Raw genomic sequence first — 71,817 nt, 5'->3', positions numbered from 1 at the left:
CCTCAGCAAGTCTGGCAGCATCTGTAGGGAGAGAAAAGAGCTAACATTTAGAGTCCGATGACTCTTTGTCAAAGCTGAGTATAGTATAGCAACACTAATTTTAATTGAAGGAGTTTCGTTCTGTATGTATAGCTGTCCAATTATTCGGTGTCATATGATTTACGTGTTGAAACAATATTAAAGCAATATGAGCAGCCAACTGCTTTTTTCTCTCTCCCTGTTCTTTATTTCTTTCAATTCTTGTATAGCAGTTCCGGATTTCCATTTCGCACGGTTAAACAGCACTGCAGCTTATTTTTAAACAATATTCTTGGGATGCGGACGTCGCTGACAAAGCCAATATTTATTGCCCATTTCTAATTGCCCTCTCCTCGTGCCTCATCGACTGACTATATTAACTAGAAGATCAGTGCTGTGGGCCACTCTGCCAATTCGATTCCAGAAGGTTCCAGCGATCTGAGGGGCTGTTTCGGGGCTTCCAAAATGTACTCGATTAGGCTTCTTCTGTCACCATGTTCCCGATTATTGGCTGCGGGTAACAATACGGCTGCGGTTATCAACAATGGGGTTTCAATCAGTTTGCCAAAGCATTCTACAATCAATTGACTGTCCAATATCAAACCTGCGGATTAACAGATGTGATAATTTACATCAGATACTTCGAGACTAAAGGGTGTTTTTTGCAAAGTATATGTTTATTCCAGTTATGAAAAGAATTACAATGTTAGAAGAAATTATTCTAAAATGCACAGCTGATACATAATGCATAGAAAAGAAGACGTTGACAAATGAACTGCTCAGTTTCAACATGTTGCTCAAGTTATCAAGCTTTCTTTGCCTTGGAATCAGTGCATCCGAGCATACAAATGAAGAGTAGGTGCAGGCCACAGGCCCCTCGATGTTGTTGCGCCATTAAAGAAGACGGTGACTGATCGGATGGTGGTCTTAACTCCATAATCCGCCTACCCCGCAACGTTTGACTCCCTTCTGAGTCAAAAAAACTATCTACCGCGGGGGTAAAAGTACTCAATGCCCGAGCCTCCACCCCTTTCCGTGTGAAGAGTTCCAAAGATTCGGAGCGTTTTGAGAGAAAAAATCGAATCTACCTCAAATAGGCGATTCCTTTAAATTGTGTTCCCTATTTGCAGTCTTTCCCACAAGGGGAAACAGCCATTCAACATCAATCCTATCAAGTCCCGTCAGGGTTTTTATATGTTCCAATAATGTATTCAGTCCTATTCGGATAAATGTTCTCCAAACAGGGTTTTTTAAATGTCCAGTTCACAGGCATTAATCACTTATTAAATTATGGGATTTTCAGGTTACATTGTGCACGAACAGTCAAGTTTCAGCGGCACGGCAGCACAGTCGTTAGCTCTGTTGCTTCACAGCGCCAGGGTCTCAGGTTCCAATCCCGCTTGGGTCACTGTGTGTGATAATAATCTTTATTATTGTCACAAATAGGCTTATATTAACATTGTAGTGAAGTCACAGTGAAAAGCTCCTACTCACAACACTCTGGCGCCTGTCCGGGTACACTGACGGAGATTTCAGAACCTGCATAATCTGCACAGATAGTGACCCAAGCCAAAATCGAACCTGGGACCCTGGCGCTGTGAAGCAACACTGCTAACCACTGTGCTACCATGCTGCCCTCAGTCTGCACGCTCTCCTCGTGTCTGTGTGGGTTTCCTCCGGGTGCTCGGGTTTCCTCCCACAAGTCCCGAAATGCATGCTTGTTAGGTGAATTGGACATTCTGAATTCTCCCTCAGTGTACCCGAACAGGCGCTGGAGTGTGGCGACTAGGGAATTTCACAGTAACTTCATTGCAGCATTAATTAATGCAGGCCTACTTGTGACAATAATAAAGATTACTCTGCTACTATTGTCGCTGCCCAAGACAACAAACCACCTGCCAACTCCTGCACATTCCAGGTGAGCAAATTAATCATCTGACACGTTGCATAAACAGTTGAAAGATAAACCGATGGATGAAATGAATGGGCAACAAAATGACATGTGGATCATAATGTGGGGAAGCGTGAAGTTAATATTTTGGTAAGAAGTCCAAAGACATGCAGGTTAGGTGGATTGGCCATGCTAAAATTGCCCTTAGTGTTCAAAAAGGTTAGGAGGGGTTATTGAGTTACAGGGATAGGGTGGAAGTGAGGGCTTAAGTGGGTCGGTGCAGACTCGATGAGCCGAATGGCCTCCTTCTGTACTGTATGTTCTATGTTCTATGAATGGAAAAGCAGAAGTTTTATTACGAAGTGTGAAACTTGTAAATGTTGATGTTCAGGAAACCTTGGACACACTCATAAAAGGAACACAAAATTGAGCGTGCAGATACGGCAAGCAATCAGTAAGATAAATTTAATGCTGGCCTTTATTGCAAGGGGATTGGCATGAGAGAATTTAAAAAAAAACAATCTTGCTACAGTTGCACCAGAACTTTGGTAACATCAGGCCTGAAATATTGTGTGCAGTTTTGGCCTCCATATTTAAGGAGGGCTAGACTTGCATTAGAGGCAGTATAGTGAGGGTCCACTAGATTGTCCAAACCGGGGATGGGGCCCGGGGATGTCCTGCCCTTTTTAGGTGGGGTGTGAGTGGTTCGATGATCCCTGACTTGGGGCATAGGGGTGGTTCAGGGAGTGGTGTTGGGGGTCTCGAGATCAGGGTACCATTTGAAATGGAGGGTGACATGGTGACACAGCACCTGGGACCTGGATCGATTTGGGCCTTTGGTAACTGTGTGGGGTTTGTACGTCCTCCCCGTGTCTGCGTGGGTTTCCTCTCGATGCTCCTGTCTTTCCCCACAACCTAAAAATTTGCAATTTAGGTGAATTGCTCCATAGTATCCAAAGGTTAGCTGATTTACAGGAATGGTGTGGGGGAATGGGCCAAGGTGGGTTGTTCTTTTGGAGGGTCAGACTCGATGGGCCGAAAGGACTCCATCTGCACTGCAGGGATTCGCTAATTCTGTGATTAATCCCTAGTATGATAGATGCCTAATGATGAGATGCTGAGTAAATTGCGTTTACATTTTCTGTTTAGAAGGATGAGAAATGGGCCAGGTATATCTCCTTCTAGTCAATGCATTCAGCGAAATTCTGGGGAAATGTATCTTGTTCGCTCTTCAAAGACCAAACATCCGAATGTTTATGATAATTGCTTGGAGTTTCTATGCCATAATTTTCATTGAATGAACGAGCTAGCAGTGAGATATATTTATCCTTCGTAAGGAGGAATTTACCCACATTGGAAACAATTCAGAGAAAGTTAACCACGTTAAATCCAAGGCGCCGGGTTCTGTTGTGACGAGAGGTTGAACAAATTAGGTCGACATTCAATCGTGTTGCAAAGAATAAGAGCTGATCTTATTGAAGCGTGCACGATTCTGGTGGTAGGGAGGAGGGTAGATGAGGAGGGGCCTTGTCAGGGTAGATGGTGAGCAAATGTTTTCTTTGTGCGGAGAATGCAGGATATTCTCAGAGGTTCATTAGGCCTTGAAATTATCCTGCACAGAAAGCAATAGAAGTGCTAACCACTGTGCTACCGTGTTGCCCATTGTTCCACCGTCCATTGTGCTACCGTGCCGCCCACTGTGCTACCGTGCCATCCATTGTGCTACCGTGCCGCCCACTGTGCTACCGTGCCATCCATTGTGCTACCGTGCCGCCCACTGTGCTACCGTGCCATCCACTGTGCTACCGTGCCATCCATTGTGCTACCGTGCCGCCCACTGTGCTACCGTGCCATCCATTGTGCTACCGTGCCGCCCACTGTGCTACCGTGCCATCCACTGTGCTACCGTGCCATCCACTGTGCTACCGTGCCATCCATTGTGCTACCGTGCCGCCCACTGTGCTACCGTGCCGTCCATTGTGCTACCGTGCCATCCACTGTGCTACCGTGCCATCCACTGTGCTACCGTGCCATCCATTGTGCTACCGTGCCGCCCACTGTGCTACCGTGCCGTCCATTGTGCTACCGTGCCATCCACTGTGCTACCGTGCCATCCACTGTGCTACCGTGCCGCCCACTGTGCTACCGTGCCATCCATTGTGCTACCGTGCCGCCCACTGTGCTACCGTGCCGTCCATTGTGCTACCGTGCCGCCCACTGTGCTACCGTGCCGTCCATTGTGCTACCGTGCCGCCCGTAATAGGTTAAGAGTTATAGACCGAAAACAGGAACATGATGTTAAAACTGCAATCAGATCAGCGATCATTTTATTGAATGCCCGAGGACCGAGTCGCCTGTCCCTGCTGTAATTTCTTTTGATCGCTTATGATCTCACGAAGTTCCCCAATGAACTCTTTGCCCGAATATTAGAAGCGGTAAATTCCTTTCTTCCAATTATAAATTATGATGTGGAGATGCCGGCGTTGGACTGGGGTGAGCGCAGTAAGAAGTCTTACAACACCAGGTTAAAGACCAACAGGTTTGTTTCAAACACTAGCTTTCAGAGCACTGCTCCTTCCTCAGGTGAATGAAGAGGTATACTTATTTTGAAACAAACCTGTTGGACTTTAACCTGGTGTTGTAAGACTTCTTACTGTCCAATTATAAAGGCCGCATTCCATACCAATACGTCCGCACGTTCACAAGTGGGATAGAACAGAATAAATTATATTTTGGGATCTTATTTATTGTTGTGGCTTGATAACGTCGACATATAAACAGTGCACCCCTCCGGGTATGAGCACGAGTTATTTGTTTGCCAGAAGAAGCAGCACCCGAAACTCATTGTATTTATGGGCTTTCACATTTAAATACCATGTTAGTATTATTAAAGCAAACTATCCACAAGGGAGAGCGGACATGTTAAACATATAGGATCCGACTATGGATTGCCAATATTTGTAACAGGTAGGAAACTGAAAGGGAAGTTTATCCAAACTGACTTTCCGAAAAGTTAGAAAATCTCGTGAATTCCCCCGGTGGTGTGAGGTGAAAGAGCGATGTTCTCTACCACCCCCCTCCCCCCCGCCCCACCCCGCGTCAGACACCATCGATCGTCTCGTGGGATGTTTTTTTGGTCAATTTGTAAATGCAATCCCCTCCGATTTGATGAAGCAACTCGCTATCGAACTGCTTTGGTAAGACCTCATTGTGGAAATCATAGGCCCCCATTCTGGCGTTCAGGTTCGAACACAAGTAGATGGTCGTTTTTTCGCTGCAGAAATACAACAGTGTTTGTAAAAGGTCTGGAAACTGCGATGGGCTGTAAACAAGATCCGAGCCCAGAATGAAATCAAAGTCGGTTGGATATTTGTCCTGGTCAGCACCCCAGGCAAGGGCACTGATTTTCGAACGGGTCCTGGACTCGGCTGGGATGTTAGCATCGACGTTGTATTCTATTTGACTTAAAATTCTGTGTCTGTCCGTCATGGTGACATCTCCGCCTGGCAAAAGGAATCAAATAACAGTTACGCTGCGATTGTGCAAAACACGAGTTGTAACATGCACTGTGGTCACCGGGAGAGGAATGACAATAACATTCTCGAGAGACGTGTTAACTCGTGGCCATTCGGCACGGAGTAACGTTGAGCCAAAGAACTAGGCAGAGGCCGCCCATAAGGTTATTCAACGTACGTCTTTGTAGAGGACCATGCCAGCTGACATCAGCCACTTGTTCCTGCTGAATGTACATTGGCTGCAATGTCGGAATCAGAGAAGATCTGGTGAAAGTAGATTTTTCCTAAACCACATTGCAGTGTTAAAAGAAGATGAGAGGGAACAGCAATCTTTAGCTCACCGCCCCCGCCTGTTCCTTCCTATGCAGAGGAAGCGTTGCGAAAACAAATATTTTGCTTCCTTTCGTCTAACGTTTTCGTTGGGACTGGTGCGAGAACTTTACAAACTGCAGTATAATAGTACACTTTCAACGATTTTTCACGTGAGGCCGACTCAAAACGATTGACCCTCGAGCACTTCGAAGGAAGGGACTGAAAACTGGCTGTACAAAAAGGCATCTTCTTCTGTGTTTGGACAGGGGAGAAGTGTGTGTGTGTGTGGGGGGGGGGGGGGGGTAATAATAATCTTTATTGTCACAAGTAGGCACACTAACACTGCAATGAAGGTAGTGTGAAAAACCCATAGTCGCCTCATTCCGGCGCCTGTTCGGGTACACAGAGGGAGAATTCAGTATGTCCAAATTACCTAACAGCAAATCTTTGGACTGTGGGAGGAAACCGGAGCACCCGGAGGAAACCCACGCAGACATGGGTAGAACGTGCAGACTCTGCACAGACAGTGACCCAAACCATGTATTGAACCTGGGACCATGATGCTGTGAAGCCATAGTGCTACTCACCATGCTGTTGTCCACGGGGGGGGGGGGGGGGGGGGGGAGGTTTGCTGAATCAAACAGCTTTTAAAAAGTTTACTTAATACGATGAACAGAAAAGGAACCAAAACTGCATCTGTGTGCGTTCTTGATAACATCATTCAATTGATGGAGCTTTTTTTTAAAAAGGAAATACATAAGTATGAATGAACATTGCGGGGAGAGGCAATAAAATAATTGAATCAATTTATCAAAATATTCTGAATTAGGGACCAGGCGGCCAGAATGAAATTTTTTACAGTGGCCCAGTATCTAGGTACATCTACGAACGAACAGCAACTTCTGATTCTATTCGATTGACAGGTTCCGGATTTGTTTATTTTATCTAATAAATAAAAGCAATTTAGGTGGAACTGGAATAAAAACAGAAAATGCCAGATAAAGTCAGGCAGGTCTGGCAGGCTGTGGGCAGAGAATGAGAGTTAACATTTTGAGGCGCATGACCCATCGATATAACTCAAGACAGATATAAATGTACTTAATTATACATTTGGAGAAGGAGTGGGGCAGAATGGAAGGTCAGAAAAATGTGGGAGCTAAGGAGAGATTGACACTGTGCAATCTGCCCCTTATTGTCCAATTTTGCTTCCACTGAGCACTGACCTTTGTTCTCTTATTAACATAGTAAGACGTCTTACATCACCAGGTTAAAGTCCAACTGATTTGCTTGGAATCACTAGTTTTCAGAGCGTAGCTCCTTCACCACTCACCTGATGAAGGAGCTGCACTCCGAAAGCTAGTCATTCCAAACAAACCTGTTGGTCTTAACCTGGTGTTGTAAGACTTCTTACTGTGTCCACCCCAGTCCAAAGTCGGTATATCCACATCACTCCTATTAACACCATGCTTTCTTACCATTATGCCATTAGCTCTACTTCAGTCCTTAATGCCACCATTAACACCCACTTCGTTTTCTGTCCATGTCATATTTCTCAATCTCTCCTTAGCTCCGACCTATCACTGACATTCCATTCCCCCCCCCCCCCCCCCCCCACCACTCTATAATGTATAACATTTGTATCCCTCTTCAGGTCAGTATAAGGGCCATATGAATTTGAAACGTTAACTCTGTTTCACTCTCCACAGATGCTCCCAGACCTGTGGGTTTATCCATCATTTTCTGTTGTTGCCCTTGATCTAATGTCATGTTGAGTCACCAGCAGTCAGCTGGACTCTTCTATAGGAGTTTGGATCTAAAAGGGATTCACGTAGGTTAAATAAATAAATTTGCATAATTCTGCTATGAATACTTCCTGAGAATTAAAAAACAATTACCTTATTATGTGGCAACAGGAGACACGCTTACTTTTTGATCTGACCAATGCCTATTTTGATGCTTCTGCAGAGTATCACTGAGTTGCACATATTCCCCAAATAACAGGTCGATGTTAATTTCCGAAAACATTGACTTGCTGCATGGGAGGCTGATTTTGGTCTGTTATCTTTCCTGATCGACCATTGTTTATGTACGTGTGTTCATCCTTTACTAGTGTGGAATTGGTATAGCCAGATAGTATCAGAAATTACAAAGAGGAACGAATTTACTGTTCCTATCCCAAGGGCACTGTGTCAATTTTAACATCCGTATGATCGCTGGCAATTAGTTGGGGCTCCGTTCAGGGAAAAGATAGAGAGACCCCAAACTATACCGGTGAGGGGTCGGGGTGTAGAGAAATTGAACGTACGTGGTGCATGGCGGTGCAGTGGTTACCACTGCTGCCTCATGGCTCCGAGGACCTAGGGTCGATCCTGGACCCGGGTTGCTATGTATGCGGATTTACACAATCTCCCTATGTTTGCATGGGTCTCACCCCCACAAATCAAAGATGTACAGAGTATGTGGATCGGCCACGCTAAATTGTTCCTTAATTGAAAAACATTTTAAAAAAAAGAACGGACAGGGTGAAAAATAGATAATTATGGTGTTATGGGGCAGTCCTATTGGTGAAGCTTTGGACTGAGATAGAAACAATGGGCAGGATTCTCCATTGCCCAATGCCAAAATGGGGAATGGCGATTGGGCGGGGAATGACTCCAAACGCCGAAATCGTGGAAGATGCCGGTTTGACGCCAGGTCGCAATGCTCAGCCCCCTCCCAATCGGTGTCATTGAGACACAAGCAGTCACAACCCTGTTTGTATATCATTATTGTGCCCAGCCGGGATGCTCCGCCTCCGATGGGCGGAATTCCCGACGGCACGGGCCACACGTGGTCTCAGCGGTCATGATCTTAGCGTAGTGGCTGTGGAGAGAGAGTGGGTGTACGGATAGTGTCCAGCACCACCATAATCTGCCGAGAGCCATGCCGCTGGCTGTGGCGGGGTGGGTGGGGGGGGGGGGGGGGGGCTTCTGCCTGGGCTGGGAAGAGTAGTGCATGGTGACCAGTAGGTGGGCTGTGTGGTCGCGGTGGATGGGTACACAGTCCAGAACAACCGGCAACATCTTTTCTGGCACGATCGGTGCATATGAGGGGTGTAAATGTACGCGCGGCTGCAGCTTGTCAGACCTTCACATAACCAGCATGGGCCCGGCCATTGTCCCACAATTTTGCATGCATTCTGCCGGTATTTCACGTGGCACATGTGCTGGCCTCTCGCCGATAGCAGAATCGGTGTGGATGTGGTGCTGATTTTTCCATCATGAAACACCACAGATCCTCTGTTGGTACCAGCACGTGGACACAGGAATGGAGAATCCAGCCCAATGTGTATGTGTTTGGTGGACAATTAGTGGGAATGTTGGACAGAAGATCACCAGAGCAGATGAGGTCAGTGACAGTCTTTGGAATTGATGGTTTGATATTCAGCAGCATGGTTATTGTCAAGGGTAAGGTAAGAGATGTTGGAGGGAGGGGGATAGTGGTTTTGGTGATCAGCCTTTGTGAGGCAATAATCAGTATATAAAACAGCAAGTTTAATGAAGAGGCTGTGGAAGGAAGGTCTCCAGAATAGATAAGGTCAGCGACAATCTTGAAAATGATGGTTGGTTGATGATTGGTCAGATCATGGTCCAGGGGAAGGTGGGGCACGGGTCCGAAAGAACGGAATGCTGCAAATTCAGAGCGAGATAGGTTAGAGTGAGAGCAAGGAGCATTGCAACTGAGGTGACCACTGTCATGTCAATAGTCAACTGTGAAAATATCTAGAATGTGTAAGCAGGCAAAGAGGGTAGAAGGAGAGTTCTGAAAACAAGAGAAACGATCTGCTACACAGGAGAAGACACCTGTTCGAATAAGCAGTGCCTACACAGGAAAAGGCTATCCCTTTTTATTATAAGAATAAATACTTAATGGTGAGGCAGTGAAGCACAACAATTGGGGTTACTGTTATAAACAGAACTAGAATGAGAAACATTACAAATAGTAATTATAGAGACATTCCTTACGAATAATAACTGCAGAAACAATCACATAATGGATATTATTTATTTTAGAAGTAGCAATAACCAATAGTAAATTGTTAAGCACAAGCAAGGGTAATTAGGTGTATGAAATATGGGCTGTTGCTTTTGGTGACTTGCACATTGCACAATGATTATAGTGGTTTGCAGCATGAAGTGTTACTGTAGGCATAAGTACTACGAATATTAATTATAGCTGGTGACAACTAAAAAGTAACTATTGTGGGCAGCACGGTGGCACAGTGGGTTAGCCCTGATGCCTCACGGCGTCGAGGTCTCACGTTCGATCCCAGCTCTGGGTCACTGTCTGTGTGGAGTTTGCACATTCTCCCCGTGCTTGCGTGGGTTTCGCCCCCACAACCCAAAGATGTGCAGGGTAGGTGGATTGGCCATGCTAAATTGCCCCTTAATTGGAAAAAATGAATTGGGTACTCTAAATATATTTTGAAAAAGAAAAACAAATTGTAACTATTGTGATAGACATCATATATACAAACTATAGAATGGCATCCGGCAGCAGAAATCAGAATGCTGACCACAAAGACCAATAAGCAATTAGCTAATGAATTGTACAATGTGGTCAGTACAATGGTTTAAAATTATTGCAATGTGTAATTTAACGAGTAATCAGTCGACTTTTGTGCAGATGCAGTTTATATAATTACAGTTGGATAGGAACTAAGCATAATAATCAGCATAATAGTCATGTGCACTATGTATGGCTTGAAGAAAGTGAGTACTATGAATGGCAAACATAGAAATAGACACTAAGCAAAGGGAGAGTATGAAAAGAGTGGAAACTAATATAAAATCATATCCAGAAATCATCCATAGGCAAATTTATAGTAAGATTGCGGTAAAAAAGAGGACGGGGAGGGGGGGGGGGGGGGGGGGGGTGGGGAGGGGGGGGGGGGAGAGAGAGACTGGGGACCCACAAGGGGATTTATGCATGAAGGTAGGGGACATGAGACATTAAATTAATTCCTTCATCTGCCTTTACCAAGGAAGAAAATGCTTCATAAATCACAATGAAACAGCAGATAGTTCAGACAGCTAGAATGCATACAGTACAGAAGGAAACCATTCGGCCCATTGACCCTTCACCAATCTTCTGAAAGTGTACCCTCCCTCGGCCCATTTCCCTTCCCTCCCCCGGTAACCCAACCTAATCTGAAGATCTTTGGATTGTGGGAGGAAACTAGAGCACCCAGAAGAAACACGTTGGTATGGGGAGAAAGTATAAACTCCACACAGACAGTCACCCAAGGCCAGAATTGAAATTGTGCCCCTGATGCGGAGGCAGCAGTGCTAACCCCTGTGCCACCACGCACCACTTGAAGGGCTCAAAATGAACAAAGAGGCTGCATTGGATAGGTTGTCCATACTTATCTTTAATAAGCCACCAGGATCAGGTGAAATTCATCCAGGGATATGGAAGAAAATAAAAATGGAAATTGGAGAATAACTGCTTCGAATTATCCATTCTTCCATGGACTCAAGTGTAGTTCCAGAAGACTGCTGAATTGCAAATTACAACGTTGCTTAAGAAAGGGCATAAAGATAAGCCCAGCAACTACAGGTCAGTCAGTTGAACATATCTGGTGGGAAAGCTTTTAGAAACAATAATTCCAAACAAATTTAATTGTTGCTTTGGAAAATGGAAGTTAATTAAGAAAATATGGCACATAAAATTGTACATAACTGACCTAGTTGAGTTATAGGATGAAGTAGAAGAAAGAGTTGATGAAGGTAATACTATTAATCACCATAGAATCACAGAATACCTATAATGTAGAAGGAGGCCATTCGTCCCATAGAGTCTGCACAGCCCCTCTGAAAGAACACCATACCTAGACCCACTCCCCCACACTATCCCCATAACCACACAAAACCTGCACATCTCTGGAGACCAAGGAACATTTCTTTCTGACGGCCAATCGACCTAACCTGCACATATTTGGACTGTGAGAGGAAACCAGAACACCCAGCAGAAACCCATGCAGACACGGGGAGAATGCACAAACTCCACACAGTCACTCAAAGCCAGAATAGAACACAGGTAGCAGTGCTAACCAATGTGTCACCGTGCTGTCCTGAGGTGTACATGGAGTTCCAAAAGGCATTTGATGAGGTGCCACTGAATGGATCTCTGAGCAAAGTAAGCAATCTAGGAATAGAATGGATAGTAGCAATATGGATATGAATTTGGTTGAGTGACAGTCTTTAAGTGCTAATGGCGATTGTTTGACATTTTGACTGGAAGCAGGTTAAGAGTGGAGTTCCGCAAGGTCCATTAGGGTCTATTCCTGATATATATTGATGGTATTGACATGGTGCACAGGTGCAATCTTAAAATTTTCATATGATACGAAACTTGGAAGTATTATGAACCATCAGTTGGATATCATAGAACTTAGAACGGACATAGAAAGGTTTGTGAGATGGACAAACAAGTGACAGATTAAACTTAACGCAGAAAAGTGTGATTTGTTTTGCTGGGGAGAGTGCAGAGAGGCAATATAAAATAAGTGGTACAATTCTAAAAAGGGCTTAGGAGCAGAAGGACCTAGCTGCATACCTGCAGAAATAATTAACAGTGGCAGAACATGATGTGAGAGCGGAAAGTAAAGCATATGGAATCCTTGTCTTTATCAATAGGGACATCCAGCACAAAATTAAAGAAGTTATGCTAAATATGTACAAAGCACCGGTTTGTACACTGGTACAAGGATGTGTGCTCAGACTCTACTGTACTCCCTGTACACACACGACAGTGTGGCAAGATTCAACTCCAATTCAATCAATAAGTTTGCAGATGATATGACTGTGGTGGGACGTATCTCAAACAATGACGAATCAGACTACAGAAGGGAGACAGATCACTTGATTGCATGGTGTACCGAAAGCAACCTCTCACTAAATGTTGGAAAGACCAAGGAACTGATCATTGACTTCAAGAAGCATAGTACAACATACACCCTGTCGACATCAATGGCTCCGAAGTGGAGATGATGGATAGCTTTAAGTTCATGGGGGTCACCAACAGTCTGTCCTGGTCCACTCACGTTGATGCAACAGTCAAGAAAGCCCAATAATGACTCTATGTCTGACGGACACTAATGAAAGTTGGCATGTCTGCATCGACTCTCACAAACTTCTACAGATGTGCCATAGAGAACATCTTATCCGGCTGCATTACAGCTTGGTATGGCAACTGCTCGGTCCAAGATCGCAAGGAACTGCAGAGTGTGGTGAACTCAGCACAACGCATCACACAAGCTTACCATTCTCCCATTGATTCTGCCTCCCCGGACAGGCGCCGGAATGTGGCGACTAGCGGCTTTTCACAGTAACTTCATTGAAGCCTACTCGTGACAATAAGCAATTTTCATTTCATTTTTCATTTCATTTGGTCTTAACTACATGTTGGATCTGGTTCTGGGCACCATGTTATAGGAGGGATGTGAAGATATAAGGGAGAGTGCAGGAAAGGCTATGTGATTGGCTTCAGGGATGAGGAAGTTCAATTACACAATTGAAGAAGGTGGGGTCCTTTTCCTTTGAGAAGAGAACGTTAAGGGGTGATTTCATACAGGTATTCTGGATAAAGTACATGAAGATAAACTGTTCACGTGAATGGAAGGACCCAGTATGATAGGACATAGATTTGAACTAATTGGCAAAAAAGAACAATGGTGAGATGAAGGAAAATCTTTTCTACACAGTTGATGTTTACAATATGAAAAGAACTACCCGATAGTGCGATGGAGGTAGGGCCACTTGAAGTGTTCAAAGAAGGAATTGGATCATTTTCAAAATGAAGGGAAACATGCAGGGTAAAGGAGTGGCACGATGAGAATTGCTCTGTCAGAGTGCCAGAGCGAACAGGACAGGCCGAACGGCCTCCATTTGTGCTGTGAACATTTTATGATTTTCTGAATTAACTTACCCAGAAGCACTGCCAAAATCCCTACAATTCCGGTTCCAGATCAAGTGTTCAAAGAAGGAATTGGATCATTTTCAAAATGAAGGGAAACATGCAGGGTAAAGGAGTGGCACGATGAGAATTGCTCTGTCAGAGTGCCAGAGCGAACAGGACAGGCCGAACGGCCTCCATTTGTGCTGTGAACATTTTATGATTTTCTGAATTAACTTACCCAGAAGCACTGCCAAAATCCCTACAATTCCGGTTCCAGATCCTAGTTCAAGCACCTTCTTCCCAGTAAAATCAAACTTCTCATCCTGAAAGTACTGACAAAGTACAAGCCCCTGAAATCAAAACAATCATTATGTTAATCGCTTTCCAAAGTACACAGATCACATGCACAATGTGGGAAACGGGAGTAAATGATGATCGCTGGGTTGGAGGAGTTTTTAAACGACCCCTCAAGTTTCTTAATGAATATAGATCAGAGCCACTTTGGTGGAATCGTGCACACAAGTTGCCTTCTGAGTGTGATGGTATGAGTGGAGGAGACGAAATCGAAGGAAAACCAAAGAAAATATAATGAAAAGCAAAGTATTCCACCCGATTTTGCCCCTCATTCCCTTAAGCACCAATCATCTACTATTACAAGTCTCTGATTTCAAAGATAAAATAAAAATAAAATGAATAAATAACCTTTATTGTCACAAGTAGGCTTACATTAACACTGCAATGAGACTACTGTGAAAAGCCCTCAGTCGCCACATTCCGACGCCTGTTCGGGTACACTGAGGCAGAATTCTGAATTCTAAATTAGTAAGGGAATTGAACCCGCTTTGATGGCCTATGTTCTGCATCACAAACCAGCTGTCTAGCCAACCGAGCTAAACCAGCAAAGATGGTGATGTTTTGGAATGTTTCTTCTAATTCGAGGTAAAATTGTGTTGTGGAGAGGGCCACACGACCTTCTACTACTCTTGCTCGATAATCAGCCTGTTTGACCTGGTACCATGTGAACAAGGGACCCAGGACAATTACTATTCAAAACCAAGAAAGAGCTTTCACAACTGGACGCAAGTGGGGGGGGGGGGGGGGGGGGGAGGGAGAGAGAGAACAGCTGCTTTTGCTGCTTACAGGCTTTCTGACTCAGAGGAAGCGAGAGTCCAGGGGAGGAGAACAAGGACACAGCAGTTGCTTCGAACAGCAGTGCAAATATGCCATTATCTGTTCGGCACGATGTTGAAGGGAGATCATTTTTTCGTCGAACAGGCGATTTCAAGAACTGGAAGGTTCGCTCTGATGCAACTCGGTGAGTCGCCGGAATGGACCTTACTGCTGGAAGTCAGTTTGGGGATTCTCGACAGACCGAGTGAAATGACTTTGGATGGGCATTGGACACTACGCCTCAGCAAAAGGGGGACAAATAAGACTGTTGGAGCTTGTGGTAACTTTAGACTCATCGCTGTTAAGAGTGTAGTTTAACATATAAACGTGGAGTGGGGTTTTGCTTTTGTTCGATGGTTAAGGGGCGATATATTTTCTGTTGCTTTGTATACCCGTTGTCTATTAACTAATGTCTACTCAATGTTTATTTCAATTTGTTTGTTACCGTTGAAGTGTTAAAATGTGAAATGTTGCCATGTAATCCATCAGTCACTGGGTATTCAAACTTTTCTTTAAAAGTTACTGTTCGCTGCGGGGGCTCTAGCTTTGTTAATATTTCACAGTTTGGTTCACCATATACAAAAATCAGCACAGCGATAGGAGGGAAGCAAAGATTGGAATTGCATTCGACGAGTGATTCGAAACTCTGAATGGGAAATAAATGGACCGATTTTAACTTTGTGCAAGCGAATGGACTTTGCGTAGGCTATAGCTGCATTCTAAGAGTAGAATTGTATAAGAGTTTACTTTCTTGTAAAGGGTGCAAACTTATTGCATGTTATGTACTTGGTGACAATAGTAACAACACTTTAAAGGTGTGGATGCAGTCGGAGAGAGCGGCATCCAAGTCACATCGCCACTTGTCTAGCAAAATGAAGGCGACTTTCCTTTTGGACACTTGAGTAGATCTAAGAGGCTTTTCAAGATAACCACATCAAAGAGTATGTAAGAGTGAAACACTTGTTGTGGGGGGAAGAGTGGGGAGTCACATCAGACCTAGGCCACTTCAGGATGGCCAATTTTCTTATTTGCATTTCCAGATATTTCATGGAAACGTAATCGAAACTCATTAAGTGTGTGCATTGTAATAAATATTTTTGTATTTTTGTCTAGCTTGTGTGACATGAACAGTGCATTACATAAATGCCGCTCTTTGCTTTTTAGAGACACCTTCCTCTCCTAACTAGCTGGTCATAAGTCCCCCTCCAAAGCTTCATTACTAAACACAGGCTGTTCGTCAACAACTAAAGCAACATTGTGCATTTACATAGCACCTTCAAGATATCTAAACGTCCCAAGAGAGTTTTTCGATGCGTTGTCATAGAAACATAGAAAATACGAGCAAGAGGAGGCCATTCAGCCCTCCGAGCCAGTTCCGCCATTCATTATGACCATGGCTGACCATTTAACTCAGTAGGCTGATGCCACCTTCCCCCTGGGTGTCCTCGTACATCCCAAGTGCCATATCTAACTGCTCCTTGAAGTATTTTGGCCTCAACTGCTTTTTGTAATGGCGAATTCCACAGGCTGACAGCTCTCTGGGTGAAGAAACGGCTCCTCATTGCGGTCCTAAATGGTCTACCCTGGATCCTCAGACTGTGACCCCTGGTACTGGACACCACTACTATCGGGAACTTCCTTCTTGCACCTAACCTGTCTCGGCCTGTTAGAACTTTATAGGTTTCTAAGAGATCCCCCCTCATTCTGCTGAACTCCAGTAAATACAGTTCTAACCAACTCAACCTCTCATACATCAGTTTGCAACCCCACGATTCAGTCTGGTAAACCTCTAGAGCAAGAACATCCTTTCTCAGGTGAGGAGACCAAAACTGCATGCAGTATTCCTGGTGTAGCCTCACCAAGGCCCTGTATAATTGCAGCAAGTCATCCCTATTCCTCTTCTCGAATCCTCCCGCTATGAAGGTCAACGAACCATTTTCCTTCTTTACCACCTGCTGCACCTGCATGTTTGTCTTCCATGACTGGTGTACCAGGATATTAAGGCCTTGTTGCACATTCCCCTCTCCTAATTTATGGTCATTCAGATCTTAATCTGTTTTCCCGTGTTTTTCTATCATTCCTTTGTCCATTTGTTCAACGTGTCCAAATCACACTGAAGGATCTCTGTATCCTCTGCACAGCTCAACCTCCCACCAGCTTTATGTGAAAAAACATTCAAAATCAAGGCACATCAGATTTTGTTTTTAGGAGAGATCAAGTAAAAGAGGGAAGCTGTTATGTGCATCTTAAAATAGGATAGCGCCAACCGCAGCAAACCGTGTCCACATGTTTTGGGCATGCCTGAAGCTCAGAGGGCTTTGGCAGGGGTTTGCGAAGGTAATGTCCATGGTGTTCGAAACACGGGTGGTGCCGAGTCCAAAGGTAGCGATCTATGGAGTGTCAGAAGAGTCGGGGGTGAAAGAGGCCGATGTCCTGGCCTTTGCCTCCCTGGTAGCCTGGAGACGGATCCTTTTAATATGAAGGGACTCAAAGCCCCCGAGTGTAGAGACCTGGATTAGTGACATGGCTGGGTTTCTCAGACTTGAGAAAATAAAGCTTGCCTTGAGAGGCTCAATGTTGGGGTTCTCTCGGAGGTGGCAGCCGTTTGTCGACTTTCTCAGGGAAAATTAAAATATCAGCAGAAGCAGCAATCCGAAAGGGGGGGGGGGGGGGGGGTCGGGCGGATAGGTGTTAGATGGTTGAGGTGTGTGAACATTGGGTCGGGTGGGGAAATGTTCATTTTACCATGTTAATGTTATTGTTTTTCTATTCGTTATAAAACTTTTGCAAATACATTAATAAAATTTTTTTTTTTAAAAGAGAAGATAAAGTATGAGTTAAGGGCCTCAGGAAGGGAATTTTAGAAAAGGTGGGGGATGTTTGTGACCGTGTTTGAGGAGCTGTTTGTCGCAGGAGGGGGGGGGGGGGGGGGGAGGGTGCGTGATGGGGAGGGGGGGGGTGAAAAAGGAGAACAATCTGTACAAACTATATAGTTGATTGTTGGGGAGAATGTTTCCGGGGTGTTTATTTGCTGTAACCTACTTTGATACAAGTTTGAATAAAATGCGTTTTTTTTTAAAAAGAGGATAGAGCCGCGAAGATATTTAGGGAGGGAATTTTAGATATCAGTTCCTTAGTGGCCGAAGGCGGGCGGCCAAAGGTGCAGCATTGAAATTAAACATGTGCAAAAGGCCAGGATGGAGGAGAGCAAATGTCATGTGGGATGGTCGGGCTAAAAGCGATTGGACAAACGAGAAAGGAGGGATTTGAAAAGGATTGTGAGAAGCGCAGTCGGAGTATACCGTTACCATGGGCCTGTGCTTTGAAATCCAGACTACCCGCTTCCCTTAAGGGTTCAGGTAACATGTCCAATGGCACGCTCCGAGTTAGAATAAAGAAGTTTTCCTGGACAGCGCTTATGGTGTGCAAAATATGCAATCGCAGATCACAAACACTTGCTCAACGATTGGGCTTCCACACATGTTGAAAGCATGCCAGTTTAGAAATCCCATCCTGTTGGACATCCATCCTGCGGAGCCCAAGCAGTACAGTGAAGAAGGAGGCCGTTCGGTTTATAGTGTCTGCACTCACCCTCCGAAAGAGCACCCAACCCGGGCCCACTCCCGGCCCTTTCTCAAAAAGATCATGGCCAATCCAGCTAACCTGCAATCGTTGGACTGTGGAAGGAAACCGGAGCACCCGGAGGAAACCCACGCAGCCACAGGCAGAAAGTGCATACTCCATGCAGTCACCCCAGGCCGGAATTGAACCCGGGTCCCTGGCTCCGTCAGACCCACGGTGGGGCATTAAAGTGCTGATATCATCGGGACCCTGAGTCAGACCCGGGAGCTGATTCTGGGGATCTATATTCACATACTCCAGGCAAGTGCAGCTAAATTGCAAGGGTGAATTGCAAAGATGTTGCCATTGTTCAAGAATGTACTTTTGAAACCAAGCCATTGATATATAAACTGGCTTTGAACTTACAGGACCCCAAACGTACGCAGATACACCTAAAGAAGCTCCTTTAAACATCGTGATATTTAAAGAGTGACCACAAAAGTCATGCTTCTGCTCTTCCAGCGTCCGATCTTTGTTCTCGATTAAGCTCATTGTCTATCACTTCGAATGGACTCTTCCTTCCCGAACTCCAAACAGCTTCCTTTAGGAGTGGATTCTTTTTTTGTATCAGATTCCGCTCCACTTGTCTTTTTCTTTACCTAGGATTAAAGAAATATATCAAAGAAGACGTCTCCAACTCTGATGTCGAAATGCTGCATCATTGCACGATGTAGCTGCGCTCTGGCCTCGGAATGTCGCATAAAGAACCGACAACAAAACACAGGAGACGTCTTTGCAATTTAATATGATGGCAAATGTCAAATAAAATTACTTACAAAATTCATCCTGAACCTACCTTTGGCCGTTAAACCTAATTTGGAACTGCATCTTCGAAATCCATAACAACATTAGATTCCTGAACTAACCGTTAGATAATAAGGCCCTTGGACTTGCAGACCAATGCACACTTGGGCAAACGTCGGTAGAGTCCGAAAGTTAGCTAAGGTGCCCCGAGTCCTTAGAACAACTGCTGCAGGAACCAAGAGGGCCAGGGCTATCTTTTGCTCTGTTTATTGGTGTTTCCAACCAGTCTGTGCTACGAGCCTTGAGTTAACTGGCCGCCTCCGTGGAGGAGTGGATAAGAATATATTTAATTAGGGACATTGTTTTTTTTAACTTCGTTTTTCGTATTTTAACCAATTTGCGACGCATCTTCATCTGTGTTACACAATTTAACTTTATTCGACCATTCACCGGTTTGGTACATAATATTAAACGGTGGATTCTCAGCCTCTCTCCTGCTAATTGTTGAATAAGAGGCTGAATTCAGCAGAGAAGCAGCAGCGCAAGGCAAAGTGGACAAAATGTACTATTCGAAATTAAGCTATAGTAAGGAAGCTCTGGAACTCACTTCACTGTCGCTGCGGCGATGTTTCACTTCGTCTGTTTCAGTCCCGATGCCTCACACAGACTGACCAGAAGTCCACTGGATCGCGGTGAGCTCGTACCCCAGTTTTAACCTGTCAAAATCTCGCCTGAGTTAAAAATAGCAAATTCTGCATTCATCATCGCAAGATCACGTCCTGTGACCAATGAGGGGGAAATAAGCATAAACTGGAAGTGCTGACAAATCAGTGATGTGATTACTTTGTGGTGGCCGTGGAGCGTTATTTATTTTCCTCAAATCAATTGCCAGGAATTCTAGCCACCGAGTGAGCAGTTACTTCAGGCCGACCGACTGACAAACTGGAAGGCCAGACTGATATTAATTCGCGCCCAGGCTTTTCATTTACGATCGCAGAACATCTGTTACGCTTCCAATCCTTACACTTGAGTTTTGCTGTTCAATGGGAGACCCAGCACTCTTTAAGAACCTCAAAATATTTTAACTGCAGTCGCCACCCAAAGACTTATTTCACCTTAATAAAAATCAGGTTAGAATAACCTCTGTTCTCACCAATCCTCTATTTAAAAAATATCAAATATAATTCACAAAGAAACTGAAATCGTTTTTATTTCATTCAGTATGTTGAAGGAGTGCCTCTTCATTACATATTAGTTGGGCGACTTATCATCTACCCATCGCCCCTTATTTCGTGGTGAAGCTTAATATTCCAGATTAAGTTGCATCTCTTTTTGACAGCCTCACTGGTCGACAACTCCGTTTTTGAAGTCATCCGCTAAACAACTGCAGCAAAGGTGTGTGGTGGCGAAGAAGACGGTCGTTTTCCAGAGTACTCACTTTCGGGTATACAAAGCTTGGGGGAGAACCTCTCGGTAACTGATTCTTCTTCAAGGCAAACACGCACTTCATTGTCGGCCGTGAGTGGCGAACATGGAAGTTGAACACTCTGTTCTGCTGCATGCATATGTTCTGTGGAGCATTAACCGGAAAACCTAGTCAGAATGAGGTTTCGGGTGCCTTTAAGCAAAGACTAGAACTACCAAACATTCAGAATGGTCCCTCAAGTTTGCACCTAGTTGGAATCCTTGTATCACCGGGTACCTGCTGCTTTGATAGAAATCTGCAATCAGAACCTCTACATTTTCCGAACAATATCATTGAGGCCTTGACCTCAGATCATCATATCTTGCTATGTATTCACCAGCAGATCCCCATGAATAAGCCCATTGTTCAAGCTATGTTGACTCACGGGCTAAATCATCCCATACCATGTTCTCCAACACATCAGAAATGATGATATCAAAATTTAAGAGTGACAAAATTGCCAACATTTTGAAAGTGGTGGTTTCAGCAAGTCCCCCACCCACCCTCGCGATGCTCCGATTGTGGAGCTGAGGCTCACATCATTGTGAAAAGCCATTACTTGACCATGTTTTCGCGCGAAGTGTGTAGCAGCTTCCCATGGTCCGGATGAGGCATAGGCAAAAGCAAATCGATATAAACAGTGTAAGTAGCTTTCCATCGAGCACCATCACGTTTCGCCAATCCGAATTAAATCATAATATTGAAAACAAGTCCCCAGTGAGCACTGTTTTAGGCTTCAAATCTAGATTTCAGATCCCGGGGAGAAAGATAAATTTCTCCTTATTGCACGGAGTTTCACTCTAATTCTAAGTAAGAACCTTACTTCAGTTTTTAGTGCTATCAGTATATTTAAAAAGTGATCGATTCAACTGGAATAGTAGTTTAAAGTTCATTCATATATTGAGTGGGAACAAATCTCGCTGTTCGTAATTTTATGAGTAATGCAGATACATTGGGCAATATTTCACCGCGAGGTCACTCAGTCCTGTTCTCTTCAGTGGATGACCTGTGCTTTCAGCACTTCTTGTTTCATGCTCTCTTCCACAGATCTTCTGTTCAATTTGTTCTTGGTCTCTAAAGTGTTCACTTATGATTTAACATTTCAACCTCCCACAGCATAGGCCAACATTGTTGATAATTTTGTTCGCTGTAACTTCACATGTAGTCTTAAACCGAGCTTCCGATGCCTTTGACCTAATTTCAAAATTGTTTGATCTGACAGCTTATATTTTGTTGCCAACAGCAATTCACAGTAAGTGATCGGCAGTAAATGGGCCCAGATAGCAATATGCACTAAAGAGAGGGCCCACACACACACGGGTTTGTGGATGTAACCATCTGTTTATTATTCACATTGGTAAAAGATAGAGTAGAATGAAGTCGGAGGGAACCCGGTTCCAGACAGGCGGTGCTATAAAAATGCATCTGAAATTCTAACAGCAAGTCCTGGAAATACTCCGCTGGTCAGGCAGCCCCCGAGAGAGAGAACCGGAAAGATTAAGTCAATTTCGCTCCACATCTGCTGAGTATTTTCAGCAGTTTCTGCTTCACCCCAGCTATGTTGTGTTTTGTTTAATGTCCTTCTGGTATGTTTCAAATTCCGATTCTGAAGCCCAGAACAAGCATTGTACATGGATGCTTATAAGCAAATGCAGTTGGGGTGTGTGCAATTTTACTGAGAGCTGCGAGCTCTTTGGAAAGAAATCGCAGTCACTAAGTGGGATGTGTGATCTCGTGCTCTCATCACCCTCGCCTTTCTCACACTTCAGGCACGATTTGCCTCAAGTGCTCATGTTTCCTCATCAGGTGTCTGACAGGCATACGTCTGGAGGTGATAAGACCTGATATTCTAGACTCGTGCGCAAAAAGCACACCAGAATTATTAATAAACAACTGATAGACTGAAGCCTTCAGTTGAGGAACTGCAGTAGGTAATACGAATGCAATAAGATGGACCCCATTCCAGAATACCCAATTACAAGTACAGATCGCTTGGGGTACTCTCCCCGGAACTAATTCGTCTGTTTCCCACAACGTCACCTTACAGTTAGATCTTGGTTTGCGAAAACTATTCATAAGCTTTGTGCTGCGCAGTTAGATTTTGGACATCAACAACTGGAAAGATTAAGCTGCATTAGGATTCGGTTGTATTCTCGAAATAAAACAAAGACCAAGCATTTTAAGCTTGGCCCTTGAATGGTCCTTAATTTTTGTAGCAAGTGCCATCCGTCGAGCCAACGGATTCCCGGTGTTCTGGTAAAAAATAAACAATCGACCAATGTCTTATCTGTATTTTGGATCAATCCGATTGAGATCTTTCCGGATCTTCAAATAAACACTATCAAGGCAGCACAGACCGGCGGGTTTGCAGTGGGAAGGACGTGAAATTCCCCGGATGGCCTTCCCGCAGCCCCCTCACGACTTGTCGAAACGTTTAGGTGGGATTGGTGAACGGGGTGGGGGGGGGGGGGGAATTAATGAACCGAGTGGGGGAGGGGGTGTTGCCCCAGACAAGGCTATGGTTGGGCGATTAATGACCACTTCACGGCCATTTTCCGCCAAGCTGCAAGTTGACGCTGACAAAAGGAGCTCAGGAGCAGGGGAAACCCCAGACATTTAAGCTGCTCAGGCCTTGAGTGGGAGGGGGGGGGGGGGGGGGGGGGAGGGGGGGAGAGTGCGTGTGGGTGGTGCGGGAGGAGTGGGTGTTGCGGTGGTCACCTCCTTCAACTGTCCCTTTTCAATATGGGGAACTCCCACTACACAGGGCCTATTGTCACAAGAACTCACTACCGAGCCTCTCCATCAAATCACACACCAGCTCTTCCTATCGCTTCGGGCTTTAACTTCTCTCCTAGATGCGAGAGCACCAGCATGTCAGCGGTACTGGTACCCATGACTCACAATCTGGGGGTGCTTAGTTGTCCGAATCGTGGCCACTGCCCTATTGTGGCTGTAGAGAATATTGCGCTGCTGACCAATTTGATGGGCAGGCGGGCCTCCTCCTGAGTGAGGGGCAGCAGTTACATCTCAGCAAGTCAATGCTCCTCGTATAGTTAAGGAGCTGTTGGATAACCTCACAGGTGGCGTTGAGAGAAACTCCGCCATCTGTAAAATCTTACCCAGAGGACGTTTCACTCCAGACCATACTGAATGAGATCCTTATTCAAGTTCAGTGCGTATTGGGGAAGCATGAGTTATGTTTTGTTCATATCCTTTAAGATATGATCAATGATTTCAAAATGAAATTGAGTAGAAACTTGAAGGAGATAAACTTGTATGGCTGTGGGATAGAACGGGAGAATGGGACTGACTGCATTGCTCTATAAAGAGCCGGTATAGACACGGTGGGTCAAATAGCCTCCTTTGCTGCTGAAAACTCTTTGACCCGATGATCACTAATTGATACAGAACAATAGAAAAGGACAGGCGTGAATAGACAGGTAGGTTCAGGTACTTCTTCATAGGTTCTTACATTGATTGTGGAGATGGAGCTCACGTGACATTGAAAATCCAGGAGGTGGCCATCTTCACCTGATGCGTAGAGTTTGCAACATCAACTAGGCTGCCATAGAACATAGAACAGTACAGAACAGGCCCTTCGGCCCTCGATGTTGTGCCGAGCAATGATCACCCTACTCAAACCCACGTATCCACCCTATACCCGTAACCCAACAACCCCCCCTTAACCTTACTTTTAAGGACACTACGGGAAATTTAACATGGCCAATCCACCTAACCCGCACATCTTTGGACTGTGGGAGGAAACTGGAGCACCCGGAGGAAACCCACGCACACACGGGGAGAATGTGCAGACTCCACACAGACAGTGACCCAGCCGGGAATCGAACCTGGGACCCTGGAGCTGTGAAGCATTTATGCTAACCACCATACTACCGTGCTGCCCCAAACGCTTTCCACTCCGAATCGCATGTTAGCTTTTTATTCAAAATAACTTTTATTTAATTAATTAGATTTAAAATGGACGATCCGCCGTGGCCTCCTCCCAAGGCTCACAGTATCACAGATGTAAGTCTTCAGCCACTTCACTCCTTACGATTTCAAATAACTCCTGAAGGCGCTGGATACTGCAAAGGCTATGGGCCCTGACACTATTCCAGTCATAGTGCAGAAGACCTGTGCTCCAGAACATGCTGCACCTCTAGCCAAGCTGTTCCAGTGCAGCTAGAACACTCGGATCTATCCAGAAATAAGAAAGTTGCCTAACTATGTCCTGGACACAAAAAACAGGGCAAATCGAACCTGGCTAATTACTGCCACACCAGTCTGCTCTCGATCATCAGTAAAGTGATGGATAGGGTCGTCAACAGTGCAATTGGAAACGTGTGTCCAGCAATAACTTGCTCACAAACGCTCAGTTTGGGTTCTACCAGGAGCACTCAGCTCCTGACCTCATTACAGGCTGAGGTCAAATATGAACAAAATAACTGAACTCCACAGGTGATGTGAGAGTGACTGCTCTTGACATCAAGGCAGCATTTGACTGGGTGTGACCTTCGGAAAACTAGAGTTAATAGGAATAAGGGAAAACTCTCCACTGGTTGGAGTCATGATTGGTACCAAGGAAAATGGTTGTGGTGGTTGGAGGCTAATCATCTCAGTTCCAGGACATCACTGCAGGATTCTCAAGGTCGTGTCATAGGCCCAACTACCTTCAACTGTTTCAGCAGTGAACTTCTTTCCATAATGTCAGAAGTGGGGCTGTTCGCTGATCATTGATAATGTTCAGAACCATACATGAAACATCAGATAATGAAGCAGCCCATGTCCAAATGCAACAAGACCTGGACAACAAATCACCCCAAGATTCTGAGTTATGGACAATATCCAGGCTTGGGCTGATTAGTGACAAGTAACAGTCACGCCACATATGTGCGAGGCAATGAACCCCTCCAACAAGAGAAGATCTAACCATGGCCTCTTCACATTCAATTACATTGCTATCGCTGAACCCCGACTATATACATCCTGGGGGTTATAATTGACCAGAAAATGAACTGGACTAGCCATACAAATACTGAAACTACAAGAACAGGCCAGAGGAATACTGTGGTGACTAACTCATGTCCTGACTCACCAAAGCCTGTCCACCATCTACAAGGCACAAGTAAGGAATGTGATGGAATACTCTCCACTTTCCTGGATGAGTGCAGTGCCTTCAACACTGAAGAAGCTCAACACTATCCAGGACAAGGTAACCCACTTGATTGGTACCCGTTCTGCAAACATTCAATTGCTGCATGAGTGATGAACTGTGGCAGCACTGTGTAATATCCACAAGCAGGATCTCACCAAGGTTCCTCAGGCAACACCTTCGAAACTCACAACACTGCCATCTACAAAGACAAGGGCAGCAGATACATGGGAACATTACCACCTGAAGATTCCCCTCCAAGTCACTCACCATTCTTGGAACCCTCACTGTCCCCTCACTGTCTCTGCATAAAAATCCCTACACCACATGCACAGCAGCAGTTCAAGAATGCAACTCACCACCTTCTCAAGTGCAATTGTGTGTAGGGCATTGGTGAGGCCACACCTGGAATTCTGTGTGCAGTTTTGGTGTCCTTATCTGAGGAAGGATATTCTTGCTATGGCGGGAAAGGGGCAAAGATTTATGAGGCCGATTCATGGGATGGCAGGATTGTCATATGAGGAGAGACTAAAAAGTTAGGGTTATATTCAGCGGAGTTTAGAAGAGTGAGAGGGGATCTCATTGAAACCTACCAATTTCTAGCAGGGTTTTCAGGGTAGATTCAGAAAGAATGTTCCTGATGGTCGGGGTGCCCAGGACGAGGGAGGCATAGTTTGTGGATAAGTGTAAACCTTTTAGGACTGAGGTGAGGAGAAATTTCTTCACCTAGACAGTGGCATCAAGCGTTATGACGGGAAGACGGGTGAGGCTATTGAAGTTGATGGTCAGCCATGATCGTATTGAATGGCGGAGTAGGCTCGAAGGGCCGAAGGGCCTGCTCCTGTTTCTATTTTCCATGTTACTTTGCAATTATGGAAGGGCAACAAATGCTGGCCTAGCCAGGGACCCCCGCATTCTGTAAATTAATTTATAAAACTGCCTGTGACAGAATTTGAACTCACATGGACAGAATTATTAGCCCAGACTAACTTGGTTACTCGCCCAGGAAGATCATAACTATACTTTCCTGACACTTATGGGTGTTTCCCTCAGGTAGTGGGCGATATGTAAATGCTGGAAAAGTTTATAAGAGCTCAGCCAGCGCGACACCTAATTTAAAAACCTTTAGTTAAGTTGGAAACTTAGAATGCTTGGCATTTGGAAAAGTTTGAAATTGTCAAGGGACGAGCGATTTCATGCGGACAAATTATCGGAACTGTCGTAGAGTCAGACTCGGTCGAGAGTTCAGGGCGTTTTTCTTCATGCTCTGAGCTGTCAATGTTTGGAACAAGTTACCGGCGCACGTGGTTCGAGGCAACAGGTCAGAAAAAATGGATGTGTTCCTTGCTTTGACTGATATCACAGTATCCGAAAGTGAGTGTGGGTATATACCTCATCGTTTCAGTGGATCTCTTCATCTCGGCCTAAATTATTCGGAAGCTCGCCTCCTGCCATCCCAAAAGTTGGCGGGAACACAACCCAACCCTCTCCGACTGCCCCGCAGCCAATATACTCGCAGACGAGTGTTGATTGGCTGCAGACGAGTCTTCCGCTCCTCATTGGGGAGGATGCCTCGACTTCGAGAGTTGTTGGCCAATATGACAGGTCGGCAGGTCTCCAGTCTCTACACTAAACTGCATGAGACTAAGTGCAGGAGCCGGTGGAGAAGGCAAGTGTAAAACATCCCAGGGCTGGCAGGGTAGGGAAGGCCTTGGGGGGATAGCGAGGGGACTGTTGAGCGGGGTCTCGATGGAGAAGTGGGAGGCAGAGGTCACCCGGTTTTGAGGTGAAGGCGGACTCAGTCAGATTGGGTTTATGGTGGACCCTCCCCACCTTCCCGACCACCCGGCGGCCGAACTCCAACTGGTTCTTTCTGAACTTTCCCCATGGAGGTTAATGTTCACCCGAGCCTAAACCTTGACGCTGGGTGTGAAATAATTCCTAAATAGCCATTAAAGGGTGGGCTTGTCATCCGAGGCTTTGTCCATCCCAATGAAAAACTGCTGTATGTTTGGAGCCAGTGGTCACCGAAGGCAATTATACAAAACTATTCCCTGCAATTTCACATATCCAAACCCTGCAATTTCACACATCCAGTCCCTGCAATTTCACATATCCAATCCCTGCAATTTCACACATCCAGTCCCTGCAATTTCACAATCTCGCTTAGAAACCCACTGGTGGCCGACTGTGACGTTCAGTCCCTTCGGCGGGAAGCAAGCGGACGACTGGTTGAGCAGCCCTGCAGCAACGTTGAGGGGCTGATTAACAAGGAGTGAGTAGGTCTCCCACCGCTCATTGGGGCAGAGGTGCTGCCCTCTGCTGGCAGCTCCATCAGTCCTGGCAGGATTTGGAATGTGCCCGCGGTAACTGCAGGCGAGGCGTGCAACCTAATGCCGAGGATGCCTGGAGCAATTAAGTCCGGGGCCTTGGACAAAGAGTGTCGTGTTAGGCACAGGGGCAGTGTTGGGGGGGGGGGGGGGGGGGGATAACGAGAGGCAGCAGCTGGTAGGAACTGGGAGGATTTCAGTTCAAGTGGAGGGGGCACCCCGCAATGGCAAAGGCAGCCACCGAAGCGTCACCCCTTCCTCCATTTTACCCTTCAACCATTGAAATGAAATGAAATTAAAATCGCTTATTGTCATGAGTAGGCTTCAATGAAGTTACTGTGAAAAGCCCCTAGAGTTGTCTGGAGTTTCCTCTTGAAATGTATATCTAACCTCGATACTTTCTATGCTCTATCGCAGGTTGTAAAGATACTTAACTTGGCGATTTCTCAGGATTTCAAAATACCCACGGCTGTCTTGGTTAAACTTTGTTCTTCAGTAAAGTGTAACTCGGGAAAAGCCATTAACAGAACAGCAAGCTGTTCTTTCGGGTTCAGACGAACAGTCGGAAAGAATGATCCAGCCAGTTTTCACACTGGCTGCTTGCGCGCTTCTGCTCATCGAAAGCCAGCAGGAAATGTTTGCTGTGGGTATATTCTCGGAAGAGTGGGTAACAGGTCAGCGTTATCGGCAAATGCCTAAATAGTTAGACGGTGTCGGCATCGTCCATTCGCTCGCTGCACATCTTCACAGATATTGGAGAAAAGAAAGACTGGAAAGAAAGCCAGCCACCTGGAGAGAATACCTGGTACAATGAGGTTAATGCAGTCTTCGGAATCTCAAAGCCAGACAGAGGCCGACAAGGTCAAAATAGATATTACCTCCAACATGATTACATTGCGTGTTTTTAATTTAGCTTCCTAGTATTGTAATGATGTGGTTCAATGTGTGGGTTGATCAGTAATGTGGTTTTCTATGTCCATTTCCATCTTTAAAACGGAGCTCGTCGCGTGAATTCTAGAATCTGTACAGTGCAGAAGGAGACTATCCCGCGCACCGATTCTATGTGAACACCCTATCACACCGCCATATTCCCGGAACCCCACCTAACTTTCACATCCTTGTGACACTAAGGGCAAATCCACCTAACCTGCACATCTTTGGACTGTGGGATGAAACCGGTGCAGCCGGAGGAAACCCACACAGTCACGGAGAGAGAGTGCAAACTCCACACTGTCACCCAAGACAGGAATCGAACCCGGGGCCTTGGCGTTGTGAGGCAGCAATGCTAACCACTGTGCAGCCGTGCCGCCCTGACACTGAAATGTTTCTTAATCCATCCACTGACGGTTGTCCAAGCATCTGCGAAGGCGAATGTGAAAGGGATTTTAATGTTACGTTAATGCTCCGTCACACAATTGTATAGAGGCACTATTGAATTTAGGACAGACCGAGGGAACTGACCAGCACTGCCATACCCAAGATAATGTGTAAGGCTTGTCCGAAACGTAGGTGCATCTTCAAAACGTGTTCAAAAGCAGCAGCGTTTTCAATAGCAATCGTTTCTAACAGTGCCCAGTTTAATGTCGCTGTGCAGTGAAGCCCCTCGAGTCTGAACGCCCGTTTTCTGAAGCCCAATCGTCGCCGGGCAGAAAATCGGGCAGCCATTTTCTAACAGGGAGTAAACACAAGCAGGAAATAAAGCAATTATAAAACAATTTTAGAGGTGCTAGTTGAACAATGACTGTTGACCAGGACATCAACTGTTCTTCAACTAGCGCATTGAAGAGAAAAAGATCGCCTTTTTTTGCACCGGTTAACATCCAGAAGTGTCCCACTCCTCCTTTGCTGCAGTAGAGCCTAGATTATAGGCTTGCACAGAGAATTAACTCTTAAACATAGCACAAGTTTGCCTAATAAGCAAGCGTGTCGCAATTTGAGCCAATAACAGTGCCCCTTAACAGAGGCGTTGCACTCGCTTCATATATGCTATTCCTGATACAATAAGGAACCGACCTGAATCCATTTGGGGAAAAATAGATGATGGCTAGTGGCAGTGTTCCTGAACGAATAAGCCTAACGCACAAGGCTCTGTGGACACGGATTCAAATACCACTTTGGCAGCTGTTGGAACTTTAATCCACTTCATAATATCTGGAATTGGGAGCTAGTCTTAATCATAGTTACTATCGCAAAAACACATCTGTTTCACTCATGTCCTTTAGGAATTCCTTTAGGAAGCATTGTGGATAGGAATTCCTTTAGGAAGCATTGTGGATAGCACAATTGCTTCACAGCTCCAGGGTCCCAGGTTCGATTCAGGCCTGGGTCATTGTCTGTGTGGAGTCTGCACATCCTCCCCGTGTGTGCACGTGGGTTTTCTCCGGGTGCTCCGGTTTCCTCCCACAGTCCAAAAGAAGTGCAGGTTAGGTGGATTGGCCATGATAAATTGCCCTTAGTGTCCAAAATTGCCCTTAGTGTTGGGTGGGGTTACTGGGTTATGGGGATAGGGTGGAGGTGTTGACCTTGGGAAGGGTGTTCTTTCCAAGAGCCGGTGCAGACTCGATGGGCCGAATGGCCTCCTTCTGTACTGTAAATCCTATGATTTCTATGAATCTGCCATCCTTGCCGACTCTGCTCTGCATGTGACTGCAGGGGGAGAGCAACGCGAGTGTTTATTAACTGTCCTCTGACTTGGCCCAGCAAGTCACTCAGTTCAAGGGCAATTCGGGATTGGCGACAAATTCTGGCCCTTTTCAGCGTCACCCATGTCCCATGATAGAAGAGCGTTTACCATTCCAATTTAGAACAATTTAGCAGGAGAACTGTTAGCCGCTTAGATAGGCACTGTCATTGTACGGATATCAAAAGAGAAATGGTTGGTTTGAAAAAAAATGAGCGGTTTAAAATTAAGGGTTTTTTTGCATAATAACTTCTACTTGCAAGCGGATTAAACAAACTGAAAGTCCAAGTTTGTACTTTGTGATATATTCGTAGTTGACGTGTATTGCAAAAGGACCATAGCATTGTAGCATCAGCTGCCGATATATTTACTTCTTCTATTATGTTGCAGCAGATAGGACATGCCTATCCAAGCTCGTAACATATATCCTGCCTCTGTTATGTTATCATCTCCAACTGCTGCGTGGTAAACTTCATAACCTTCAGCATGTTGTCCGACGTTAGGCCCCTTATTTCAGCAATGAGAAACCTCGGCCCATTTGGAAGACTGTTCAGGTATTGTCCATGATAGTTCAAAATAATGTTCTAAAGCAACCGGAAAATTGAAGCAACGGAAGTCGGCTTTCTGTTCCGAAGATCCGCTCGATAATAGTCTATTCTGTTTACTATGCCTATTGTGTCCTAAGAAAATGAATCCTCGGGTTAGACATGGATAGCAGTGCAAAACATTATCTTTGTCCACCAGTAGCTGTACTATTATGCTGGTAACGTATTTACATTGAGACATGAATCGATTGTATTTCGGAGTTTGGTTCATCACAACCCTTGCCATGCATCATTTGGTCCTGGGATAGTTATATCCCAAACACCTAAATCAAAAGTAATCGGGGCGCCTCAGCTAAATACACCACTATATTTCAATTCAAGTGTAATTATCTGTTTGCTCAACTAAGCGGAAACACATACTGAGTCGGAGCCAAATCACTCACTCGTAGAACTTTATTTTTTTTTAAATTATATCTGTGCATCCATTCGTCAACGGAATGTAAGAAACCAAACAATTAAACATGCAAAGAGAATCCCGACGGTACAACATTTCTACATAACTTTACTCAAGTTCATTTCAACATTCTAAGGTTTTGTTACAGAGGATCGGGTTGATGTAGTTCTCATCTTACGACAGTACATGGCAGGACTATTGTTACTTGATTTCAACTTCATACGTGCTTGGCACAGTTAGCTTTCGCAACCGATACCCAGAATGGTAATTATGTAACTGTTACATTTAAGGTATAACTCGGAGAACATCACAAGATGGTTGCAGCGGTTTGAGTAGAAGCCAACTAAACCGTGGTGTTCTGTTTGGAATGTTATGCAGATTAATTCTTGGTTGGGCTGGTCATGTAGCCAGAATGCTTAACACCAATTTACTAAAGTGAACGTTCTTTGAAGATCTTGAGTCGGGGATGCGCTCTCGTGTCAGTGAAAGAAAACCCTCCGAAGAAATTCTGAAGGCTTCACTTGGGAGTTTTGATAGGGACTTCGGCCCTTGAGAAGGTGGTTCAGGATCCCTGCACCAATCCAATTGTAAATGGGTGGCAACCTCCTTCTATAAGCAAATGCGTACCAGAAGCAGAAATAAAATGCAAGGAGCGGAAAGCCTACCAACAGCCGCTCCAGTCAGCAGTTTGACATATTCGGTCCTATATTGAGCAGAACCTTCTGGACGTAGATCGGCATGAGCAGTCTTCTATGCACCCACCAACGCAGTATCAAACACCCAGATCATGAACATAGTCATCTTCAATTCGAAGGTGTGAATCCGTTGATATGAGGTTAAACTAAACCTGTACATTCATTATAACCTGACCTTGTGCAGTATTTTCTGAAGTGATAATGGGGTAACATTCATACACCCAGCATCGATTCTATGTCACACCGACTTTAATATGAAGACAAACACTCCAAACGAAATAGTTCAAATTGACCAAACCAATCAATATCTTAAGTACTTAACTGATGTGCACCCATCGATCTATTATTTTCATTCGAGCAGTGCAAATATATTTGCTTAATTTGGGTGTCCAACTAAGTAATTGCTTTAACGATCATTCTTCATCTGCTACTCTTTCCTAAACAAAATGAATATCACAATTCATGAATCGTTCTCAACGATTTAACAACCCATGTGCTTATGTCAGGAAAAACAAACGACGCAAGGTCGCTCACGTTCGATTTCATTCATCGCTGCCTATTAAATTCAAAAGTAGAGCCCACCTTTAAAGATCGATGTTGCGTAAAAGTGTAGCTAGATTTTGGTAGATTTGTTACACATTACAATTTGTGGAGCGGATATTAACGTTAGCGGCATGGTCCGTCATTTATTTCTTACTGGTCAATTTGTACACAGCTATGTACTTAGCATCTAATCTGTCAACAACCTGGCAATTAAAATGGGTTGGCAAAATCACTTCATGGAAAGGTCGGGACCCATTCCCGCTTCGCAACTCGGACGCGAGATAAATCGTAGTTCTTTGGTTGCAGAAATATCCCAGAGTATCCAAGAGGGCCGGATAGGAAGATGAGGAATAGACAATATCCGATCCCAGAATGATATCATAGTTGGTAGCAAAATTAGTGTGGTCTTCACCCCAGTACAGTGCACAAGTGTTTAACCGGTGTCTGCAGGCAAAGGGGATGTTAATGGAGATGTTGCTGTTTATTTGCTTCATAATTTCTGGTTGATCTGTCATGGTAACAGTTCCACCTGAAAACAAGAACAGATGCTTTAGTCATGAGTTGCTCTTAATAACAGTCTAACCTCACATTAAATTTTCGGTGACAAAAAAATAACGGCGTCCAAGCAAACGCGGGTATGAATATCCCCTGGGTAGCCCCAAGCTCTCTGACAACTCGTCCAAAACTCAGGTGATGCAAAACTCACGCACAAAGTCCTGAGAAGTTGCTGACAAAAGCATAAAACGTGAAAGTAACGTGAAATAGATAGCTGCAAAGACTGAATGGTAATTAAACGATCAGGCGATGCTGAAAATGAGATTGAATTATAAAAAAAAGTAATAAAATGACATAGAACATACAGTGCATAAGGAGGCTATTCGGCCCATCGAGTCTGCACCGACCCACTTAAGCCCTCACTTCCACCCTGTCCCCGTAACCCAAAAACCCCTCCTAACCTTTTTGGCAACTAAGGGCAATTGACCATGGCCAATCCACCTAGTGCACGTCTTTGGACTGTGGGAGGAAACCGGAGCACCCGGAGGAAATCCGCGCAGACTCAGGGAGAACGTGCAGTCTCCGCACAGTGACCCAGCAGCGAATCGAACCTGGGACCATGGCGCTGTGAAGCTACTTGTGCTACCGTGCTGCCCTTTTAATAACCATCTTATTTTAAGTGCTTCTCACGTGACAAAGCTGCAGACAATAGCGGCATTCTTTGGTATCAGCCGAAATCCCCCGAGCATAATTCTATCCTCAACCAAATCCTTCTCAGCAGAGCTGAGTGGCAGATTCATTCATTCCAAACCCAGATACATCGGACTTGTGCGCAGGGCCCACACCAACCCTTTCACTCCAGTAACACCTCAACATCGCTTCAATTTGATGATTGTTTGTATTTGTTGCGTTCATCCACCACTTCATATTCCTGACTGTTCATAGGTAACAAATTTGGGATGCACTAATGGGTGTACCATTGGCTGTCGGTTTCAAAAGCTCCTCACGAAGCTGTTGATGAGCACTAAGATTGACGCAGCTTACATATACCCAGCCATACGCATTAAATATACCGAATAAACAGATACAGCAGCAACAGAGCCTGGACGTATCCCAAAAAGCCCCTAGCAATGCCGCCAACAGCCTTTAGAACCGCATCATTTTGTATAAACGATTTTTAAAAAATGGTCGGAAAGTTAGAATATTGAACAAGTCGCAACACCAGAAAGAGAGGAAGGGCACAGTTTGGAAATAAGGGATGTTCCATTTAAGGCGGAGATTAGAAGATTTATTTGTCTCCCTCTTTCAGAGGGTCCCGGATCTTAGAAACTCTCTTCCCCAGACAGGGGTATTTAATATTTTTAAGGTAAAGATAGAAAGATTCTTAACTGACAAGGAAGTCAATACTTACTGGGGGAGGCGAAATATGGAGCTGAGGCCACAATCAAGTCAGCCATGATCTTATTGAATGGAGGAGCAGGCTCGAGGGGCCGAATGGCCTACTGTCACAAATTCATTAGTTCGCGTGTATACAAAAGTGATTTTAGATTATCTCCACAAATCGAACAGCAATTCGTCGATATTCCATAACCCTATTATGAATATCTTGGCTTTGAATCCACAGAAACGAGAGATGTTACTTGTTATTTTTGTGGGGAGAAAAATTCCTAATTATTATGGGTATCTGTCAGCAGCTTAAATATTCAGGAATTACTCAAAGTTGAAGTTTCAACTATTGGAACAGAATCAGTGTAAGTTCCCGGTTCATTGCTTTACTTGTCGGCTGCTTCAGCCTTTACCTTCCCGGTTCATTCGGCCCATCAAATCTACAGCTAGATCTCACTGCCCTTCAGAATTCTGCAACCATTCTCCATTAAAGGAATACTTCGCCTTTACATTCTTCCTACCAAAGTGGACAACTTCGCATTTTACCACATTATACTCCATCTGCCAGATTTTGCCCACTCACTCTGTCTGCAACCTCCTCATTGTGCTCTTCGCAACATACTTTCAGCCCATCTTTATATAACGTTCAAATTTAGCCACCGTGCCTTCGGTCTCTTTACCTAAATAATTGATAAGAACTAAAATATTGGGTCCCCAATGCCGATCCCTGTGGGACTTCACTCCTCAAATTGCGCCCATCAGAAAAAGAGACATTAACCCAACCGCTCAGCTTTTTGCCAGTCGTCAAATCGTCTATCCCGAGTAATGTGTTACCATTGTATCAAATACTTTCCAGAAATGCAAGTACATTACGTCTACAAGCTCTAGTTTATCCACAACGGATGTTACTCTATAAAAGAACTTCAATAAATCCATCGAACATCATTTCCCATTCACAAAACCAGACGGACACTCTCTCGACACTGGTTACCTCGAGCTATTTTCTACATTCCCAAATACGACTTCCTTTATCACCAATTCCAACAATTTCCCCACGGCAGCAGTCAAGTTAACTGACATATATTTTCCTGTTTTCTGCTTCCCTCTCTTCTTGAATAGAGGGATTATATTTACAGCATTCCAGCCTGATGGAACCTTTCCAGAATCTAGGGAATTTTGGAAATTTAGCACTAAATAATTTGGGCAAGTAGGTGGATTTAAAGAAGGCCCTGAAAGGGGGAAAGTAAGCTAAACGGGGTGGAGTTGTCAGGAGGAAATACCAAATCGTAGGGCCTCGGCAACTGAAGGACACAAATTAAGCTTTGGGAAACTCTGGAGGCCAGAATTAGCTGGCTGCAGATATCGCAAAGGGTTGTGGGGCTGGAGGCGATCAGAAAACCATCGAACTGGGATGGGGGAGTGGGGGGGGGGGGGGGGGGGGTCGAAATTAAAGGTAAGGATGATTTTTTCTAATGAAGTATTACTTGACCAGGAACTCGATCAACAAGCACGAGGATCCACCGGATCTGACGTCAGACATGAACAGTCGAGTTTTGCTGTCCCCCAAGTTAATAATTGGTAAATGTGGGAAAGTAGCCAGGAGTTTATTGAAATGGTCAAGGTTACAGTCACAACGGCGATTCAACAGCAGACGAGTTTAGACAGGGGCAATGTCAGGTGTCGTTACCAAGGTGAAAATAAATTGTCTTAGTGATCATTGGGACATGTGGTTTGTAGCTTACCTCTCTGTCAAACATGAAATCATATTTGTGAACTAATTGCTGCTGGGGAGAAATTTGGAGGCACTTGAAAATGTTTGGAGCACTGGATGAAAATTATCATAGAATGATAGAATTTACAGTGCCGAATAAGGCCATTCGGCCCATCGAGCCTGCACCGGCCATTGGAAAGAGCACCCTGCTTAAGCCCAGTAAAACCCTATCCTGTAAACCAACCTAACCTTTCGGACACTAAGGGGCAATTTAGCAAGGCCATTCCACCTAACCTGTACATCTTTGGACTGTGGGAAGAAACCGGAGCACTCAGAGGGAACCCACACAGACACGGGGAGAAAGTGCAAACACCACACAGACAGTTACCCAAGTCCAGAATTGAACTTGGGAGCTTGGAGCTGTGAGGCAGCAATGCTAACCACTGCGCCACCATACCACATCATGGCTTCAGTCTTCCAAATGCTTAACTAGATGACATATCTGATCACCTAGTACTCGATGCTCAGCTGTCTAACAATTTTAGCAACAGTGAAGGCATCAAGAGAGGTGGCGTTGAGGGGGAACTGTGTGTCACTAGCAAACCTTTGAAAATTAAGGTTGCATTTTCAAGTATGGTCATTGATAGATAGTATGCTAGTGGGAAATAGGGGACCCGAAGGATCCATCCCCGAGGGATAGTGTTATAACCTGTCTGAATACTATTGGATGGGGACTATTGGGTATCCCATAACTCTTGGGTATCCCAGACAGAGAGTGGTGGTGGATGGCAGATATTCAGCCTGGAGCCCAGTTATCAGTGGCGTACCGCAGGGATCAGTTCTGGGTCCTCTGCTGTTTGTGATTTTCATTAACGACTTGGATGAGGGAGTTGAAGGGTGGGTCAGTAAATTTGCAGATGATACGAAGATTGGTGGAGTTGTGGATAGTGAGGAGAGCTGTTGTCGGCTTCAAAGAGACATAGATAGGATGCAGAGCTGGGCTGAGAAGTGGCAGATGGAGTTTAACCCTGACAAATGTGAGGTTGTCCATTTTAGAAGGACAAATATGAATGCAGAATACAGGGTTAACGGTAGGGTTCTTGGCAATGTGGAGGAGCAGAGAGATCTTGGGGGTCTATGTTCATAGATCTTTGAAAGTTGCCACTCAAGTGGATAGAGCTGTGAAGAAGGCCTATGGTGTGCTAGCGTTCATTAGCAGAGGGATTGAATTGAAGAGCCGTGAGGTGATGATGCAGCTGTACAAAACCTTGGTCAGGCCACATTTGGGTTCTGTGTGCAGTTCTGGTCGCCTCATTTTAGGAAGGATGTGGACGCTTTGGAAAAGGAGCAAAGGAGATTTACCAGGATGTTGCCTGGAATGGAGAGTAGGTCATACGAGGAAAGGTTGAGGGTGCTCGGCCTTTTCTCATTAGGACGGAGAAGGATGAGGGGCGACTTGATAGAGGTTTATAAGATGATCGAGGAATAGATAGAGTAGACAGTCAGAGACTTTTTCCCCGGGTGGAACACACCATTACAAGGGGACATAAATTTAAGATAAATGGTGGAAGATATAGAGGGGATGTCAGAGGTAGGTTCTTTACCCAGAGAGTAGTGGGGGCATGGAATGCACTGCCTGTGGAAGTAGTTGAGTCAGAAACGTTAGGGACCTTCAAGCAGCTATTAGATAGGTACATGGATTAGGGTAGACTAATGGAGTGTAGATTAACTTCTTCTTAAGGGCAGCACGGTAGCATTGTGGATAGCACAATTGCTTCACAGCTCCAGGGTCCCAAGTTCGATTTCGACTTGGGTCACTGTCTGTGTGGAGTCTGCACATCCTCCCCGTGTATGTGTGGGTTTCCTCCGGGTACTCCGGTTTCCTCCCACAATCCAAAGATGTGCAGGTTGGGTGGATTGGCCATGAAAAATTGCCCTTAGTGTCCAAAATTCTATGATTAACGTAGGACAAAAGTTCGGCACAACATCGTGGGCCGAAGGGCCTGTTTTGTGCTGTATTTCTCTATCTCTTAAGAAGTATGAGCTCCTCAAATGAGGGGGGCGGGTAAATCATTAGCAGTTTCACCTGAATAAATAGAATTATCCAGTGTGGTACCAGCTAGAGGAGTAAAGCAGTGGTGAAGTACTACTGATGCTGTACATATATAAAATTGTTAATAAAGTTATTTGCTTTTGACTCTATAAAATTGAGCTGGATTCTTTGTAGCCCTCACAAAATATAGCAAAGATAATGATGTGGCATGAGGCAGATCAACCATTATAAGTGATACTCTGGCTAGTATTAGTTATATAAGAATGGAACTAGGTGAGAGAAGGCCCACTCAGCAAATATGGCGGTTAAAAGGCTTTGAAGAAATATGGTACGGTCCAGTACATTAGCCTCAAGACAGCTCGCTGAAAGACAGATCGTTTACTTTTGCTAGTTACAAATAATTATGATTATTTAATAAATATGATTTTGATAATGTGGTGGGAAGAGGGGGGGGGGGCGCAAACATGATGGGGGAGATTCAAACATAGAGCCCTTGACATGTGGGATATGACATCTAGTTCCAGGACTTGGGAAAGGAAAGGGAAATTAGAAATGGGACAATTGTTTGCAAGAATGAAAGGATTTGTTATTCGTTCAAGGGATTTGGGTTTCTTGAATGGAGTCATTTACTAGGGAATTTCAGAGACCAGTTCAGAGTTAACCACATTAATGTGTAAATGGAGTCAGGTAGGGATGGCAGATTTCCTTCCCGAAAAGACTTTAGTAAACCATATAGGCTTCATGAAAATAGACAATTATGGTCAGCATCAGACTTTTAATTTCAGATTTCACCATCTGCTGTGCTCCCCAGGCCCCAGCATCACTCTAGGTCTCTGGATTATATGTCCATTGACAAAACCACTAAGCCACTGCACCCCCCCCCCCCCCCCCCCACTCCCCTCCATAGATAAAGGCTTCTTTTTGTGTCTTGGGGAGAGTGGTGAAGGCAGATTTCAAAGAGAGAAGAACAACACCAGAAGAGAGAAAATGATTGGTACAATTCCCCACTATGGGAAGAGCGGGGAGAAGTTTGGTGGTTCGTTTTTTAGCAGGAATAAGGTCTAGGGACATCAACGCGGTTAGCACTGATGCCTCACAGCGCCAGGGACCCGGGTTCAATTCCAACTTCAGGTGACTGGCTGCGAGGAGTTGGCACAATCTCCTTGTGACTGCCTGGGGTTCCTCCGGGTGCTCCGGTTTCTGCCCACCATCCAAAGATGTACTGGTTCGGTGGATTGATCATACTAAATTGTCCGTTTGGGTGTGGTTGCAGGAATAGGGCAGCGGACGGGGCCATGGTCGGGTAGTCATTCGAAGGGTCAGTGCAGACTTGATGGGCCAAATGACCTCCTCTGGACTGTGGAGATTCTATGATTCAGATCAGCTCAGAGATGGCATAAGCGGAAGTTAGAATGAAACTGAAGGAAGATGCAAGTTCAAGGCTAGCGAAGGGCATCTTTCGAGGGTGTTTGGTCCTCTGGGCTTGTGGAACAGAGGAGCATGGCAGAGATAGCTTATCGGATAATGTTGAACTTAGTGGTCAAATGGTCTGTGAACTCCCGGGGCTTGTTGTTCTGGTTGGAATGGAGTTTGCTGGGAAGAAAAGGTTAAGAAGGTGGTTCAGAAATTGAGGCCCATCGTCACTGGAGTTTAGAAGAATAAAGGGTGATCGCATTTAAACCAACAAAAGCCTCAGTGTATCTAGGCTAGATTTTGGGAAATGCTTCCCCCATCAGGGAGATCTAGGAAATGGGATCTCAAATCAAATAGCCTACAATTTTGACTTTAATTGAGGCGAGATTCTTTAACTCATTCGATTGAGATTCTTTAAAATTCTTTATTATAGATTTCCAGTCATTTCGAGTGGTTGCATATGAGGTTCGAAACAGGCCCACTAGAAGCTATATTCTGGGTGTGGGACCAGTCTGAGCTGCAGGTGGGTGCGGCGGCACATGTCATAGCCTACACCTCGCTGATTGCCCGACAGCAGGTCCTGTTGGGGTGGAGGTCAGCTTCCCCGCCCTGTGCCTCGACATGGCGGGGGATCTGCTGGAATTTCCGATGCTTGGGAAGATTAAGTTTGAGCTGAGGAGAAGGATGGAAGGATTCTACAATTCATGGGCACTTTCAAGAATTGGATGGCATCGAACATTAGGGGGAGGGGGGCTCAGGGGTGGGGGAGTGAGTGTCTTGTTTCTTGTTTACCATGTGTGGGCTGACCGTGGATTCTCTTTTGGCCTTTCTTGTTTTGTGTTTGGGATGTGGGGGGAGGTTTGGGTTTGTATGTTGAAGGGGATGCTGGTTGGGAGATTGCTATTGTACTTGTTATTGTCCGCTATCTGTTGTTGGATGTTTATTTGATGAAAACGTGGAAAACGAGGAGAATAAAAATATTTACATTTTTAAAAATAGATTTCCAGTCATTGAGTATATTCATAAAAGTGGTCGAAGTCGGTAGATTCTTTGATACTAAGGGAATTAAAGGAAGTGGGGAAAGAGATGGAAGGTGGATTGAGGCCGAAGATCAGCCAAAGCCTTGGTCAATAGTGAAGCAGACTTGAAGGGACGCTTGGCCCACTTCCGCTCCTATTCCTTATATTCTTACTTTAATCATACCGTCCGTTACTCTCAGATGTGCATAATCTCTTCCTGGGCATAGGTGGGACTTTCAGTTATTCCACACTTCAGTAACATGGTATACTCTTGGTTCCATACCAAACTTCTACTCACCTAGTAGGGTTGCTAAAATCCCCACGATTCCAGTGCCTGACCCCAGCTCAAGCACTTTCTTCCCAGTAAAATACATGTTCTCTTTCTCGAAGTACCGGCAAAGCACAATCCCCTGAAAATATGAAAAACATGTTCCTCAGGATTAACCTACTGAGAAATTGACACTTGTAAGCAGAGGTCCGTTTCCGAATAAATTGTGGAGTGGGTTCAAACATCATCTTGCGGAATAAAGAAAGGTTCTGTACGCTTTTCATTGGACACTCCCAATGCTTTCAAATGTATTCAGAGTAGCCCTGGGAGAGCCTGTTCATGGAGCTATCATTTGCGTCGACCCATTCAGGACTATAGGAAATGAAATGAAAAAAATGAAAATCGCTTATTGTCACGAGTAGGCTTCAATGAAGTTACTGTAAAAAGCCCCTAGTCGCATCATTCCGGCGCCTGTTCGGAGAGGCTGGTATAGGAATTGAACCGTGCTGCTGGCCTGTCTTGGTCTGCAGTAAAAGTCAGCGATTTAGCCCAGTGTGCTAAACCGGAAGTCCTGAAGAACGTCGTGCAGCCGATTTCACTTGTCCTGGCACGAATGTGAGAGAACACGGAAGTCAATTTCCGTAGAGCCAACACGATTGAGGTAGATGAGGAGATCTCTGCATCAGTGGTATCGGTCAAAGGATTGGACAGCGCAGTGGAGAACTCTTACATTTAATCATATGTTGTCGTGGGGTATTTGAACATTCATACCAGATGAGGGAACAGGATCTCAGTTAAATGTTTCCGAGGTCAGTGCCTGTGACAAGGCAGCATCCCTCAGTGCTGTCACTCGAGATTATATAATCAAGGATCTGCAGTAGAGATCGATTCTACCGGCTCCTGACTCAATAGCGAGAATACAACCAATGATGCCGATATTGTAGTTAAATAAAACTTCAACAGATGGTTTAAAACGATGCTCCCATCTGATTCAATCAGTGAGCACGCCTGTCAGGGTCATAGCTTTCCAATATTCATTTGAGACTGCGCTGTTGGCTCAGTGTGAAAGCGCAACACTCTTTGTAAATCCCAAGGGACCCCAACATCCCACTTTCTCGTCTATATAGAGTTGGCAGAGTGCTTCCCTATTGATCCCTATGGTAAACTACCAGTCCATGGAATTGGAGTGGGGACAGGATCAGACAGAAAATGACATTCAGTATCTACATTCAAACATGTCTTAGAATCAGAAACTTTACAGTGCCATTCGGCCCATCGAGTCTGCACCGGCCCTTGGAAAGAGCACCCCACCCTAGCCCACACCTCCACCCTATCCCCGTAACCCAGTAACCCCACCTTTTTTGGACACTAAGGGCACCTAGCCTGCACATCTTTGGACTGTGGGAAGAAAACGGAGCACCCGGAGGAAACCCACGCAGACACAGGGGAGAAAGTGCAAACTCCAAACAGACAGTGACTCAAGCCGAGAATCGAACCCGACACCCTGGAGCTGTGAAGCAACTGTGCGACCCACTGTGCTACCGTGCTGTCTTCTGGTCATGCAAGCTGATTGATTACTCGTGGACAACACAGGTAAGTGCATTTAGTAGTGGTAAAATCAGAGAATAAAAATTAATACATATATATTCTCAGCTTCAGCAAGCCTATCACCTCTATTGCAACAAAAATACCACGCTAGTATGTGTATTGGAATATACGAGAAGCGTACAAGTTATATTTAATCAGTGAACAATATTTAAGCTGTACCTGATCCCTGAAATATTTTCCTTTAAAAAGATCAAATCAAACGTCACTAGGAACATGAAAAGCAGCTACGTTTCTCTGCTCATCTCGTGAGATCCGACAGGATTCAATTTCTCTTTTACTCTACCGCAAGAACGCAACGGACTTACAGACTCCCAGACATACGAAGAAACGCCCATTTCAGCGCCCATGAATCGAGCGATCCTTAAATGAAACCCGCAAAATTCGAAATTGCTCCTTCGGATTGTAGGATTCGAGTTGAGATTCTCAATCTCCTGTGTTTTGGAGCTGGAATATTTGTGATACAAGGTCGCCGTCAAGCTTTCCATTCTGCTTCCAGAATCCGTGTGGACCGTCAGTCATTTGCAATGAGGCTTTCTCTGTGTTCTGATTTGAAGAACTGTTCGTACACACACTTATATAATCCAGTTTGAAGGCGTCATCATGCCTCACGTAATCATCTGTAGCAGTCCATTTCGCAAACTATGTGATTTGAGTAATCAGTTAAACAATGTCGAGTAAGACATAGAGGGACGACCTCATCGCATGGGGATCCATGCAAAGTGTTTATCTGCCTTTTCATTGATTTTTTAATACAATCGGCCTTCACTGTCTTCCCTTCGTTCAGGCGTCTTCAATTAGTAACACCCCTGCGTCAGAACCAGAATGTTGTGGTTGAAGGGCCATTTCACAGAATCAAAGAATCCCTGCAGTGCACAAGCCAGTACAGTGCTAGTACAGTACAGGGCCATTTGGCCCAACACGTCTGCACCTATCCTAGAGCATTCTACTAAGGCCCACTCCCTCGCCGTATCCTCGAAAGCCCACCTAATTCACACATATTTATACACTGAGGGACAGTTCAGCATGGCCAATCCACCTACCCTACATATCTTTAGAGTGTGGCCAAGGTCACGCAAGGTCGGCTTCGAGCCCGGATCCTTGAACTAACCGCTGTGCCGCCATGCCGATTAGTTCAACTTCTAGCCTCAGTGCTGTATTGAGGGAATTCTGTGGTGCTCAGGGTACCTTCTATTGAATGACAAACCAAACAGTAAGCGATCTGACCAAATATTATTTCTCAGTTAACACCTGAAGCAGAACATCTGGCAATTGCCTCGTTGCTGTTCATGGTAGCTCGCTTTGTGCAATTTGGTCAGTCGTTTCCTATACAATGCCACGATACCTTCAGTAAAACTATGACAAAGTACTTTGGGGAGTTATGACCATTGGATAAATGTAGGGGGTTCTGCACTACTCAAAGTAATTGAATCGAACTAGTCTCTTCAAGCGACCTCTCCTGTTGTCATGATCCACTCGCACTAGCTGGGAAAGTTATGGGAAAAGATACACGTTGTTTATCTTGCCTTGCATCAATGCCTCACAGCTCCAGGGTCCCAGGTTCGATTCCCGGCTGGGTCACTGTCTGTGTGGAGCCCATTCACCTGAAGAAGGAGCCGTGCTCCGAAAGCTCGTGTTTGAAACAAACCTGTTGGACTTTAACCTGGTGTTGTAAGACTTCTTACTGTGTGGAGTCTGCACGTCCTTCCTGTGTGTGCGTGGGTTTCCTCCGGGTGCTCCGGTTTCCTCCCACAGTCCAAAGATGTGCGGGTTAGGTGGATTGGCCATGCTAAATTGCCCGTAGTGTAAGGTTAATGGGGGGATTGTTGGGTTACGTGGGTTTAAATAGGGTGATCATTGCTCGGCACAACATCGAGGGCCGAAGGGCCTGTTCTGTGCTGTACTGTTCTATTCTATTCTATTTTCCTCACTTTTGACCTTGAGTAACATTCCCACTGAGGGTAACATCAAAGCAGCACAAGTTAAATGTTTCCTTGTGAGAAACGTCTCCAACAGGCAAACCTTCTTCCACCATTCATACATTCTGTGTTCTTGTAACTCTCAGCGTTTCTTCAAAATGGGGTTCAATATTGAGCAGCACGAATTTTGACGGGGTTAGAGACAATTGAAGACATTAATATTTGCATAAAAGCTCTCAAAACATAATTTGTTACCGTGCATTTTCTGAATGACAGCCAAAGCTCCTGTAAAGCAACTTCCAATTTCTGCCTCTTTACCACCTTGTCGAGTGTCGCACCGCCTGCATGTGCTTCTCCAAATGTCACGCGGTCCTGACTTGGAACTATATCAATGCCCCTTCACTTTCGCTGGGACAAAAACCTGGAACTCCCTTTTTTAATAGCACTGCGCGTGAGCCTAAATCAGAATGGGTTTCTGCCGTTGAAGAAGGCGGATATCTACATCCTTCTCAATGGGCATTAGGGATTGACACTAAATACTGCCCTTGCCAGTGATGCTCGCATTCCATTAAATAATATTTAAAAAAACAACTGTCCACTTTACCACATTGGGCGGGCCTGCAAATGTGTAGTAGACATATTGGGGGACGTGAAACAGTGGCTCAGCTATCCCATTTACTTCAATGGAGCTTACAGCATAGGAAATATAAACATCTGCATTTCGGACGAGGCCAGGCAAAAACTACCTGCACTGACCCAAGTCTGCATAATGAAAACAAGTTGACTTTAATACTTGAAATGTAGAAATACCGAGGAAGATAGACTTGAGAAGAGAAAAGCACAGCAGCACGATTTGGCAACTATTTCAATTTCAATATTGGTGGAAAGCATTGCATACGTAAATAAAAGAACGTCGAATACATTGAAACACTGCACATACTACAATGACACAATTAACGTTAGTTATTGGCTACATTTCTCTCTCTGGCGACAATACAGAATATGAAAGTATGTGTCCTTGAACAAACGATTACATGTTATCGCATTGTTTCCCAACGTATTTACCTCTGCAGTGAGTTAACAACTCACGGCCTTGCTGGTCCATTGATGAAAATATAATTTAATCTTGCCGCTCGCCCAGTCTAGCTGATACGTACTTCAGGACGCGGCTACCTCATTCAGTAATGGTTGGACCAAACTACTCTTTGTGATGGGCTTTGCATTCTTCCACCATTCATACATTCTGTGTTCTTGTAACTCTCAGCGTTTCTTCAAAATGGGGTTCAATATTGAGCAGCACTAATTCACCAACTTGGGGAGGGTGGGAAGCAGCAGATTTCCTTCCACGTGTCTTGCCTGATGCCATGACATTTCATGAGGTCAGGAGTCAATGTTGAGAACTCGCAGAGCATCACCCTCCCAACTATATATGACAATGCCGTCGCCTCTGCTGGGGCTGTCATGGTATAGAAACGTCACGCCCATAGTGATGGGGGTATCTGGAAGGTTGGTTGTAAGGTATGATTCTGCGAGTAGAATTATGGCAGGCTGTCGTTTGACTCGTTTGTAGATCTAAGGAAGAGGCATAACAATTCGCCGGAAAAAGCAGCAGGTTTGAGGATTTGCAGCAGTTTAGAATTCAGCAAAGGAGGACAAAGGGATTGATTAAGACGGAGAAAATAGAGTATAAGAGTAAGCTTGCAGGGAACATAAAAACTGACTGTTAAATCTGTGAAGAGAAAAAACATTGGTGAAGATAAATATAGGTCACTAACATTCGGAAACAGGGGAATGTATACATACTTTATACTGTCTTCAGTAAGATGTCTTACAACACCGGGTTAAAGTCCAACAGGTTTATTTGGTATCACGAGATTTCAGAGTATAGCTCCTTCATCAGGTAAGCATAAGACTTCTTACCGTGTCCACCCCAGTCCAATGCCGGTATCTCCACATCATTTATACTGTCTTCACAAAGGAGGGCAGAAATAACAGACCAATATGTTGGCCAACTAAGGGTTTAGTGAGAGGGACGAACTGGAGGAAATCAGTATTAGTAGGGAAGTGGTATTGGGGAAATTGAAGGGATTGAATGCCAATAAATCCCCAGAGCCTGATAATCTACATCCCAGAGTTCTTAGGGAAGTGGGTCTCGAAATAATGGATGCATTGGTGGTCATCTTCATTGATTCTACAGAGTCAGCGTGGATTTAAGGAAGGCACATCATGCTTGACAAACCTACTGGACCTTTTTGAGATGTGACTTGTTGTGTTGATGTGGGGGAGACCGTGGATATAGTTTATTTGAACTTTCGGAAGATTTTTGACAAAGTCCCACCGAAGAGATTAACATTTAAAATTGAAGCGCATGGGATGGGGATAGTGTATTGAGATCGATAGAAAACTGGTTGGTAGATAGGAAACAAAGAGCAGGAATAAACGGGTCTTTCACTAAGTGGCAGCCAGTGACTAGTGGAGTATTACAGTGATCAGTGCAAGGACACCCAGCTAATTCAGGGGATTCAGATGAAGGAACAAAATGTAATAGCCCCACATTTGTAGATGAAAAAAGTTTGGGGAAGGGGGGCAGTGGTGAGTTATTCGGCATCTGCAGAGATGCTTCCTTGTGATTTGGACAAGTTTGAGTGAATGGGAAAAAACATGGTAGATGCACGGTAGCACAGTAGTTAGCACTGCTGCCTCACCATGCCTGGGAACCTGATTCGAATCCTAGCTTGGCTCACTCTCTGCGCAGAGTTTGCATGGCTTCCCCATGACTGTGTGGGTTTCCTCTGGGTTCTCCAGTTTCTTCCCACAATTCCCGAAAGACGTGCTTGTTAGGTGAATTGGACATTCTGAATTCTCCCTGTGTGTACCTGAACAGGTGCTGAAGGGTGGAGACTAGGGGATTCTCACAGTAACGTCATTGCAGTGTAATGTAAGCCTATGTGTGACACCAATAATGATTCTTATATTATTATTATATTATTGTCAATTCCAACCTTGAGTGACATTCTGCATGGAGTTTACACATTCTGCCTCTGTCTGTGTGCGTCTCCTCCAGGTGCTCAGTTTCCTGCCACAGTCCAAAAATCTGTAGGTTAGTTGGATTGACCACTATAAATTGCCCGTTAATATTCAAACTTTAGGTGGGGTTACGGCGTTGCAAGGATAGGGTGGGGGAAGGGACTTAGATAGGCTGCTCCTTCAAAAAGTCGATGCAGACTCTATGGACCTTCTGCACTCTAGGGATTCTGTGATTCTATGAGTCTGCAGTATAATGTGGATAAATGTAAGGATGTCACTTTGGCAGCAAAAATAGGAAGGCAGACTATTATCTGAATTGCTATAGCTTGAGAGAGGGAATGTGTACTGGGACCAGGGCATCCTTGTGCACCATTCGCTGAACGTAAGTGTGCTGATTAAGATCCTTATCTGAGGAACGATGTTCTTGCTATAGTGGGAGTGCAGCAAAGGTTTACCAGGCTGATTCCTGTGAAGTTGGGACAGATTTATCAGGAGAGATTGAGTTGGTTAGGATTATATTCTCTGCAGTTTAGAAGAATGATGGGGCTCTCATAGAAATGTATTAAATACTAACAGGACTTGACAGGGTAGATACAGAAAGGATGCCCGCGATAGTGTGGGAGTCCAGAAGCAGAGATCAGAGCCTGAGGATACGGACTAAACCATTTTGGACTGAGATGAGGATAAATTTCTTCACTTAGAGTGTGATAAGCCCGTATAATTATCGTTCACAGAAAGCAATTGAGGGCAAAACATTGTATACTTGGGCAGAACAGTAGCACAATCAATTCGAATGAAAAATGGTGCAGGATTCTCTGGGTCCGTGATCGACACTCGGGAGGCTGTCAAGCTGCAGCTGTACATACACAGTACACTCCCCCCCCCCCCCCCCCCCCCCCCACACACACACACACACACACACACTCACCCCAGCGAAAAAGGTGGCACTGGTTATGCTGGGGCATGCCCATACAGCTGATAGACCGTCTAGGGCCAGAGGACACGCAGGTGGGTTTACTGAGGGAACAGCTATATATGATCCATGGTACCAGGTTATCTAATGCTCTTTCATAAAGGAAACCTTGTGCCTTGACTTACTTACATGTGACATTGCACCCAACAAAATTTTACTGCTTGTTATCTGCCCTCTGAAATGGCAGAGCAAGGCAATCAGTTGTACAAAACAACTTAAGAAATGGAGAAAGATGTGCTCATTCGACCCTGCAATACCCTCCTTCCTAGCAGCTGGGGCTTGTGGAAAAGATACAAGAAATATAGAAACATAGATAATTGGAGCAGGAGTCGGTCATTTGGCATTTAAAGCCTGCTCCGCTATTCATTATGATCATGGCTGATCACCCAACTCAGTTACCTGTTCCCAATTTCCGCCATTTCCTTTGATCCCTTTAGCCCCAAGAGATAATTCTAACATCGTCTTAATAACAATAATCTTTATTGTCTCAATCGGCTTGCATGAACATTGCAATGAAGTTACTATGAAAAGCCCCTGATCGCCATATTCCGGCGGCTGATCGAGTACACTGAGGGAGAATTCAGAATGTCCAATTCGCTGAACAGCACGTCTTTTGTAAACATTGATTGTGTTCCATACGGCACTGGTGCTAGCCCCTCAACATTAGTGGAATTGGTCCAGGTGCAGTGCCGGTTTTCTGTTGTAAAAGTGCACAAATTCTGCCCCGGAATCAACACTTAGGGCGGGATTCTCCATTCCATGACGCCGATTTTGTAATCGGAGATCAGGCGGAGAAGCCCTTTTTACGATGGAATAGGGGGCGGCGCCAGTTTTCAGATGCTTTGCCCCCTTCAAAACTGCATCATTGAGGAGCACACCACACACCGTTGGGACGGCCACAGGACGTTACCTGAAGGCCCTCTCCAATGCTCCACCCCGATCGGCCAAGTTCTGGACCGAGCGGTTGACTTATTGTCTCAGCGATCAGGAACCTGGCGTTGCAGTTGCGGACTGTGTCCTGCATCGCCAACAGTGAGGCAGGAGCCATGTTGCTGGCCGGGGGTGGCTTTGGCAAGGGCTGGGGGGACTGGTGGATGGTCAGCTGTGGGTGCGAGTGGGTGTCCAAGGGGCACTACCTGGCAGGTCAGGGCTGCGCTCGGCCGGTGCCATGTTGTACAACGCGACCGCTGTGAGTCGTCGTCATGCGCATGCATAGCCACAGACCCGATAATTTTCCAGGCGTTTATATCGGGAAGGCCGGGCTAGCCCCTCACCGGTCAGAGAATCGGCGCTGGGGCTGCGTCAAGCTTTCCCACAGAATACGCCATGGATCCTCCAGAAATAGCCCCAAAATCAGAGAATCCAGACCCTAGTCTCAGAAATGTAGAATCCCGCCCATATCATTTTGAGGCGAATGTTGAATGAAGGATTTGAGAACAATTTGCATCTTCAATTTTCCGAGCTACAAAAACTAGGTTCTGAGATCACATTGGACAGCATAGGCAATGAACCATCGCAGAAACAATGGTCTTCATCAGTCATTCTTTTGTGTTAAAAAATCCATAATTCTAGAATATTCCTCACATCAGGGAACAAGAATGATGAAAATTATGTGTATTTGCTATTAAAGTTGATATTTACTTTGAAACACAAATCGTTCTGGATTTTGGCTTATCTCTCCAACTTTTCTGATGCTTCACTCATGAAGGGTAATTACCTATAAACCGAAAACGCAAATAGGAAGACTCAGCATTGCCCAAATACACATGTGAACAAATTACGGTGTTGCAATTTTGATTATTTATTATTTGACATTGATCATCTATTTTGACACATCGAAAGTAACACGCACTTGAGAAGTCACAATTTATTCTAGTTTCTTTATTTTGTTCAATCTGTGCCTTAATTTGCAAATGCAATCTTCAGAGGCAGAAACATCAGGTTTTCAGAATCACAATGACACAAGATTAACTGGTCTCAACGTAAAAATCACAAACTTATTTCAATATTAAGACTATTTTGATTCAGATACAATGGTATGGATAACACCAGTGTTAATTCTTTTCAAGCACACTTATGTGGTGGTCAAAATACATTTTTTGTTGCATTCACCTCAATGGTTGGAACATTAACTGTACAACTTGGATATCATTTGTAATTACAATTACATCAATGATTAGGGGAACTTTATTATTGATTTCTTGTACCATCTGTTCATCTTTAGCTGACATCTCTGCGATTAAAACTTCAAAGCACTGTTCGCTTTGCATCCACTGCGATTATATTGAGTTCCGTACATAGATTGTATAGTTATTTTTGCACACAAGTGCTCTCTGTCAGAGATTCTGGCAAACTTAAAGAGCAATTTGCTAAAAGCAAAACAGACATACACGGATCAATCAATTCTTCACAAGTTGACGTTTGTGTGCAAAACAATATCGATGTCTTCAAACAGTCAATATCTTTTTTTCACTGTGCGTACACTCGTCAAAGGAAAGTTAGCCAAGTGTTCCATTCCTACTCGCTATCCAATTATTACATTGGGAAGAATTTAGCACAGCTGTGGACTTAAGCAGCTCGATCACACTCTTGATGTTCAGCAATAGGAAGTGGTATTACACAGAGAACCCAAAAGAGTGTCGTAGCCGGGAAGATTACAAACCAAACCTTATGGTAGAATGGTGCAAGGGGCGGGTAAAACTTAACCTTAAACAATTTTGATTCTGACTTTAGAAGAACAACAGAGATAATGACCCCCATTCATGATTCACAGTGTCAGCATCTTTGATCAGCAAATTTCAATGTTTATGTTAGGAACCAATCCTCAGGACCTTTACCAATTCTTGACATCTTGTACACAGTAATGTCCTTGTCCGATAACCTGTCAACAATCAGGCAGTCAAAATACTCAGGTAGAAGTACTTCATGGAAAGAAAGGGAGCCATTTCCTTTTCGAAATGCGGACGCGAGATAAATTATGGTATTTGGATTAGCGAGATGGTGCAATGTTCTTATCAGCGAAGAGTAATAAACAGAGCTATAAACAAGATCAGAACCCAAAATGAAGTCATAATCGGTAGGGAATTTTGTGTGATCTTCACCCCAAGTCAGGGGACGTACATTTAAACGATGTCTGCAGGCAATCGGGATGTTGATTGAGATGTTGTGTTCGATTTGATGCAGAATTTGTGGTTGATCTGTTAAGGTAACATTTCCGCCTGACAAGAAGAAAAGAAAAATTATCCATCCGGATTAATGGTTTGTCCTTGACAACACGGTTTCATCGTCTTGGTCGAACGAGGAGGGAAGAGGTAACGGTTCTCAAAACAAATAATATATTTGGGATCAATACACACTGACAAGGCACTGAACCATATGTCAGGCGGAATATGCCGACCGTGATCTAAATAAGGAAAGTCCAGGGTGACGTAAAATTATACCGATTAGAAAAAATAAACTTTGTGTTGTTTTAAAGCAAGTGGAGAATCGGCATTGCTTGCTCCAGTAACCACTTCCAAAATGTGGAGATGCCTGAGTTGGACTGGGATGGGCACAGTAAGAAGTCTTTCAACACCAGGTTAAAGTCCAACAGGTTTGTTTGGAATCAATAGCTTTCGGAGCGCAGCTCATTCATCAGGTGAGTGAAGAGGTGGGTTCCACAAACACAAAAAGTTCCATCCCACCATCAGACTCACCATTTACTAGTCTCCAGAATTGGTTGCATTCTTGGACACACGCATCTCCATCAAGAATGATCACCTCATCACTTTGCTTTACCGTAAGCCCACGGATAACCTTGCGATGCTCCACTTCTCCAGATTCCACACTAAACACATTAAAGAAGCCATCCCCTATTGACAGGTCCTCCATATACACAGGATCTATTCAAAGAGGAACGTAACAGATATCTAGAGATGTTGAAAGCTGCTCTCGTAAGAATGGGATACGGCGCTCGACTCATCAATCGACAGTTCCAATGCGCCACAGCAAAAAAACGCACAACTTCCTCAGAAGACAAACATGGGGCACATCCGACAGATTACCCTTCATCGTCCAGTACTTCCCTGGAGGGAAGAAACTACAACACCTTTTTGATAGCCTTCAACACATCATCGATAAAGATTAATGTCTTACCAAAGCCATCCCACATCCCCACTGCTTGCCTTCAAACAACAGCGCAACCTCAAACAGACCATTGTTTTCAGCAAACTGCCCAGCCTTCAGGAGAACACCTATTACAACACCACATGACCTTGCCATGGCAACCTCTGCAAGACATGCCAGATCATCAACATAGATACCACCATTACACGTGCGAACACCACCCACCAGGTAGGTGGGCATACTCGTGTGACTTAGCCAACATTGTCTACTTCAAACGCTGCAGGAAAGGGTGCTCCGAGGCGTGGTACATTGGCGAGGCCATGCAAAAGCTGCTACAATGGATGAACGGACACCACGCCACAATCACCAGGCAGGAATGTTCCATTCCAGTCAGGGCACACTTCAGCAGTCAAGGGCATTCAGCCTCTAATCTTCGGGTAAGCATTCTCCAAGGCGGCCTTCAGGACACGCGCCAAAGTAGAATTGCCAAGCAGAAACTGACAGCCACACCTCTTTAACCTGTGATTATCCCTCCCTCGAGTCGCACCAACTGGACCTGTAAAGACTTAATTACCTGCAAAGACTCACATACAAAGTATCATCTTGCATCATTGACTTTGTCCATACATGTGTTTGTGGAACCCACCCCTTCACTCACCTGATGAAGGAGCTGCGCTCCGAAAGCTAGTGATTCCAATCAAACCTGTTGGACTTTAACCTGGTGTTGTAAAACTTCTTACCGTGTCCTTTCCAAAATGATTGATGCTTGGACGGTCACGTCTTTCCATTTCAGAAGATGGTATAGCGAATGCGTCAACTGATGTCCTTCTTGAGAATGCTATATGTCTCCCTCCTAGCAGGCATCGCCACATGCCAATTATCGGAATAATTTCATCATTGCTCATCAGACTGCAGGGACCAGCAAAGCATTAATTACAAGAACAATTGGATAGTTATTTAATTTGGATAGCAAATTAATTCAACACCTATAAGTGGGACAATCTTCAAATTTGACTTTTAGTAATGTATACGACCAATTACAATCACGAGAGGCCATTCAAACTCTCCTTATGCACAAATAGTACCTAGGTGGCAAAAAAGGGTTCTGTTATAAGTCATAAAACTACATAGCTTAGCAATCCAGTCAATTTGCCGATTCTTTGAAATAATTTCCCAGTTAAATCTATTCCTCTGCTATTGCTTCAAAGCCCTGGAAATTTTGCAAATTCATGAACTTGTAACTTTTGAAAATTACTACTGACTTTGTTTCCTCGAGCTTTTCACATAGCGAAATGTAGATTATTACAATATTCTGAATTAAATAGCTCCTACTAGCCCCATGTTTGTTTTCAGACAATTATCCTAAATCTGTATCCTCAGCAAAATTCCATTCTGCAGGAAGAAGCAGTTTTTCCCATCAGAGCACATTCGGAATTTTGAATGCCTCATTAAATCCTTTTTTTGAGAGGAACAATTTTAGTTCCCCGAATCTCTCCACATCCGAAACTCACCAACTCTGAGAAAATGCCATGGCAAGGCCTTCGGATCTTTTCTAAAATGTGGTACCCATCATTGGAAACAATGCTCAACTGCCTATCAGAGAATTCTAAATGTTTATCATGACTTGCTTCCTTTTGAAATTTGTGCGCCCTATTTAAAAATCCAATTCCTCCAGTTGGTTTGACATTTTCCAAAGATGCACTTTGTGAACCATAGGCTCTGTCTGTTGCTGCCACCCTTCAACATCTAATTAGCTAATTTACATTACTTCCACGTTTAGTCGACTCAAATTATTGTTTTCGTAGTATGGCTCGCAAAATAGAAACGTTGGACATTTAGATTTGGATGTTGAAATAATGCCGAAGATATTGAAAGATTTCTTTTTAAATCAAAAAAGCAGATAAACTGGATAACAAGGCTTCTATCTGTGTGACCATTTGAATGAACCCGGACACTTATAATGCAAATATTTATGTATTTATGTAATGCGGCTGCGACCATTGACACATTTGATTGCCACTGTCATTAGGCCAAGACAACTTCCTCTATGTTAATGCCTTCCTTTAACTCCAATTTCCCAAAACAAATCACTGTATTTCCCCGAAGGCAGGAGGCAAGTAAATTATATCTCCTGATATTCTGATCACATTTACTAATCAATATCAATGTCATTGTTCGGATATCACTTACAGGCTTTGCATTTACAGCGGACGCAAATGTCCATTGCCAAACAGAAAATGAGAACTAGAATTGACAGTGTAAAAAATCTTGTAACACTAGCTTAAAGTCCAACAGGTTTATTTGGAATCACTAGCTTTCAGAGCGCAGCTCCTTCATGAGGTGAAGGGGCCTAGTGAAGGAACTGCACTCTGAAAGCTAGTGATTCGAAATAAACGTGCTGGACTTTAACCTGATGTTGTAAGACTTCGTAAAGTGCCCACCCCAGTCAAACGCCAACATCTCCACATCCCAGTATTGGCAGTGATTAAGAGTATTCAAATACACTCACTCGAGCACAGAGCTAGGACCAAAATTGATGGATGGCTTTCACTTCTTGTGTTGGTAATGTTACTTGGAAACTTATTGTGGAACATTTCCATCGGCACTGAAATTATTATCTGATGAATGACAGTTTTGAGTGCAGATTTCCCAGGAATTTCCCATGGCAGGTTGATTGAAAAAGTTAAGTCGTATGGGGTTCAGGGTGTACTAGCTAGATGGATAAAGAACTGGCTGGGCAACAGGAGACAGAGAGTAGTGGTGGAAGGGAATGTCTCAAAATGGAGAAAGGTGACTAGTGGTGCTCCACCGGGATCGTACTCGGACCACTGTTGTTTGTGATATACATAAATGATCTGGACGAAGCTATAGGTGGTCTGATTAGCAAGTTTGCAGATGATACTAAGATTGGTGGAGTTGCAGATAGCGAGGAGGACTGTCAGAGAATACAGCAAAATCTAGATAGATTGGAGAGTTGGGCAGAGAAATGGCAGATGGAGTTCAATCCAGGCAAATGCGAGGTGATGCATCTTGGAAAATCTAATTCAAGAGCAGACTATACAGTCAATGGAAGAGTCCTGATAAAATTGATGTGCAGATAGATCTTGGAGTTCAGGTTCATTGTACCCTGAAGGTGGCAATGCAGGTCGATAGAGTGGTCAAGAAGGCATACAGCATGCTTGCCTTCATCGGACGGGGTATTGAGTACAAGAGTCTGCAGGTCATGTTACAGTTGTATAGGACTTTGGTTAGGCCACATTTGGAATACTGCATGCAGTTCTGGTTGCCACATTACCAGAAGGATGTGGATGATTTAGAGAGGATGCAGAGGAGGTTCACCAGGATGTTGCCTGGTATGGAGGGTGCTAGCTATGAAGAAAGGTTGAGTAGATTAGGATGTTTTTGTTGGAAAGACGGAGGTTGAGGGAGGACCTGATTGAGGTCTACAAAATTATGAGAGGTATGGACAGGGTGGATTGCAACAAGCTTTTTCCAAGAGTGGGGGTGTTAATTACAAGGGGTCACGATTTCAAGGTGAGAGGGGGAAAGTTTAAGGGAGATGTGCGTGGAAAGCTTTTTACGCAGAGGGTGGTGGGTGCCTGGAATGGTTTGCCAGCAGAGGTGGTAGAGGCGGGCACGATAGCATCATTTAAGATGCATCTAGACAGATATATGAACGGGCGGGGAACAGAGGGAAGTAGATCCTTGGAAAATAAGTGACAGGTTTAGATCAAGGATCTAGATCGGCGCAGGCTGGGAGGGCCGAAGGGCCTGTTCCTGTGCTGTAATTTTCTTTGTTCTTTTGTTCAATCCCCGTGTTAATATGTGCAGCGTGTGGGGGCGGGATGGATGCAGATGTAAATTATTCATATCGCTCGTCATTGAGAGGGTAACGATACTACTTTACAAACCTTACCATTATCGGCTCCATTCCTAGCTGACATCAATAAAATTGTGAAGGTCATTGCGATTTCATCTATTACTCACCTAGTAGTGTTGCCAGAATTCCCACAATTCCGGTGCCCGATCCCAACTCAATCACTTTCTTCCCAGTAAAACTAATGTTCGCCTTTTCCAAGTAGCGGCAAAGAGCAATCCCCTGAAATATTGAGCAAACGGGCATATTAGAATTAATATAGTCCTCACATTTGTGTGCCAATGACTGCTGCCAAACCAGTGCGGGCGACAGGTATGAACACTTGCCTGCACAACTAAAGGAACGCTGTTGAGAACTGTTTTCATCCGGTTACTGCCACTTAATATGGTGGTGGAACCTCTACCTACAGATCCCCTCAGCTAACCTTTAACACAGTAACAATAATTTAATAGTTGTCTCAATGTAGCATAATTAATCTCAAAGAGCCGTAAGGTTCTACATTTTATCAATGTGTACTACTATAGCCTCATCACCATTATTAAGGATCCTGACCCAAAGAGAGGATATCCGGAAGATAGAGCTGGATATAGCAATATATCCATGTTTCTGTAGATGTGCAGGGCCACACGCTTGTTGATTTGATATTTTGGGCAAATCTAGAAGGGAAGGGGCAAATTGGCTGGTGAAAGCAAAATAACAAACCAGTACGAATAAAAGCACATCGCTGGCTGGACTAGCATGCATTGCGCATCCCCGATTGCCCTTAAAAAGAGTGACTTGCTGGCTATTTTCAGAGGGCATTTAAGAGTCAACTATATTTGGAGTCAAATGCAGGCCATGCCAGGTAAGGAAGGCAGATTTCCTCCCCTAAAGGACATCAGTGAATGAGATGGTCTTTTGACAATCGCAGTGATTTCATGGTCACCAGTATCATTGATTTTTTTATTGACTTCAGCTTTCACACCATCTGCTGTGCTGGGATTTGAACCCAAGCCCCACCCGGTGTTTCTGGTTTATTAGCCAAGGAAATAATACCGCTACGCTGTCGCCTACTCTATTAGTGTTTAACTACGTTACCTCTTATCTGGCAGGCCCGCAGCATCGTGTGTCACTTGGACACTTAACAGGTCTGAGGCGGGCCTCTTTCCCGAGATCAAGGCCCCCTCGCCAGCGGAACTCCCACCTGCCAAGAGCTGGATTGTGCTTGCTGCCGGTTTGAAGCGGCGGATCGTGGGGCTACCAGGTACAGGCGAGTCATGGCGGGGAGGGGTTCGCAGGGAAAGGCGATTGCCAGGCTCTGAGTGACACTGTAAGAAGTTTGACAACACCAGGTTAAAGTCCAACAGGTTTGTTCCTCAGATGAAGGAGCTGTGCTCCGAAAGCTAGTGATTGAAACAAACCTGTTAGACTTTAACCTGGTGTTGTAAGACCTCTTACTGTGCTCACCCTAGTCCAAGGCCGGCATCTCCACATCCTGAGTGACACTGAATGACTTTGAGGGACCCAGTTGGCAGGTGCGAGGTCGGAAGGCGTTCATTGTCCTTCTCATCCCGGGTTCAATCGAATTGGAGGAAGGAAGGTCGTGGCTCCCCACGTGGACGCTCCGCCCAATTAAATGCCACGCTAAACCAAACTTGCCAAAGGGGGACAGGATGAAGAGCGTTACGCTGACCTATTTAAAAAGCTTACATTTTAAGAATTGGTGTAAGTAGAGGGCGGTTGCAAACCTACCGGAACAAGAGCAGATACATTTTTTTTAAAAAGAGTGACGAATGCAGAGCATGCGGTAGACCGGTTTTTGCTTTATCTGGTTAATCCAGAGCACTTACTGCATCCCAGACATAAGCAGACACGCCGAGGTTATGGCTTGTACTTCGAGCGATCTTTAAGCTGTATCCACAGAACTCAAAGACATCCTGGTTGATGTAATAGATCGCAGTCTGATTCTCGTCCTTTGTGGCATCGTCGCTGGAATTCTCGTGGGACGGAGAGCTGGTCATTACTTCTAATCTACCTCTCGAAGTCTCCCAGTGGATGTTCGATGATCCTCACGGGCATTTGTTTCAGGCGTCCGATTGCACCAGGTCTTGCATTTATATGAAGCTCCACGCACCATCTCCGTCAAACACCAACGCCCCCCGCCCCCCGCCCCTCACCCCGTCTTTGGGGCGTCCCTGAACTTGTCATAGCCAGTCATGCGTAATTACAGTTGCGATCCAATGAAACAATTTGTCAATTTTGTGCATCACAAAATCATAGTCATGAGATTGGCGATCGGACAATTAATATTGGCGAGGGCACTGTGAGAACAGTGCTGCTACTTTCTACCCTCCCCCCAAATAATCCTCCTGTTTCCTTTAAACCTTGTTTCAAAGTGCCAGGGACACGTCATCAACAATGAAACATTCACAATACACTGAAGCGGATTGCTGACCCTAATAATCTTGATGTGGAAGATGCCGGTGTTGGGCTGGGGTGAGCACAGTAAGAAATCATACAACATCAGGCTAAAGTCCAACCGGTTTGTTTCAAATCCCTAGATTTCGGAGCACTGCTCCTTCCTTGGGTGAATGATAATCTGGTCGGGCTCTGTCTGAATCTGAGCCACCGACCTCCAACTCAGGGGTTGAGACTCAGCGAGGTATCACGCCTTCTTGTTGGACCCAACAGTTCGTTTCGACTCCAATTTCTCAATTGAGTCACAGTGTACTGATCCAATTTTTGCTCCTGGTTTCCTTAAATTTCGAAGTATCTCAAATTATAGCTAATTAGAAAGGCGCCTAACTATTCCAATGCTGGATCTCAGCGAGATATTTGGGGGTTAGAATGTAGAAAAGCGCACAAAAAAGAAAGGGACCTTAGTTGTTCTTTTCGTCGGTCCTTATGTAAAGAGAAAATGTCGGATCATATTTTTTATATCAAACTCTTCAACATTGTATCGACGTACGTACCCAGAGTTCGCACGCATTCCTACAGGTCTCGCTTCCCTTGGCAAATCATTCCATCTTATCATCATTTTCTGCTTAAGAGACATCTGAGCTCAGACTTCACGCGCTCGCTTCCAAGTTATAACCATTTTTCTGTTGTGTAATCTCGATCTTTGTTTTTTTTTAACTTTGAAATAGCTTTAATGGTAGCAACTTTGTACAGATTAATCTTCCTTCGCAGCTGCCTTTCTCATTGCTGCCAGCACATTGCTGAGTTCTCCCTCTTCCTCTTTGCACGGGATCTGAGTGCCAACTCGCTTTTTGATGAATTTGAGTGCAGGCTGGTCTTTAGAGACCGTCAGCAATTCCATTGTGCGCCTTTCATAGGGAGCAATACCACAGACCTCACCGATCAGATAGATCTCTGACTAATTTGGTGTGTTTGGTGAGGCGCCCTCTTCTACGGCACTGCCTTAGGGTGGTCTCATTCTTGGTTACGGGGTGACCTTTACGCAGACCAACTGCCATCGGATACCTGATCGCCATTTCCACTTCTTTGCTCTGGGGGCGGGACCGGAAAGACCCGTGTAATCCCTATTTTATGAATAGTTGAATTTTATGAGCTTGAAAATCGGTAGTTCAGAAGCACCTTTAAGGCTTTCCGTTCAAATACGAAAAGGTTAACTCTATTTCACTTGGCATGTCGAATGCCAAACCTACGTCCATTTTCAATGGGTTTGAGGCTCCCATTGCTTCTGTGGAACAATTAGTAGCGCGCTCACTTATTCTCTGAATAATAGGAGCGTCGCAGTGTATTTTCTTTCCCGTCACATTTATGCCCGGGTTTTTCATTCCCTTACGGACAAGAATGAATAGCTGCTGGACAATTAATTAGTGGGTACGTAAATCGACTTGTGGCAGATGAGCCCAAATGATAATTAAAGGATCTGACACATAAATAAACCCAAATTGACAGCAACGTGAAGTTTATCCCCAAACAGTTGGTGTCTTGTTCGCTAATGCTGTCGCTATGTTACTAAAGGGGTAAGGAGAGAGTTTTCTAGAAACTGTAATCGTGAGGTGGTGGAAGGGAGAAATCTGATAAGCAAAAGGCACCTTTATTCAAACTATTTCTCATTCTTCCAAATTCAGGAGAATATGTTTACCCTGCTCAATTTGAACTCGGAAGCCAATTCTCTCATCCGAGGATTCAAGATAGTAAACCTCCATTGCTTCTCTGCCAAGCCATAAGGCCATAAGGTATAGCAGCAGAATGAGGTAATTCGGCCCATTGAGTCTGCTCCGCCATTCAATCATGACTGACATGTTTCTTATCCCCATTCTCCACATAACTCCTGATCCCCTTATTAATCAATAACCTGTCTTAAAAACACAGTGGTTTGGCCTCCACAGCCTTCTGCAACAAAGAGTTCCACAGATTTACCACAGATTCTGGCTGAAGAAATTCCTCCCCAGATCAGTATTAAAGTCTTATCCCTTCAGTTTGAGGCTGTGGCCTTGGGTTCTAGTGTTTTCCTACTGGTGGAAACATCCTCTCACCATCCCCTCTATCTCAGCCCCTCAGTGTCCTGCAAGTTTCAATAAGATCCTCCTCATCCTTCTAAACTCCAACGAGTACAGGTCCAGAGTCCTCAAACGCTCCACATATGACAAGCTCTTCATTCCATGAATCATTCTTGTGAAACTCCTCTGGAACCTTTTCAGGCCAGCACATTCTTCCTTAGATGCAGGGCCAAAACTGCTCACAATACTCCAAATGTGGTCTGACAAGAGCATCCTCAGAAGTACATCCCGGGTCTTGCATTCCAGCCCTCTCGACATGAATGCTAACATTGCATTTGCCTTCCCAACACCCGATTGAACCTGCACGTTAACCTTAAGAGAATCATGAACAAGGACTCCCAAGTCCCTTTGTGATTCTGATTTCTTAAGCCTTTTCCCATTTAGAAAATAGTCTATGCCTCCATTCTTCCTAAGTGCATAACCTCACACTTTTCTACATTATAATCCAGCTGCCACTTCTTTGCCCACTCTCCTAGCCTGTTCATATCCTTCAGCAGCACCACCTCCGCTCCCTCCTCAATACTACCTGCACCTCTGCACATCTTTATGTAATCTGCAAACTTACCAACTGTGCCCTCAGTTCCTTCTTTCAGATCGTTCATGTATATTGTGAAAAGTTGTAGTCCCAACACTGACCCCGTAGGCACAGCGCTAGTCACCAGCTGCCATCCTGAAAAATACCCCCTTATCCCCACTCTCTGCTTTCTGTCAGTCAGCCAATCCTCTATCCATGCCAGTATTTTACCCTTAACGACATGGGCTCTTAACTTATTTTACAGCCTCCTATACGGCACCTTGTCAAAGGTATGTGTTTCTTTCCTCATTTAAGAATACCAAAAGCAAACATAGCACTCCAATTGTGACTTCACCGAAGCCCTGTGTAATTATATCTACACTGCCATGCTCTTCTACTCTTGCAATAAAGTCTTACATAGCAGTTGCTCGCTAAATTTCTTGCGATTCCTGCATACTGGCCGTCTGTGCTTGTGTGTACGAATGTCATCAACCCTGGCTATTTTAAAGATATTAAGCTTGTTTTAGATTGTAGCAAAACAAATAATTTCACCCTTACTTCAGGAGAACCCGTCTGCCACTTCTTGTCCAATCACTTAACTGGTCTATATCCTTTTGTATCCTCCTTTTGTGTCGTGAAGTGTTCAAAAGAATAGGGGCTTGTTTAGCACACTGGACTAAATCGCTGACATTTAAAGCAGACCAAGGCAGGCCAGCAACATGGTTCAATCCCCATACCAGCCTCCCTGGACAGGTGCTGGAATGTGGCGACTAGGGGTTTTTCACAATAACTTCATTGAAGCCTACTCGTGACAATAAGCAATTTACATTTACATTTTACATTTACAAAAGGTATATTGACAAGTGTTGGTAATCATGGTGCACCCACCCCATAAAATTATGAGCAGAGTTATGGATCATGGACATCATTTGGGCCATGAAACAGTAGCTCATATAGCCGAAACATTCTGGATTTGAGCTTAAAGCAATCAATGTTACTTTTCATCATCATTCGACAATGGCTGAGTGTACGCACTATTCATGGTAAAATGCGGACAGTAATTGACATGCTAGAACACAAGGGAGGCAGGGCAGGGGGAAAGAGAGACAAGGGGATCACTTGGTAATAAATGTTTTGATGACGCTCCAACATGTTGCTAACTTATGAGGACATCGAATGAATTGAAACATTATACATGCCAAAACAAATATCGTTTGATTAAAGGTAATGTTACATTTCTTCCTGAGGGAACAGAACAAAGCAGGGGACTCTCGATCCTTGAACACAATGTTACATTGCGATACATTATTTGCCGAATGTTTTTGCCTCTTCAACCTTTTTTCATGTATATTTTATTAGCGTTGCATATATAGTTTTACATGGAACAGAATTTTCAAAGCACAACTGGTACAGTCCAGAATAAATATTTTTGCAAATGTAAGAACAAGCAAGACAGGATAAATACACAACGGCCCTTAACAATTAATGCATCCAATTTTAACACCGGATAAATCAGGAAATATAGGAAAAGAGGTTCTGGTCTAAAACAAGATAGGACAATACACCAAGCTGCACAGCTCTATGATTTGAAATATGACTCAGGGGAAACTTCGCGGGTCAGGTCAGACAAAGCGCAGCCTAAGAATTTGAGTGAGGGTCCCACACTTTACGGAATGTATCAGACCAAGAACAGAGTGTAAATGTCAGGAATGCTCCAGGTGTTCCGGTTTCCTCCCACAGTCCAAAGATGTGACGGTTGTGACGATTGGCCATGATAAATTGGCCCTTTGCATCCAAAGATGTGCAGGTTTGATTGGATTGTGGGAATAGAGTGGGGGTGGGCCGAGGCAGGGTGCTCTTTCAAAGGGATGGTGCAGACTTTGAAAGGGCCGCATGACGTCCGTCTGCACTACAGGGGTTCTGTGAATTCTATAGGGATACATTGCATGGCTATTTTATGCCAATTTCGAATAGGAGGATACCTGTCACTGATCGAGGTGCAGAGGATATTTTTATGAGCTGTAAACGGTAGAATATTAGACAGCTGTGTTTCATTGATGTCAATAGTTCTCATGTCCGCAAGACCCAGAATTAGGAAGAAAGGATCAAACACTGAGGCCTTGTCAAAAGTCCTCTCAAGCTCCTTAACTGCATCAGACCAATAAGAGTGAATCTTGACACAGGTTCATACACAGTGTACATAATCTCCTTCGACCAGCATGCATTTTAGGTACATCGGGGGGGATGGAGCAGCATCAAACCTGTGTCTCAAACTTGGTGTGATATGCAAGTGCTGCAGTATCGTGAACTGAGTCTCCTTCATTCTATTGCATACCAAGATTTTATCGGTATAATCCCATATAGTATCCCATGTCTCGTCATCAAAATTAGTTGCTAAGTTTCTTTCGCAAAACTGAAAAGTATCTAATGTACAAACACACGATCGATAACACAAGACTTCATAGAACTTGCTAATTAATTGTCTCGGCTCTGCAGAAATCAGGATTTTTTTCCACCATGGAAATAGAAGAGTCAAGACACAAAGTATTTTTGTTGAGGGCACAGTTTCTAAATTGCAAATACTTTTTTTTTTAAAAGGTGTGTCTCGGGATGTCAACTTGTTGGCATAGCCGCTGAAAGGATGATAGGGAAGCAAGCACCTCTGAACATTTCCCCACCTCTTTAAATATAGAATCCATGGAATTCCATAATAGATGGTGGGAATTCCGGGCTGCCCTAGATGGGAGAAAGTGCAGAAGTCAGTTTACATCTCCCATCTAGTTGATGCACCATACAACACTCTCTAAGTGTATTAATAATAGTAGCATTTTCGCATCAAGCAGAACCCGATCAAAGGTAAAATAACAAGACCTGCAAAGGGAAAGACGACTGGCCTGCTTCATTAGAGCAGCACGGTAGCACAAGTGGAAAGCACTGTGGCTTCACAGCACCAGGGTCCCAGTTCGATTCTGTGCTGGGTCACCGTCTGTGCGCAGTCTGCACATTCTCCCCATGTCTACGTGGGTGTCCTCCGGGTGCTCCAGTTTCCACCCACAGTCCAAAGAAGTGCAGGTTAGGTGGATTGGCCATGATAAATTGCCCTAGTGACCAAAAAGGTTAGGAGGGGTTATTAGGTTATGGGGATAGGGTGGAAGTAAGGGCTTAAGTGGGTTGGTGCAGACTCGATGGGCCAAATGGCCTCCTTCTGCACTGTATGTTCTATGAAACAAATGGAGGGAGGATACTTTTTAATCGAGTCCTTTATTAACCGAAGGTAAGAGTACAGTCTAATATTCGGAATGCCCAGATCCCCTCCGCCCCCTCGCCCTCGGGTCCTGAGAGCTGCAGTTTGGTGAACTTTAGTCAAAGTGTTTTTTTCAAATTCCGAATAAAGGAGCTTATCATTACAATAATCTATCTTAAGATTCTAGCAGACAATAAGGTTGGCAATATCTGCAAGGGATACAGCATTCAATGCAATATATCCACCTTTATCAAGGAAATCCTACCAAGCCTTGATACCGGCAGACAGGACCAACAGATCAAATCCCAACCAATAGGTGACATTAACTGGGGAAATTTGGCCCCACATAGCTGTTTGAAAAGGGGATAATTGCAACACCCAGATAAGTTAAACCCTATCGAGACCACTGAAAAGGAAAATTAGCAAGGGGCAGTGTGGGTTTACCCCTCAACTCTCCCACTGGCATATGTTCAACTTTGTAAACATGATCCTGTAACCAGAGAAGGGCTAAATCTACCGATCGCATCATTGGCAACAGGAACTGAAACATCCTGCTTCAACACAGACAACAGCACATTGTCAGTATAAAGCGTGATCTTATGTTGCTGCTCCTCACAGGGAGTCCAGATAAGAAAGGATCTTGCCGAGTAGCCTCTGCCAATGGCACTTTGCCCAGAGCGATCACCATGGGGGATGGGGGAGCCTTATCTCGTCCCTCTCTGAAGAGCAAAATTCTCACCACAATAACCATTTGTAAGTACTTCAGCCAGAGGTCTATGGTGCAAAATCTGAATCCTCGTAACACATTCCGCAGCCAGCCCGAATCACCGCAAGGTATGAATTAACAAATCAAATTCTCCACCGCCTTGACAGTGGCCCCAATGCATTCCGGAATGCATGTATAGTAAATACGGTTTGCCTATAATTAGCAAGCCTCACCCAGAATTCTCCAGGACCTTCCTGATTCTAGGCCTCTGATGGGTCAGTTTCCCAATGGCGCGGTTCAGTTGTGCTTTTTTAAATCGTGAAACCGGCATCGTGGCTGATGAGCAAGGTAGGTCACAAAGAGGCTCGAATGCATGCTGCCCGGCTGGACACTAGCCACGCGGGTTGGGGTTAGACAGGCCCTTCGAGGGTCAGAGAGGGTGACCCCCCTCCCCCCCCCCCATGCTTGGATGCTTGCCGACAACCCCTCCTGTAGTCCCGATTACAAAATGGGCACTTTGCAAAGAATGCAGGGAAAATGGACAATACTGAGAAAGCAAACAGGTGCAAGCTTTGTCTGTTGATTGGAGCTGTAGCTCCCAGACAAGACCGATGCTGCAAAGCCATTACCATACTAATGAGCCATCTCCGGGGACAAAAGAGTAGCATTTAGATAAACGATACTGAGGCAGACATCCCAGCGCCAGAGGAGACTAGAACAAAGCAGGCCAACGGCCACCTAGGACACACCCAGCAATCAGGGCACCCACCCCTTTATTGGAGAAAATCGATAGAAATGATCAAGATGTGGTCCAATTAATTAGGGCTAAATTCAAGGCCCGCCCAAAAATGCACGAAGCCCCTTTGGGTATAAGAAGAAGCCCCCAATAGAGAATCGCTCTCTTGGCCTTGGCTTTCAGCGAGGAGAGACCTGCCTAGCAGCTGCACCAGAACCAGTAAGTCCAAAGTCAATGCACGCTACGAGACAGACGCTCCTAGCTACTATTCCGTACCAGCTCAACCCCAGCAGCCTCAGAACTGGACAACGGCCATTGTTCCTCTGATTGAGTGGGCACCCGAAGCTAAGTATAGGCTTTAGTAGTAGTGGTAGTTTAGTTGGTAGAGTTTTGTGCATGAGTATATTTGACTGTGTGTGTAAATAAATGAGCATTGATTTCGAACTGACTAACTGGTGTATCGAGTCTTTGATCAGTATTCAGTTTTGAACCTTGTGGCGGTATTGAAAGATACCTGGTGACTCTTGAGCAAACATAATTTGAATTAAGGAAGGCGACCACCATGAACAGAGCCAATTAAAGAGAGAATACAATTAGCAACATTTACTGGCGACTCCGCCGGGACTCGATTTAGAAGTGGCCTAACCACTCCGAGAGAACACAAATTTGAATTGAGAATCCAATTAGAAACAGAAGAACCACAAGCGTAAGAATAATACTGATCAAGCCTCCGAGATTTGGAAGTGTGTTAATGCATGTGTACTAACAGGGATATAAGGTAAAGATTTTGAGAGATTTTGTTGCGTAAAACTGTTGGGAGTTTTATGGGCCGGAAAATAGCGTAAGCCATGCCCATGTTTACATCACCAATTTATCACTACCTGTTCCTTTATACAACCCCGTTAACCGTTAACTCAATTACGGGACGCATGCGGAAAAATTACACTTTTCCTTCCCATATCAGACCCCCACCAGTTTTTCGCTAGAGTTAAACAGCAGGCCACCTTGTATGGCCTGGACGAGAAGGAGCAAGTGAAGCTCACGGTTTTAAGCCTCGACCCCTCAGTCATGGAAGCCCTTCCCGACCCACAGAATGTAGGAGGAGGCACACTCCAAGAAATGCACACAGCAATCCTAGATACGATCAGCTATAACAGAGGAGACCCCGTAGAAGGCCTTATCAAGTATAGGAAAAAGAAAACAGTGCACCCCACAGCATTTGCTGGACGCTTGTGGATACACTTCACAGCAGTTTTCAGAGAATTAGCCCGCGCCCATTTGACCGCAGATAATATGGCCAAATGGACTCGAATCCTGGTCTCTCATGCGACAGAGGCAGGGCAGAGAGCTTGCACAAATTATGACCCCCTCAGACGAGGCCGACAATGAAAAATGGGTTTTGAAAAGGTTGTCCGTGCTTGGGAGCAATCAGTCCAAGGCAAAACTGCATTTATAAAACCTGAGGAAGAACAGGCAGACAGGAATCCAGTTAGAGCGCACCAGCACCCCGCATGGGTAAATGAGGGCAGGAACAGCCCACCCCACCCAAATCCCAAGAATGTTACAATTGTGGACAGTTAGGACACTTTGCACGAGAGTGCAACGCACCCCAAAAGCAGCAGACAGGCACCCTAAATAGGAATAGAGCAAAGCCGATCCATAACGTTAGCACCCGTTCAGAGAATGCAGACATGAATGGCACCGACTGATGGTGTTCGGGCCCCCCAACTTGTGACACCCTTTAGGACAAGTCCAGTAGACCGGTAGTTGCAGGCAAAGTCCGGGGACACCCCGTAGAATTTCTTTGGGACACAGAAGGCTCCTGCACCACACTCAATTCCTTCACGATGTTCCAACAAGTCACGTGGCCCACAACAGACACCATCGCACTCAGTTTCTTTACAGGTCATTTGCAACAGGGACACATCACAGCCCCTGTAGCGATACAAATCGGTAACATTACAACTAAGCACCCTGTAGTTTTGGTTGATCTCCCCCAGACAGCTGAACATATCCCAGGGATCAGTTTTATCAGCACCCACAACCTTTCTTTTGATCCGGTAAACAAGTGTGTTTGGAAAATGGCAAAGACAGCACGAGCCCCCGCCACGCTCGCAGTTGGAGAGTATGTAAACAGGATTAGCTCAGTAGGAGACTTCTGGTTCGACCCTCGAGCCATTAGTCCAGACAAACAGGTTAGGTCAGTCCTGCAGGAACACAAAGCAGCATTTGCACAGCACAAGCACGACTGTGGCAAAATGGCTGGCTCTGTGCATAATACAGGTCCTGACCCCAGACCCCAGAAGCAGTACGGATTTCCCCAGGAAGCGGGGGGGGGGGGGGGGGGGGGGGGGATCTCAAAGGTAATAGAGAGTTTAGTTGACCAGGGCGTACTCAGATTAGTAGCCTCCACAAACAGTGCACCCATTTGGCCAGTCAGGAAACCGGATGGATCATGGCGACTGACCATTGATTACCGGGAACTGAACAAAGTAACCCCAGCAGCAGCAATACACAGAACCCCAAAATAGTTTGCCCCGCGACAGTTAACAATACCCCGACCTGGTGTAATGCATGTCTAAATGTCATAGTGCCCCGTAGAGTTTTCTAAAAATGTATGTATTTAAAATGATTTTAAGTAAAATTGTGTTTCATAGGATAGAGCCTGCTTATGGGTGCCCCCCTTGGTCCCAGAACGAAGACGACGCGGTAATGTGATCCTGAACGCGAAGCGTTCAGGATCACAAGGAGGGAGTGTAGCTATCTGAGATGGCCACGTCCCGATTACAAGATGGACACTTTGCAAAGAATGCAGGGAAAATGGACAATACTGAGAAAGCAAGTAGATGCAAGGTTTGTCTATTGATTGGAGCTGTAGCTCCCAGACAAGACCGATACTGCAAAGCCATTACCATACTAATGAGCTATCTCCGGGGACAAAAGAGTAACATTTAGGTAAACGATACCAAGGCAGACAGCCCGGCGCCAGAGACAGACAGAACAAAGCAGGCCAACAGCCACCTAGGACACGCCCAGCAATCAGGGCACCCACCCCTTTATTGGAGGAACTCGATAGAAATGATCAAGATGCGGTCCAATTAATTGGGGCCAAGTTCAAGGCCCGCCCAAAAGCGTGCAAAGCCCCTTTGGGTACAAGAAGAAGCCCCCAAGAGAGAACCGCTCTCTTGGCCTTGGCTCTCAGCGAGGAGAGACCTGCCTAGCAGCTGCTCCAGAACCAGTAAGTCCAAAGTCAACACACGCTACGAGACAGACGCTCCTAGCTACTATTCCGTACCAGCTCAACCCCAGCAGCCTCAGAACCGGACAACGGCCATTGTTCCTCTGATTGAGTGGGCACCCGAAGCTAAGTATAGGCTTTAGTAGCAGTGATAGTTTAGTTGGTAGAGTTTTGTGCATGAGTATAATTGACTGTGTGTGTAAATAAATGAGCATTGATTTCAAACTTACTAACTGGTGTATCAAGTCTTTGATCAGTATTCGGTTTTGAACCTTGTGGCGGTATCAAAAGATATCTGGCGACTCTTGAGCAAGCATAATTAGAATTAAGGAAGGCGACCATATTAACCACCATAAACAGAGCCAATTAAAGAGAGAACACAATTAGCATCAGCACACATGGCCAGCACCACCTCCTGCTCCTGCACATGGTTGGACACCTCCATTTGTGCCTGAGGTGCTGGATGCTTGCCAACAACCCCTCCTGTAGTCCCTGGCTCTGTGCCTGCACGTCCACAATCAATGGGACTGTCCTTTCCAGAAGCCCAAAATCCACCTGGACGGCAGCTAGTTCCTGCGGCCGGCCTGCCCTCCGACCATCTGCACCCTTGAGAGTTCCTACCTCCACCTGATGTACCCGATCAGCTGTGTGGTGCCCACCAGATAGTGTTCCAAGCACCTCTTCACGAACGTACCAACCGAGGTAAGTGTCTCTGGGATGGTGGAGTGTCTTGGAGGCTGCTATGATGGGAAACTTTGTCATCCCTGGACTCAAACTCCTGGGTGGCTTGAGCCACAGGTCCATGGCACACGTCCATGCAGATCATCTTTTCACTGCACTGCACCTGGGACTATGGCTGTGGCACTGGTTGGGGGTGGAGGACACCAGATGGACTTACCCCATCATCAGCAGGCCCTGCAAGACGCAAGACAAGACGTATGATTAGACCATGGACCAGGGGTGGAGTGGGAATTGAAAGAGAAATTGCTGGAAAATCTCAGACTTGCTGAGATTTTCCAGCATTTTCTCTTTTTTTTCAGATTCCAGCATCCGCAGTAATTTGCTTTTAACCAGGGGTGGTGTGGGGGTGGTCGGGGTGTTGGGGCTGAGCGTGTGGGTTGGGTTAAGTGTGGGGGTGAAGGTGGGGGGGTGAGGGTGAGGCTGAGGGTGGGGGTGGGGGTGAGGGTGAGGATGAGGGTGGTGCGTGCCCGCAACTCAGCGGGGTCTCACTTCTTCGCCCGCAGTCGATTAATACCCCGGTGACCTCCCTTTCTTCTTGGCTGCTGACCTCATCCTGGGCCCTCTGCTCAGCCAGGGTGAGGGGCTGCATCCGGCATCCCCTTCCAGTTTTCTCTCACTGTCAGCGGTTCTGCGCGGCCTTCCCCTGGGGGAAAACAGAAAACAACAGTGTTAGACTGTCCGACACATGCAGCCCAGCCAGTGGGTACTGGTGGCCTCAATACATAAGGCACCTGCCATGGCGGCTGGTATGGGTGCTGACATATTGGGCAGGGTGGAGGCTCAGCCTCCCTCCAGGTAGGGGGGGGGAGGGTAATGGTGTTTGGAAAGGGGTTGGTGTCAGGGGCACTATGTTGCCTACTCACCCTGATTGCCCTGATGAGGTTGTACAGTTTCTCTCTGAACTGCTGGCTGGTCTGGGCAATTTTGCTGCTGGCTTTCTCCACCTCTGCCACCTGCGGCCAGGCATGGCAAACAACTGCAGCAGACAGCCTCCTTCCCAGACTGGGTACAGGGTCACTCACCCCTCTTTCGCGGCTTCCAGGAGGGTCTCCAGCTCGATGTCCATAGTTTGTGTAGCTGCTCTCCTCAAAGCCATCTGGTTGGCTGGGATGGTGTGTGTGGGTACTGAAGTGCGTATATGCGGCTGTAGATGTCAAGCCTCCTGATTTTCAATCGCGAATGCGGCAAATCCCAGACCAATTCT

The 71,817-nt window shown here is 45.0% G+C and overlaps 3 protein-coding genes and 1 pseudogene across 3 annotated transcripts; all 4 read right to left on the bottom strand.

Annotated features, from left to right (window-relative positions):
• Positions 1-4,496: 4,496 nt before the first annotated feature.
• On the bottom strand, positions 4,497-19,894 carry LOC119962393 (EEF1A lysine methyltransferase 3-like). Its single transcript, XM_038790358.1, has 4 exons — positions 19,817-19,894; positions 18,832-19,064; positions 13,913-14,024; positions 4,497-5,412 (listed from the first exon to the last, which is right to left on the bottom strand). The coding sequence occupies exons 2-4, from the start codon at positions 18,955-18,957 to the stop codon at positions 5,009-5,011; spliced, it is 642 nt and encodes a 213-aa protein (XP_038646286.1). The 5' UTR covers positions 18,958-19,064; positions 19,817-19,894; the 3' UTR covers positions 4,497-5,008.
• An 11,922-nt stretch (positions 19,895-31,816) lies between these two features.
• Positions 31,817-43,624, bottom strand: LOC119962391 (EEF1A lysine methyltransferase 3-like). The gene is made up of 3 exons (XM_038790357.1): positions 43,332-43,624; positions 41,449-41,560; positions 31,817-33,602 (listed from the first exon to the last, which is right to left on the bottom strand). The coding sequence occupies exons 1-3, from the start codon at positions 43,509-43,511 to the stop codon at positions 33,217-33,219; spliced, it is 678 nt and encodes a 225-aa protein (XP_038646285.1). The 5' UTR covers positions 43,512-43,624; the 3' UTR covers positions 31,817-33,216.
• A 7,103-nt stretch (positions 43,625-50,727) lies between these two features.
• LOC119962390 (EEF1A lysine methyltransferase 3-like) lies at positions 50,728-59,032 on the bottom strand. The gene is made up of 3 exons (XM_038790356.1): positions 58,753-59,032; positions 57,034-57,145; positions 50,728-52,160 (listed from the first exon to the last, which is right to left on the bottom strand). Exons 1-3 carry the CDS (start codon positions 58,921-58,923, stop codon positions 51,748-51,750), a joined length of 696 nt encoding a protein of 231 aa, XP_038646284.1. The 5' UTR covers positions 58,924-59,032; the 3' UTR covers positions 50,728-51,747.
• A 994-nt stretch (positions 59,033-60,026) lies between these two features.
• Positions 60,027-60,396, bottom strand: LOC119962389 (annotated as a pseudogene).
• Positions 60,397-71,817: the final 11,421 nt, after the last annotated feature.

Source organism: Scyliorhinus canicula, chromosome 2, assembly GCF_902713615.1.
Source record: "Scyliorhinus canicula chromosome 2, sScyCan1.1, whole genome shotgun sequence".
Classification (NCBI taxonomy): Eukaryota; Metazoa; Chordata; class Chondrichthyes; order Carcharhiniformes; family Scyliorhinidae; genus Scyliorhinus; species Scyliorhinus canicula.
This window is presented reverse-complemented; position numbering and strand designations above follow the sequence as displayed.

Coding starts and splice junctions, on each gene's coding strand:
- LOC119962393 (XM_038790358.1), bottom strand. CDS start 18,957: ATGAGCTTAATCGAGAACAAAGATCGGACGCTGGAAGAGCAGAAGCAT. Junction 14,025..18,831: donor CTGCGTACGTTTGGGGTCCT/GTAAGTTCAAAG, acceptor TTTTGATTTCAG/GGGCTTGTACTTTGTCAGTA. Junction 5,413..13,912: donor GATTTTGGCAGTGCTTCTGG/GTAAGTTAATTC, acceptor TCCTTTTGCCAG/GCGGAGATGTCACCATGACG.
- LOC119962391 (XM_038790357.1), bottom strand. CDS start 43,511: ATGGAAAGCTTGACGGCGACCTTGTATCACAAATATTCCAGCTCCAAA. Junction 41,561..43,331: donor CTTCGTATGTCTGGGAGTCT/GTAAGTCCGTTG, acceptor TCATATTTTCAG/GGGATTGTGCTTTGCCGGTA. Junction 33,603..41,448: donor GATTTTAGCAACCCTACTAG/GTGAGTAGAAGT, acceptor TCTTGTTTTCAG/GTGGAACTGTTACCATGACA.
- LOC119962390 (XM_038790356.1), bottom strand. CDS start 58,923: ATGACCAGCTCTCCGTCCCACGAGAATTCCAGCGACGATGCCACAAAG. Junction 57,146..58,752: donor CTGCTTATGTCTGGGATGCA/GTAAGTGCTCTG, acceptor TCAATATTTCAG/GGGATTGCTCTTTGCCGCTA. Junction 52,161..57,033: donor AATTCTGGCAACACTACTAG/GTGAGTAATAGA, acceptor TCTTCTTGTCAG/GCGGAAATGTTACCTTAACA.